This window comes from Scardinius erythrophthalmus (genome assembly GCF_964197995.2).
Source record: "Scardinius erythrophthalmus genome assembly, chromosome: 5".
Taxonomy (NCBI): domain Eukaryota; kingdom Metazoa; phylum Chordata; class Actinopteri; order Cypriniformes; family Leuciscidae; genus Scardinius; species Scardinius erythrophthalmus.
This window is the reverse complement of record NC_138225.1, coordinates 26,471,674-26,543,059: the sequence shown is the minus strand read 5'-3', so window position 1 is coordinate 26,543,059 and position 71,386 is coordinate 26,471,674. Positions and strand designations below refer to the sequence as shown.

Here is a 71,386-nt window from a genome sequence, read left to right as displayed (position 1 = left end):
TTCATTTAAATTTAGTAATATAGTATAATTTAAGCCACTCTCAGATCCTGTCTGCTACACCTACTCAGCTATATTAACCATATAATGAATAATAACCAATTTATGGATTCAGTATATGAACCAGTCAAATGTGCAACCCAGTCTCAGAATCAGACATAATCTTCATAAGCTCTGTATAATAATGTAATTACCGTTTTAATTCTGTTTACTCTCATGTACAGTAATGTTCACTTTATTATTTCATGTTGGATTTAAAAAAAAAAAATGTTATTACATTTTGTCAGCATTGTTAAATATTGTGTTTTTATTCCACTACTGCTACTGGTATTGTTTGTTAATGCATTGTTTTCCACTCTGTTTTTGCATCAGTTTCTAGTGTACTTATGCAGAAAAAGAGAGAGAAGTGGATGAATAGTTGCTGCACCTTGTTATACGCAGATAACATGGCAAGGCTAGCATTTCTCTTAGAGCAGAAGCTCTCAGCAGCGTAGCAGTCACTGTTGTCACTCCAGAACAAATAAAACACATTGTCATAGAGAAGCCACACTTCTGAAAGATAAAAAAGAACATTCAGTATGAAGTATCTGTATAGTTGACAGAAATTATTTTATATTCCTTGCCAAGCCAGGACAGTTCTAGAGCAAAACCACACAAGAGCACACAAGTTCAGTTTTCAGTTGTAGCTCATAAGATGATCAACAACACAACCAAAATTAAGAACAATCAAATGTGTGAACATTTAGACACATAAATGTAACAAATCAGATATCTGACAATGAAGTATGTGTGAAACAGTTTATCCTTCAGATGTTTCACACATGCATGCTGAAAATTAGTTTGTTCTCATCAGTTAATAAAAATTGAAACTAACCTTTTTGTCCTTTTATTGGTTGTGTTTCTTTGTTGTGAGAGTCTAAGGGGTGGAAAAGCATGTTATTCTTAAATATTTTGTCAAACTACATTTAAACCATTACTGTCACAAAACTTTTTTTTTCTTGATTAGTACCTCAATAAATTTCAAATGCTGTGTCATGAAACTTACAATTTAGGCCCACAATAATAAGGATGATGGTTGAGATAAGTATGTTCACAGCAAACAGTAAAAACACATACTTCCTTTCAGAAAACTCTGTTAAACAGAGATTAATAGTGATTAATACAGAAACACTGATGTAAACTTCATGAACATATTGCTTGAATTCCATCCACCCATCCTCTGTTGTCTTACCTGAGAACCGTGTTGTACAATTATAAGTTCCCTGGTCTGCAGGTGGGTACTGAAGAGATTGATAAATGTCTTCTGTTTTAACAGCATCATTTTTCTGTGTCTCCCTGTTTTCTGTGTCTTCCTGTCCCTCACCCTCTTCATATTCATTTATACACACAGAAAAACGCTGCTGCAGCTCCATTACTCTCAAACACTTAAGTAATGACACATCCGCACAGTAACAAGAATCATATATCACACCCTCTGAGACTGAAAAACTAGTCGTGATGATAAATACTGATGATGACTAACGTTACACGCAAACCTATATTTCTCTGTGCTGCTGGTTTTCTTTTTTCTTCTGCATTTCCTTTTCAGACCACAGTAAGACCACATGGATTTACTGCAGCAGTGCAGTTTATGTATCAGACTAGACAGAAAAAGGAAGCAGCGGGAAGATTTATAACAAAAAGTGTTGTTAGTATTAATATTTTTTTTGCACATTATGCAAAATGCCAAATAAAGCAGAAGGGAAAGCAAAAAGCAATCTTGCTTACTTGTATTTTGTGCAGAAGACCTCAGTTCACGCAGACAGCAATTAAATATCTGCCACTTTGCTGTTGATTTCACTGTGCTTTTGGAGGGAAAGTTTACAACTCTTTGTCTTCGAGCATGGTAATTTGCATATTGGGTGTTGATGCAGAAACTATTAAAGATTCTTGTAATACGAGTATGTTGCATTGGTATCAACATATAATATACACGATCATTTAGATCATAAAAAAAAATTGTAGATACCAATGGTTGCATTAACTGGTGGTTCTATCATCAAGCATGCATAAAATGGTAATGCAAAATGCAAAAGCTAATAATGGACAGTAAGGGACCGTTCGGTATTTATGGAAGGGGCCACCGGAGGAAAATAGGGGAGGGTCATGTCTTTTTATTCTTTGTTAGGGTCATCCAACTTTTTTTAGTCTAGGGGGAGGGTCACCCAACTTTTATATTCATGAAAACAGCAACATTTCAAAGTGGCTTGTTTGGTGCTATTTTTTTCCATTTAGCTCCATGTTGATCTCGCGTTATCAGCCCCCCTTCGATATCAGATGGGTCTGACCCAACAAAAATCCAGTTTGGCGCTGTTTGACAGTGCGCGCGCACTTCAGTTCGCTCTTAGAAGAAGTGCATCATGTCAGAACAGTATGCCAAAGGAATGTTTACCCGGCAAAGCTTTAAAGCACGAGCAAATAATGAACTTTTGTTAAAGGTATAGCGGAGGATCTTTCCGAATTTTAGATAAGAACCGCCCTCTCCACTTTTTGAAAAAATGCACATGCGCACAACACTCTACCTGCTCCCGAGAGGGAACGCCTATTAACGTGTGCGAGGTTCTCCTCGTGCACGCTCTGTTTACAAATTGCTGTCGGCATCGCTCATACAAGATTACTTTCCAAAAGAAGATTTGCACTTTTTCTCCAAATAGCATGCCAAACTTTACCTGTCGAGTAGAAACTTCGCGACTGAGGCATCAGTGGGAAGCCCAACATGTGTTATCAGCGCACGCCATCGTGTGAAACAATCTCCCAAAAACACTCTGATCTTGTTTCTCTCTTCTGAGGCCTTTCTCTTCTTCTCATACAGTTCGTACAAACTTTTTCTCTTGCGACCCTCAGACATTTTCAAAGGACCCGGTGAAACGGCGAGCTTCAATGAATGGCTTAGCTCTAGCTCACCAAACATAAACACCTGAAAGTGCGCATGCGCAGAAAGCGAAAACTAAGGGACGAGCCAGGGACGAGCACGTACGACGGCCTTACGTAAACATATCACCAGAATGATTGACACTTAGGTGGACCAATAGTTTACACTACCCACCCGGAAAAAGAAAATCCTCCGCTATACCTTTAAAGGGATACTTCACCTCTGGGAAGATGAATGTGTATTTAAAATAGGTAATTTAAGTAGAAGAAATGTGGAGAAATTTTTGAATTTGGAGCTTTCTAGACTGAGAAAAGCCAGAAAATGTATTTTTGGCTTATGTGGATGAAAGACAACAACTCCCAGAATGCACTTGCTTCGCTGCCTTATGAGGCCACGCCTACCGGTTAGAGAGCACAGTTGAAAACAAACAACAAGGCTAGCCTACGTGATGAGTTTGCCAGGGATTTAGAGACCCAAAATGTCCGGGACTCGGCTTTTGCGTTCTACAGTCGCCATTCATCATGTTTACTGTGGCGAGCAGGACGAGGCTGACGGCCGCGGGAGAACGGCGCGAGGCCGGTGGCGTCATTACTGAGACGCGCCGGGTCTCGCATCTCTCACGGAGGAGCGGGAATTTTATTAGCAATGTTAAAACGCACATCAACCAATCACTTGTTTAGCGTTCATGTAAACACTACAGTCAGATTCACCAATCGGAATGAATTCAGTTAGATTGAAATGAGAGGTGTGCATGTAAACAATGAATGGCGACCGCAGAACGCAAAAGCCGAATCCCGGACATTTTTAACAGTCTCGCCCGCCGGACAAGTCCGGGAAAAGGAAGATGGTAACCCCTACTTACTCAGCTTTCTCCTATTATTCAGCTTTCTCCACAGAACAAGAGCATGCTAGCTTAGCTTCCAAAGAAAGACGGCTGATACTGTGTACATTCTGTGAGTGAGATCCCACCCTGTATGGGCGGGTTGAAAACATGCGGAACAACGCCATCTACTGGCTGTAGTCTTTAGCCTCTGGACAGAAAATCCTCCGATGACGCAAAATGACGATTTTTGCGTCATCGGAGGATTTTTTCCAGACAAAAAATACATAAATCTCTCCTCTCAGGGGGATATGAGGGGGGAAAGCATGGTAATTCGAAAATACTACAGGTTTTCTACTAATACAAAGCTTAATGCTAAATCCTGAAGTAACCCTTTAAGTGCACAGTGTCCTGTGAGTGTAACTCTACCGCTGCATTAACATGGGATGTAAACGTACGTCGAGTTTTACAGTATTGGGACTGAGGCACCAGAACTGCAGCTGATAGAATGTGCGCTGTAGGGCGATACATATTTTAGTTTCCATTCTTATTTTGTTTCCACGATGTGTAAGATGTAGGGCTACCACATCTTTAAATTACTATTAGTATTATTTAAGTTAACATAAAATACATAGACCTACACCACAACTAGTTGAGGATAAATTCGTTAAAATTGGGCGATTCCAGTGAATGGACGTGACATTTGCAGTCAAAACTTAAAATAAAAATTCTCAGAAAATGCATTTAATACCAATATTTTGAAAACGTCTGAAAGGAGTCAAGACATTAGAAAAATATCAGTCTACACATGCGTTTTATACTTAATATGAGGGAAATACACATGTGACGTGACACAAAAAAATCTTTAACTTTTAGGTGGCAAAATATTTTTTAGTAATTCTATAAATTACACTGTGCAAACCAAAAGATATATACCCACCGGATGAATAAAGATCGGCCTCCACAGAACATAAAATATTATATTATTTTTATTTTATTTTTCGCGTTCGCATTTATGTGAAAAAAAAAAGAAAAAAAAGAAAAGAAAACAATGTTACGGGCGTGACAGTTCTCCATTACGGACATGACCCAGATAGCAATTACATGTGGGCCACATGTGGGTATTATCAGGCACATATGGCCTAGATGTGGCATGGCTGAACAGATATGGGCCAAATCGTAGCCATATTTGTTTTGCCATAACTTTAAAATCTGCGGGAAATGCTCTCTTGGTTCACAACTGATTTTGAGGTATATGGCCCAGATAACAACGAACACATGAGGACCATATGTGGTTGAGCTATGGCACACAGTGAGAAACACCGACTTGTGGTAAACATTTGGCTTATACGTGGAAAAACACAGGAATCCTGAAATCAAGTGCGGCAAACATCCGCCGTTACACACCTCAGGTTGCTCTGCATCTTCCCTCCTATTGGTGGAGTGAGACTACGGCGCGAGTTTGACTGCGACGCTGGCCAGCTGACGCCTTTTACTCTGCTTTCCTCACGACTGTGTACATTCAGGTAAGTGATGTTTTGGCATTTTAAAGTCATATAAATGAAATATGCAGCATTATGTGTCAATATTGCATGTTATTATGCGTTTAGTTATTCGTTCCATCGAGGAAGGGGTTGAACTAGCTAATATTTTCCTCAGTTTACTGCTATATAACTTTAAAGTTTAATGTAACTTAACCGTTAACTTAGGCTATAGCAGTTCGCTGGTTTGCCGTTTTAAATTAAGATGTTTTTGTTTATAAATCAACAGCTCACTGTCGTACACAATAAAATAGTATAGTTTGTCATTGTGTAGTAGCCTATTTGTGAATTAAGGCGACGCGGTCCAATGTCGGTGTTACTGTTTGTCAGAAAACCTAACGTTAAATCCTAATTTGTGTTCACAATCATTCAACTAATCATAATAATATAAAAATGTCAAGAATAAACACATTAATACGTCTGCATTATTGTATCTTTATTTAACTCTGAAATGATATTCAACAAAGACTTTTTCTCATGACCTTTCCCTCTTTAAAATTAAAGTTGTAATGTTAACGTTAGGCTATTAGTGTCAAGTCACAATACCAAAATTATGACTTTCGATACAATACCTGAACATTAACATAAACTAATAATGAACTGCACTTCTACTGCATATATTAATATGTGTTAATGTTAATTTCAACATTTACTAACACATTCAATATAAAAAATTTTACTTGTTAACTTTAGTATGCACTGTGAACTAACATGAACAAACAATGAATTGCTGTATTTCTGTTAACTATCAATTAATTGAGCAGCCATTCACTGCCATTATAAAGCTTGGAAGAGGCAGGACATTTTTATAATTACTCTAATTTCTCACGTACGATATAGTTTATATACCATGCTATGGTATACTGTCATACCACCCAGCCCTAATGTGTGGTATGGGTGGAGCAATGACAATAATTTCCATATTAAAATCCTAGAAAATATGGTTTCAGATGGAGTATATAATAGTTTATAGTTCATTTTTGAATATAAAAGCACTTTCATTTTAGGGTGGTCTATTTAAATGCATATTTCAACCACTTACACAATGTTTTTTTTCCTATCAGATTACCTATCTGGGTCTGGTTGGTGGCTTTGACCTGAATAACACTGTGTGGAGAGTGCTGAAAGGCACTTTTACAACTGCTGTGGCACGTTATGAATCGGAGAGAAGTCAATGGGAAGATTGGTGTCCAACGCCTGGTCGTAAAGGAAGTTGTCATTGGTGAGACCTTTTTTAGAAGTCACTTTTATTTGTATTGCACTTTGCACAATTCACAACTTTTCAAAACCGCTTTACAGAACATTGTATTTTTATTTCTGTTATCTCAGTATCGAACCAAACACCTTTTTTTGTCATTACCTGATCACATCCGTGGCTCACTTAAGTGACTGCATTTTTTTATTTAGAAGTTTTATGTTTTGTTTTTAAAGAAAGTTATTTTTTATATTTTGCGAATCATATTGTTTCAATCATACATTTTAAAGCTGTAATCACAATATAAGATTATCATTCTGTCAAAGTCTCATACCAGCGCATGCCTACAACTATCTGTATTTAGTTCATTATCACTGTGTATTTAAAAGGTTAGTTTACCCAAAAATGAAAATTCTGTCAGTAATTACTCACCCATGTTGTTCCAACCCCCGTAAGACCTTCGTTCATCTTCGGAACACAAATTAAGATATTTATGATGAAATCTGAGAGCTGTCTCACTCCTCCATAGGCTTCTCTGTTATTGAAACTTGCCAGCCCAGAAAGTTAGTAAAGACATTGTTAAAATAGTCCAAGAATACAGTGGCTGAACCTTAAGTTTATCAAGTGTCGAAAATACTTTTTGTGCGCAAAACAAGCTAAAATAAAGACTTTATTCAACGTAGTGTAACAGCACAGCGCTTCTGTGTTGTACGTCAGAAAGTAGGCTCACGACTGGCCAGCATCCCACACATGACCAGCGTTGGCCAATAGTGAGTCTACGCTCTGACGTACAACCCAGAAGATGGAAAAACTTGAGGGTAATTACAGATAGGATTTTCATTTTTGGGCGAACTAACCCTTTATGTTCCTCCTTGCATTCAGTACTTGGCCCATTATTGTTTGTGTGTTTCTGCTTCCAAATTGTCTCGCATCATTGCAGATTATCTTGAGTTTATTTTTTGTTAGTAAAAACACTTATTCTTGTAGACTCTGTCTTTGGACTAAAACATGACATTAATGCTATCTGTGTTGGTGTGTTTTTACATTAGAGTGTGCATGTCTTTTTTAAAAAAAAAGAAGCAGAATACATGCAGTGCTGTAAATTTTAACCGGTTGTTGGTGCAAAGGTATTCTAAAAATCAAAATAATTTGTCATAAGGAATTACAGTATAATTCTGGCCCACATATTGAAAAATACAATTTGCAATTCCTTTTGAAAATTTACTGGAAAAAAACTTTCATACACTGGTAATTCAGAGGTGTTTAATTTGTTAATAATTGCAAATAAAATATTAAAGGATATTTACATTAATGATTTTTTTCACTCTCCTGCAGCTCTAGCTTCCAGGTTGTATTGCTGCTAACATTATTTAAATTCTTCTTTATTGCAGGTGCAGTCAGGCAGAATCCCCTTACTGGAAAAGATCAACACATTGCCGACCCTCATTGGAGACTTCTCTGCACATCAACACACTTCTCAACTCTTTACCTTTCAAGTTTGCTTTAACTTTCTCAATTTCTCTTTAAAGTTCTCTTTACCAACTGTGATTTATTTGTATTACTCTCATTGGACTAATTAAACATAACATTAATACAAGCTTTGATCGAGTGTTTTGAACTTTGGAGTAAAAAATTAGCGTTGAATGCTATTTATATTATTAATTTGTATTCTTGAATGTTTTCAACTGAATTTTACTTAAAATAAGTACAACTGAGTAGCTGTAATTGTTTTCTTAAATGTTTTCAACTGAATACTACTGTAATTATTAAATTGAACTCTGTTGCTGTAATTATATTTATTTTGATAAATGTTTTCAACTGAATACTACTGTTATTATTCAACTCTTGCTGTAATTATATTTATTTTTATGAATTGTTTTCAACTGAATACTGCTGTAATTAAGTACAACACTTTAGCTGTAATTATTTAAATGCTTGTCAAAATAAATAGTTTTGAGTCCATTTGTTGTTGAGTGTTTAATTTACCTGTGAGTTAAGGCTTTAAATACTGTCAGCTGCATGTGGGCCACATAAGGGCCGTTAGATTTTAACAGAACTCAACCATACTAAAGTTGCATACCAGGCCCACATATGGGCCACATGAATTTGTTGTATTTGGCTCATGCTTGGTGGAGTTATGGCAGTCCTTTGGTTCAGTTCTGGCAAAGGAGATGTGGGCCATATCTGGGCCGGCAAACACAAACTAATCTGGGCCACAGCTCAGCTGTTTATCTGGCCCACATCTGTGCCAAAGGTAATTTGCTGACTGGGGACTGCTCTGAAGCGACTTAAAAATTTCACAGAGACCTCAAACAGAAAGCACAAAGCCTTTCTTTAAAGTGAATTTCGTTTTTTATTAATTTTATCTTAATTTTAATCAATGTTTCATCTGGATTTAATAAATAAGAAGTAGGCTAGTCTAAATATAGTAGAAAATAGATAATCATGACACGGAGGCGCGGGCGAGTGAACAGGGGACGTCCCCCGGACTTTTCGAACGTCCCCTTAGGTCCGCGTTTGGTCCGCTTTGTAACGTTCCCGAGTGGACGTTCGGAGGACGTCCGCATTTGGTCCGCTTTGTAACGTTCGGTGACGGACATTCCGATGACGTTCGCATTTGGTCCGCTTTGTAACGTTCGCTGACGGACATTCCGATGACGTTCGCATTTGGTCCGCTTTGTAACGTTCGGTGACGGACATTCCGATGACGTTCGCATTTGGTCCGCTTTGTAACGTTCGGTGACGGACATTCCGATGACGTTCGCATTTGGTCCGCTTTGTAACGTTCGGTGACGGACGTTCTGAGGACATTTGTCCGGGCCAGTGTGCGAACGTCCTATATTTCGTCCCTCACCTGCCATTTCCATGACAACACTTGCAAAATCCAGTCGCACATGCGTTTTCTTTTATCATCAGACCTGACAGCTTGCAACTCAGACAAAAGAATAATTAAACAAAAATATAGGCTAAATGCAAATAAACTAAAAAATATTTGAATTAATTGTAAAATTAAGTTTGTTAAAAATGTCAGTGTTTTAATTATGTTAAGATAATAAACTTAGTAACTTCTATCACTAGTTAAAGATGTAATCAAATCACAACTGTTTTCAGCGTTATAATTTAAACATCAAAATATGATAATTGATTCAAATATCATATTTTAATATGTGACCCTGGACCACAAAACCAGTCTTATGGGTAATGTTTTTTTTTTTTTTTTTTATTGAGATTTATACATCTGGCCACGAACGTGACTCCTAAACGAAGACCATCATAGGGTTAAGGTGGGATTCGTGGGAAATGTACAAAATATCTTCATGGAACATGATCTTTACTTAATATCCTAATGATTTTTGGTATAGAAGAAAAATCTATAATTTTGACCCATACAATGTTTTGTTGGCTATTGCCACAAATATACCCGTGCAACATAAGACTGGTTTTGTGATCCAGGGTCATATATAAGCTACAATTTATAGGCTATTCATGCATGAAGAAAATAAGGTTGAATGCAGGAGCTCTAAAAGAATGCATCGACTTGAGGAAAACGGCAGCCAAGGAAAACGTGAAGAATGGAAAAGCACATTGCTGGGAAGAAAGTGGAGAATAACACAGGTAAGACATAAAATTATCCTAACTGTCCTATCCTATCCTAAATTATCAAACTGTTGGTCAGGCGAAGGTGACTTGTTTTATTCAAAAGAAGTTATTTTAGGAAAAATGTTATTCTAATTATTGCACAATTATTCTGACTGATAGCACATGCAGCTCAAATAACAAAAAAAAGTGTAATATAGCTACACGGGGAGAAACAAGCAAGTGACGATCAAGTGCACCTAAGCGAGTGACGTCATTCCTTATGGTACGCACCATGTATCCATGGCAACGCTCAGCTGTAGTGACAGTTATAACGGTCCTCCTCAGACACGGCCTTGTGTTTTCTCTTTCGTCTGTCTAAAAGGTATTTTTAATTTTTAAATTAGTACATTAGTTACCGTAACCACTGTCCATCTTTAAATTATATGAAAATGTTACCTTTTAAAACGTTTGCTTAAGTTGTCTGCCGTGTACCGCTGCAAACCGTATGCTAACACTACGAAGCTAACGTTAATGTTATGATGAGAAGAGACGACGTTATATTTAACATATATGGATATATTATATAGACATATACAATCATAATACTACTGAATGTGTTTATTTTGTTGTTTTAGGTAGATGCCAAGGGGAAGAATTGCTGGACTAACCCCACAGCTGACGGACAAACACACACACACAGCTGCCAGCGCGTTTGAAGACACACACACACTGAAAGAGCACAACACCTTTGTTCAAATAAAATACATTTACTTTGTTCCTTACAACGTGTGTGTTTTCTTTGGTTAGCCAGAAGTAGAATAAAATATAATGATATTCAGGGTACTAAACGCGAAAGTCCCCTAAACGTTCCGAATGGCCGCTGGTGGTCCTGTGAATGTCCTCTTGAACGTACGGAGGACGTCTTCGCGAACGTCCGCGGGACATCAAGCGGACTCCACATGGGGACGTTCGGGGGGACGTTCGCACAGGCCATTTAGGGGACGTTCTGGGGACCTTTTTTTGTTAGCTGGGTGGACTCGTCTCATAAATGAACCGAAACTCAGCGTATGGTAGGCTATGCTACTTGCCTCACAGACCTGAGAAATATATAGAAAGCTTGAAATGTCTACTTTTAAACAGAACAATTCATAACGAAAGAAAACAGACTGCTTTCTCCTTATGAAATGTGCATTTCTCTCTGGCGCGTTCTGAGAAGATCGCGACGCATCGTCAACTTCATCTTTGCAGTAGACACAGAAAACACTTGTTTATTAATAAACCTAGCTATATTTGACATATTAAAAATCATTACTTTTGCCGGTTCTTTGTTACAGCTTTTAGATGCTTTATTCGCAACGCCACCCATGTTGAACGAGTCACACCGCATCAGCACCGAAAACATGTTTTTTTGGTCTATCGTTACAGCCCTAGTAAGATGAGAAAGCAAGAGTTTATGGTTTAAAAAACAAACAAACAATGGCTATCTGAACATCTTTGCCAAGCGCAAACCAGTACAGAATTAGGCTAATCAATAAATTATCGGGGAGGGTCATGCCTTTTTTCACAATCATTTTGGAGGGTCATAGAAAAATGTATTGCTGGCGAAGGGAGGGTCATGTCTTTTTTGACAACAGATCTCAAAACTCCTCCGGTGGCCCCTTAAATAAATAACGAACAGTCCCTAATAATCATAAACGCAATGTCCTGGAGATATGAATGTGCCTTCATAGAAGGTTTTGCACATGTAGGTTCGGGAGGAGCCTAAACATTCAGTCCTGTCAATCATCAATACGAGTGTATAAACGGCAGATCCCACGTCATTGCATTGACAAATTCTTCCGGCAGCCCTCCTCCTCCCCTTCTCCTCCAGTAAAATATCTCTATCCTCTTCTGTGCAATTCCATCATAGGGGGATTTTAACTCAGAGCTCAAGCCGAGCCTCGGGTTCGAGGCTCCTCCAAGGACAGCAACCCAGGTTAGTTTACTATTAACCTTTAAGGCGCAAAAGTGCATGGATGCAGCCCTCTCTCCCCTGAGACGGATGGGAGTATGCATCCCTGAATTACCTTGACGATTGGTTGCTCTTAGCCCAATCGAAGGAGGATCTATGTACGCACAGATCTCTGCTCTTCAGCCACAAAGTATGGGGTTCAGGATCAACCTAAGCACAAGCTCTCTGTCCCCCAGTCAATGCATCTTGTTCATGGGGGCAGTATTCGATTCGTCCCAAATATTTAGGGATTTCATCGGAGCGTTCCATGAAAATTCAGAGACTAGCGGTGTCCTTCAAAATTGGGGACAACCTCCCCCTGAAATTGTTGGCAGCAGCCTACTCAGCAGACCTGTTATACATGCAGCCATCAACACTGGTTGAAGGCGCCCGCGTCCCACCTCGAACATGGGCGAGGGCCCCCTTATTCTCAGGGTCACGGCTGTGCCAAAGCCCTGGTCCCCTGGAAACACCCAATCTGTATCAGTTGAGAGTAGAAGTGCGCTCAGTTTTCTACAAGGTAAGTAGTCGTGATGGATGCCTCCAAGCAAAATTGGGGTGTCCTAAGCGACAGCAGGCTGGGCTTTGGCTCCTGGACAGATATTCTTGAGCCCACTGCCCAATATTCTTCTAGAAGGAAAAGGACACATTAGCCAGCAGGTGGCCCTCTCTCCGCCATTATGCCTTCCCTCCGGTGCCACTGCTCCCTTAGGTTATCAACCGAATCAGGGAGGGCAAATCAATACTCATGGCACCACTCTAGCAAAACTAGCCGTCAAAATCCGTTCCCCCAACCCCATGATGAGAGATTTTGTTGCAGTGGCTTAAAAGATGCTGAATTAATTCTATGTGTGGATGTAGCTTAACCAGCATCAGTTTTGTACATATTAAAACCTCATTGTGTAAGAAACAGGGGGAATGAAATCCGACTACAAAAATCCAGCTTTCGGAATCTGTTCCCCCACCTCCATTTCACGAGTTCACACATACATGAAATCAGATATAGTAATTTATGCGTATATAGCATGCTGTTCGGGGGAGGGTCCGAGTTTGGAATTTAGCCTGAATCCAGAGTAGGTGAGGGGAGGCTATATTTATAACCGCTTCCTCTTTTGCTGATTGGTTGATTACCTGAACAGGCTCCTCCTTAACTTTGTTACATAAAACTTAATTTCACAAGTTCACACGTACAGGAAATCAGATATAGTAATTTATGCAAATTTGGCGTGCTGTCCCACGTAAGCGCAGGATAGCAATCGTAAAACGATGTGAAATTAACCGGCCCAAAAAGTGAAGGGCATGAGAAGTATTTGCAAAACCAAGCTTGACCGTTCGACCGGGAGGGCTCTTGCAGCATCCGAAGGGAACTTGGATGTTCACGGCATCGGACGGGTACGCCCCGCCAGCAGTCGAACGGAGGGCGGCTGCTGTATTCGGTCGGGAGGGCTCGACCAGCGCTTCGAAGGGCTGGGACACGGGAATTAAAAAAATTTGTTATAGCAGGCGTGAATATGGCGAGCCAAAATGGGTTTGATTTTTTTAAAAGTGCAGTTGCGGTAACTTACAGGCAGCACTATTGCCAGAAAGTTACTGTAAGTTCCCCTTTACAGTAGCTTACCTGTAAATGTGTTTTACGGTATAATGCCCTTACTGCAATTTAATTTTACAGTAAGATGCCCATACCGCAATTTCATTTTACAGAATTATGCCCATTTTACACAATTTTATTATTTATATTTTACATGAATGCTATTGAATTTAATAAATTCTAAAAAAGTGACTTGAGTCCATGTACATCAGCATATTCTTTATTCACTGTCACAATCAATTACATCCATTTTATTTATTTATTGTGATGCAACATTAGGAAAGGCAGTTTTATTTACATAGCACGTCATACACTTTGGCAATTAAAAGTGCTTTACACAGTAAGGAATTAAAATAATCATAAAATAAAAGCAAGGAAAATTAAAGTGCCCCTATTTTGGATTTTTGAAAATGATCTTTCATGTAGTGTGTAACAGCTCTAAGGCCTAGTTTACAAGTGAAATGTAACCGAATTCCGATTTTTTGCTCATGTGACACAGATCGGATGTGTTCTATGAACGTGTAAACAGGAAAAAAAAACGCATGCGTAACTGTAAAATTACGGCAAAGTCTAACAGTGTGCTGGAGAGTGACAATGAATGTTGCGTAGGTGATGGGAATGAACAATTTAATTAGTTAGGGCTTAATAATGATAATGATTACTATTAATTAATCATTCTTATTCAATTATTATTTAATTTATTACTTAATTATGAGCTTTATATATTGGAATTGGAATATTGGAATATATTGGAATCAAATTTTATGTATTGGAATTAGTGTAAATAATTTTTATTAAAATATAGAAGTGTCTATAAACTTGAATTTGGTTGCCATTAGATATTTTTAAATATTCAATGTTTCAATGCATTCATACAGATGGCCCAACCTCACATGCAAAATGAAATCTGGGACAGTAGCATGTATTTTACATTATGAATATTGACGAATTGCTTTTGTTTCACATTTGTGAATCGCGTTGGATAAAAGCATCTACAAAGTGTATAAATGTAATGCCAGAGGTGTCAAAAGTATTCACATTCAGTACTCTGGTAGAAGTATAGATACTAGGGTATAAAAAGACTTCTGTAGAAGTTGAAGTATCAACTGAAGCTTTTTACTCAAGTAAAAGTATAAGAGTACTTGTTTCAAAACTACTTAAAGTATAAAAGTAATGTAAGGAAAAATCTCTCTCTCTCTCTCTCTCTCTCTCTCTCTCTCTCTCTCTCTCTCTCTCTCTCTCTCTCAGTTCAATTCAATTCAATTCAATTCAAATGAGCTTTATTGGCATGACTGTGTAAAATAGCACAATATTGCCAAAGCAATAGACATATACAACATATACGTACAGGTAGATAAATAAAAGTGAACAAAAAAAAATGTGGGTTTTTTTTTTACATTTTCATATTATGCATAAATATATCACAATGAAAAAAAATAAGTACAGAGAGCAGTTTAAGGGAAGAGGGTTCAGCCCTTGTCTCTCATATGATGGCAAGAAGACACATACTGCGCTGCCAGGAGAACACACTCTTCTTTCTCTCCCAGAATATAAGACAGTTTGTCTATGAGGCTCGCATGTTGGAACTGGGGTAAAATCTGAGCTATTAGTGTGAAATAAGAGTCTCTGATGTGTTTATACTTGCTGCACTGGGTGAGGAAGTGCAGCTCGTCCTCTACGACTCCATCAGTGCAGTGTGAACACAGTCTGTGCTCTCTGGCTCTCCAGCTCGGCTTGTGTCGGCCCGTCTCCACACAGACTGTGGTCACTGATGCGATACCTCGTCAGGAGCTTTCTCTGACCATAATTACTGATATCGGTCAGGTATGGGGCCAATTTATAATCAGACTTTATTTTGTGGAAGTATTTTAAAGGGGGGGGGGGATGCTCATTTTCACTCAATCTCCTGTTAATCTTGAGTACCTATAGAGTAATATTGCATCCTTCATATCTCCAAAAAGTCTTTTGTTTTATTATATTTTTAATTGAAAGATTGGCTGTACCGAGTCTTTCCGGAAAAAAACGAGCAGCTGGGGGCGGGCCGTGTGGGCGAAGCTAAAGCTGTGCTAACGCGCCGAGCTAACAACACACAGAGACATTTGTTCAACAGTTTTACTCACCGTTCCAACGCACGACCGCGAACCTTTATCATTGTGACTGCTCGATCCTTAAGCATTAGACGATCTGCAAATCCATCGATCTGGGCTTTGTTTATAAAACAATCATCGTCGAAATGCAGGGAACAACAGTCTTGCACAACTCCGTTTATGCTCAGGAAAACAAACTCCATCCACGGGTCCCTTAACGCCGGGTTCTTTGGGAATCTGTGCAGGGTTGTCTTGCCCTGGCAACTAAAAACACACTTCTTTGGTGACATTGACTTCCCAAAAGCCGGGCAGGGCGCTTTGATGGCGAACTGCTTTCACTCTCTTGCTCTGTTTTACGAGTGCGCGCGCGCCCGCGATCTTACCGGAGAAGTGCCCTTAGGACCCATATAAGGAAATTCCGCCCTCTCTTACGTAAGACAGAGCCATACTCGAAAAAAACTTTCCGAAACTTGTGACAAACCGGAAGGACAATTTTTGGAACAAAAATACTCCTTCAAACATACAACTTAACTTTTGAAACTTTGACCATGTTTAGCATGGGAATCCAACTCTTTAACAGTGTAAAAAACTCAGTATGCATGAAACAGTAATTCACCCCCCCTTTAATTTATTTACTTGTGTGACCTTTATGTGCCAATCTTGTATGTATTCTTCTTTGGTTATGTTCCCTATTTCTTTTACTTTTGCGTGTCTGAACTGAATTGTTGGATTAAGTTGGTGTTTTTTCACTAAATGTTGCATGGGGTCGCTCTCGGGGTGTCCTGCCCTGTGTCTGAGAGCGCAGTGATGGTAACTCTCTGTCTGCGTGTCTGATAGATGGAACCAGAACTTTGCGGCTCTCTTCTGGATCTCTCTCTCTCTCTCTCTCTCTCTCTCTCTCTCTCTCGCCCCAATTTCGCACTCGCGATTTGGCCCGCTTTCTCCCTTGCTTACCACATCAACGTTTCCTTGTTTCCTTTCCGCCGCTGCGCAATACCAAATGTGACTACAGCCACTCACAAGTTAGAAAGACACCACAATGCCAATCAGTTGAGATGGTCCTCAATGCAGAACATGAAATCCACGGGGAGGAGTCGGATCCAGATCCAACTCCTCCCACCTTACATACCTAAACCTACCAATCTCCACCCCCTGATCCCTAAACCCACCCCTAAACCTACCCATCTCCACCCCTAAACCTACCAATCACCACCCCTTATACAAGATCCGACTCCTCCCCCCGGATCTTGTGTACTGCATTGAGGTGCTACTGGAGAAGTTTAGCGATGTATTCAGGAGGCGGGAGTCAGATCTAAACCGTTTGTGTAATTGACCTTTCGCCGGCCCCTCCCCCAAAACGGCCATTGTCCAATCACACATCATAGCAACCGTTACTATGTGAGCAGGTCCGACAAACATAGCAAGATGGTGAAGCGTACGCCCATGGCGTTTGTAAATCGGACACTACATACCCCGAGAGATTGTCTGGAGGAGTTGTGTTCTTTCCATTCCCAAAGCCGAAAACACAACGTGAGCGGTGCCTACAATGGATAAAACAGTGTGGACGGCCCCAATCCCAAATGTGTCGAACATTACGAAGCATAAATACGTCTGCTGGCTGTGGTATCGATCGCTAAGTTACTTAAAGTTTTTTTTTGTATTGTTTTTCTGATCTGAAAAACTCCTATCTGTATCTCAAAAAACATAATATTGTCTGAACCGCGAGTTTTATGATCAGTTGCCCCACTAATATATTATGGTCTCAACCGCGATTTTTGTGATCTGTTGTCCCCCTAATAAATATTATGGTAAGTGCATTATGAAAGACAATCAATGAAAGTTATTTAGATGCAAATTAAGGCTATGTCTGGTTAAACAGTTATTGTGTGATTTCGTTTATTGTGCTTTGTCAACTTGAAGCATGAATTTGAGAAAGAAAATCATTTTTGGAATAAAATGCACCACATACTTTTGTCAATGATATAGGCCTAAGTTATAGCTAAAACATTGTAAAAGCTTTCAGTTCACCTGCCTAATTGTAGTTGAAAAATCAAATTAAGCTTGATTAATGATATACTGTGACTGATCAAATAAACTACAGCATCGGGAATATAACTCCCATGTGCTTTTAAACACTTGTTTCCTTGTTCTTTGTCGTAATCACAAATGATGTGTATGAACACCGGTAACGTTAACGTTAAGCATTAGCCTCGATAGAGACGTAGATAGTAGTCGTGTCTCCTTCATTGCGTATTTTTATATTATAATATATCCCTCCACTGCATACTGTAACCCTTTTTGCCTCAATCTGGAGGATATAGCGGAGGTATTGCTCCAAAAAAGGTCACTGACACGCACGGGTATACCTCTTTCCGTCATGGCAATCTGTCGCGCTGGTCGTGTTTGACCATTTGTTTGTCGGACGTAGTAAAAGTAACTAAGGGGGGCGGGGCTTGGCGAAAGGTCAATTGGCCAATTTTTTTTTTTTTTTTTTTTTTTTAACGACAAGCCGGACGACAAGCCGGAATGAAAACAAGCCGAAATTAAATAGGAGTAACGAGGCTATTTTTACAACGAGTAGAAAGTAAAAAGTCGTCTGAAAAATAATTACTCCAGTAAAGTATAGATACCCCAAATTTCTACTTAAGTAAGGTAACGAAGTATTTGTACTTCGTTACTTGACACCTCTGTGTAATGCATAAATGTAGCTGCCAGTGACTGTGATAATCTGTCAGTGGTTAGCCAGCAATTAGCATACAAAACATACATTTTATACCATATTTTTTGGTGTTGACAACTGAAAGTGAAATGATCATACTGTAATTATTTTTCTTAGGCAGAGAGAGAGAAAATGTTTCTGTGAAGTGTTACTTAATTATTTATTTAATTAATTTTAGTATTAATTATATGTACTAATATTTTGAGCAAGCTTTTATTTTATTTTTTTAATTTTTTTATTTTATTTGAAGTTTGAGTATTTTTTTATTAGCTTTTTATATTTCAATTTAGCTTTTATTTTTATTTCAGTTATAGTTAGGCCTATAGGTAAAATTATTTTATTTAAATTAGTTTAAGTTCAAGTTTTTCTTCTAATATTTTATTATATTATGTATTATATTTTTTATCATAATCTAATAAATCAAATATATTTTATTTCATAGAATATTTTATTTCAGCTTAATTTCAAAAGTAAATGATTTTTTAAAATAGTTTTAGTTAACAATAACAGCACTGAATAAGTCTGACCTGTTTGTGTCACAGTCGGCCCTTTTATGTTTAAAAATTTTACTAAAATTGTTTCTAAACCCTTACTCTCTGCTTAACGCACGTCTTTATTTTCATTTACGATGAAATCGTTCTTTCTTGTGAATTTGCCAAAATCAAGCAAAGCTAATTAATATTCAGACTGGATCGTGGGACTCGTTTTTTGACTCGAGACTTGTGTTTTATAACCTCAGTGTGGGCTGATTAAATCTCTGGTCTGATACATAACTTTTAAGTTTCACCACAAGCCTCCTCAAGCCGTGAGAACCTTCTCTGTGTCTGCGCCTTGACTTGGGACTATATTTGTGAATTATTGCTGATGTAGCGTGGGTTCTCGTTCATGCAGTGACATGCAACTTGGCCCAGATGTCAGAGGTCAAGAACATCAATCAATACTTATAATGGGGAATGAAATGCATGCTTTCATGTTTCATATGTGTCTCAGATTATAATTTTGATCTTAACTTTGATTTTGAAATAAAAGTCAATATAACAGATAATAATATAATAATACACAGATAATATAATAATGTGCGGAATATCTGATTTCATTTTAAGTGAAATATAACCTAATGTTGACATGTTCTTGATGACTGACCATAAATATGATAGTCTAGCAGGAGAAATGGGTTCCCAATCCAATGTACCCGTTTGGGATTTATTTGTAACCTGTTTTTTGGGAACTAATGGTGTGGGGTGTGCGTTTCTGATGTGGAAGCGGCTGGATCTAATGTAGGTTTTGAAGGCTTCTGATGACCAACAACAACCAAGGGTTTGGATTTGATGTTGGGAAACACCTTATTGGGGGGCTGTGGTTGCTGCTCTGTTATGAAAAGAATGTCTTGAAAATTTATTTGCTGTGATACCGGACTGGATTAGAACTGCTTTATGATGTTTTTGGAACCAGAATCTCATGGCTGGATGATTGGAGTCGTCTGCGAAGAGTGGATCAAGTGGGGATTTGAACATGAAACGTCTATACTGCAGGTAATTTATGAGAGAATGGTACAGTTGAATGGGAGTTGGCAGACTGAAAATGTAAACGAAGTGCCCTTTTTTAGCTTGATTGGTTTTACTTTGTTTAGCCTAATTAAGAAAGATAATAGGTTTTGTTTTCTACGATCTGCAGGGCCGGCCCGCGGCATAGGCAAATGCTAAGGCCGCCACTCATCCATATGGGGCGCCAGAATGTGTGAACGAGTGAATATATATATATATATATATATATATATATATATATATATATATATATATATATATATATATATATATATATATATATATATATATATATATATTTTTTTTTTTTTTTTTACATATTTTATATATATATATATATATATATATATAATAGGCTAGGCTACTATTTTAAAACCATTAATTCGAAATACTACCAAAAAAAAAAGAAAAAAGTCCAGCTCTTCAATCTCCCCCCGCCCATCGAGTGCATGAAGTGCTTCAGAAACAGAGCGCGTGCGGGATCAGTTGTTGGTAATTTGTTGTGTAGCGTGCCCGACGCCGCATCCAATGTAGACAGCACTGCTTTTGTTAACAAACAGCTCGTAGAAACAGGCCTGGAAGCTCGCGCCAGTTCTAGACACGGTGAAAGTTTCCTGATTGTGACGGAAGGCCGAATTTACATGGCACATTATAAATGAGCATAGTCTGCGATAGATACAGTGCCAAAAAGAAGAGAAGAGGATAAAGACAGGTAAAGTCATGTAGTGAATGAACAATTTATTGCATAGGAGTAAGATACTATGATTTCATGGCAGTTATTTTTACCTTAAACTTAATGTTAGCAGTTGTTCTGAGTTCTGAGTCCCCATACTGTGATTTTGTAACAATCATGTCAGTTTTAAGACGCATTTTTTATTATCACTTTTTTATTAATGTTTTACTCTACAGTTGTGCAGTTTTGAGGGGATACAGTACAGGCCAAAAGTTTGGAAACATTACTATTTTTAATGTTTTTGAAAGAAGTTTCTTCTGCTCATCAAGCCTGCATTTATTTGATCAAAAATACAGAAAAAAATGTAATATTGTGATATATTATTACAATTTAAAATAATTTGTTTTCAATTTATTATACTTTAAATTATCATTTATTTCTGTGATGCAAAGCTGAATTTTCAGCATCATTACTCCAGCCTTCAGTGTCACATGTGACATCCGGTCTATCACATGATCCTTTAGAAATCATTCTAATATGATGTTTTATTATGAGTGTTGGAAACAGTTCTGCTGTAATGTGTGTGTGTGTATATATATATATATATATATATATATATATATATATATATATATATATATATATATATGCTAAATCATGAACACAATGACAGGGTGAAATGGGCTGTGATGCATGGGGCGCCAGGTAAAATCTTGCCTAGGGCAGCAAATTGGTCAGGGCCGGCCCTGACGATCTGTGAGTCTGAAATTGTAGGGTGGATATTCGTGTCGAAGTTAGATGTGATTGTTAATTCGGAGCAGCGAAGAAAACCGAAGAAAGCCAGGACGAACATTACTTCTAGTATGTGGGCGGTGTTGATGGAATGGCTTAAAAGATGCTGATTCTATTCTGTGTGTGGATGGAGCTTAATGACCACAGAAAATCAGGACCTTGGTTTAAAGGATGGTTTAGTGCCCCTAAGCACCATTCTGGCCTCGCTAAAGGATCTTCCAATAAAAATCAAGTTTTTCCACAAAAGTCTCCGATCCATGTCACAGCCTGGCTCGAGCACGCTTAGCTTCAGTAATGAGCCAGGCTTTGGCCATGGGGCACTGTTGTGTATTAACATTTGTATTTGAATACTATTAATTTTCATTTGAGTTGACTTTTGATCTTGTTTGTTATGAGAGCAACAGTGTTTGTGATTGGCTGTGAGGGCAACAGATAAAAAGGGAGTACGCCTTCAAGCTTGTGCGCAGTATACAAGAGCACTTTAAGTTGAATTGTACGAGTTCCTAACTGGAACTGATCAAATAAAATCACCAAATCAAGACTATTCGTCATCGTATTTGTTTCGCTAGTAAATAGATGACAGGCACCATGGCTACACTGCTTCTCGCTGCCTTGATAAAAACGGGTCCAATGGAGCGGCAGCGTATACTGAGTTCCATAAAGCTCAGAATGAGCTACCAGCTGTGTTGCAATACACTATAATCACACTATAGCAACGCTCTCCCAATTATTCTGCTATTCTAACTGTGCTTATTTCCGCTACTGTGAGCAGTGTAAACAGCAGTGGGGGGTAATACACAAGAAATGTACACTTGTACACCATCTTGCTGATTACCTTTCTTTAGTCATTTGGCAATCCTACACCCACTGAAGTTAAACCACCCTTATCAGAATGTGCTACCGCCTTAATGAGGTCAAATTAATAATTGAAGTGGCAATTACACACACACACACACACACACACACACACACACACACACACACACACACACACACACACACACTCTCTCTCTCTCTCTCTCTCAAACAAATTAGATTAACAGATTAAAAACAGAATATTGCTGATTAGTGGTTGACCGATATATTTTTTTGTGGGCGATGGCCAATAAAAAAAGATATCTCACCATTTAATTTAAAGATAATAAAAAACACAACTGCTGCCATTAAATCTTTATTTATTTACATATTTACTGAAATAATTGGAAATCAATTTGAATGTTGTTTTAATTTATAAAAAAATCTGTAAAATAATCTGATTTATACTTAAAGTCCCCCTGTGGTGAAAATCAAGTTTTTAATGATGTTTATTTGTCTATGTGGTGTTTTTAATATGCTTTAAGACAAACCATGTGCAAGTGCTTAAGTCAAAACCATTGCTGAGTATTTTCTCCTTAAAACTGCATTGAAGTTTGAAATCGCTGGTGTTTCTCTAACATCACAAACTACCTTGTAACCAATCACGTCAACGTGTATTCGTCAACGAGAGGATCTCTGAGCTCGTGTGAGTGAGTGGAGGTGGGGCTAATTTGCATATTCATAGAACCGTGTATACTAAATAACGTGTCCCGCAAAGAGATCAAGGGGAGGTGGTAGATATAGGCTCAGGACTTAGATATCATCCAAAGAGGGTTTTTATTTAATGCCAGTGGAGAAGTAGGAGTGTAGCCTAGAGATTCACAGTGAGGTGTCAAAGAAAAAAATAAATATGAAATTAAATAAAAATAAAATATTCACAAAAATGAATATACACTTGACTTGACTGGTGTATCAACAACCGCAAGAAAATTACTACCAGCAAAATCTACAATGGATACATTCAGCCATGATCCAAGGTCAGTTTAGACTGGCTTATATGGCCTAGGACAAGCTAAATACACCCAAGACCATACCAACTGCAGGGGCATCAATACCAAAACCTTTGTAGCCTAAACATATGACCATTTAACCATTTAACTTTCAAAAATAAATAAAATAAACTCATTCAGCAATTTAAACAACATGCAAACACCATAGGACATTTATACATGCTTACATCACCAAGAGTTAAGTTCCCTTTCCTACTAAATGATTTAACCCAATCATTTAACCCAAGAAAAAGGGAAGCTGTAGTCTCGCCCCCTCCTTTGAGGAGTCACAGGAACAGGATATGGTGAGTAGACAGCATGTGGGGCAACTGTCTGCAATGTGGGAATAAATACAGATTTGAAATAATAAAAAAAAATGCATAACTACCACTTGTCCCTGTGTGGTTAGTGGGAAAAATACATCAAAGGAAAATTACAGTAGACATAACATGTTGTGATGACCGATGATGTGCTCCTATCAACTCAAACAGCTTATCTTAAACTTATTATAATTGAACGTTATAGAACAATAAACCAGATTAAACAATTGTATCATAAACTGAATAGACTGCACCATAGTCAACAGAAACACAAAACCATAAATAACAAATATAAAGAAACATAAGTCCATAAACAGTTTGTAAAGACTTCACATACTGCTATAATCTCAGTAGTAGCATAATCTTAGCACCCGTCATCACGTCTATTTTTTATTTTATTTTTTACAAATGCAGGAAACCAGGGCTGTCAACTCTCACACATTCAGCGTGATAGATGCTGCTCTCACTCTGTCACACCACGTCAATTTTATCAAGCAGTGAAAATAATATTGCCGTGCAAAGAGCAGAGACCTGTGTAAAGTCCAGGGCCCGTATGTATAAAACTTCTAAGAAATGCTCTTAAGAATAGTCTTAAGCTTTGACTTAAGTGTCAGAAAATACTTAGTAAAGAGTAGGACTTTTCTAAGAGTAGGAGACTTTTATAAAGCAGCTAAAAGCAACTTTCAGTAAAGTATAAGACTGATTCTTAAGTGCTGACTGAAGTGGGACTTAAATGTTGTGAACTAAGGACTACAGTGATGTCAACCCAAAATGGCCGCCCTCAACCACTGAATCAGCCAATAGTGAGCCTGCAAGGGTGAGGTCACTGCAGCATGACACCAATCATTTAATCTAATTATAATAAAATAATTTAATTAAGACACTGAAGCTTTAATATTTAAATTTATTTAAAAAAATGCTTTGCAGTGCATTGTGTAAAATTATCACCAATTAGTATTTATGCTGTGGAAACCCTTTTCTATTGATGCGTGTCTCTTTACATTTGGAGCAATTATGCAAACATGAGTTCCATCAATGGATCCAACAACTCAGGAAAGCCCGAAATACTCAATAAAGTGGCTTTATTTTACTGCGAGATTTGAAGATCAATTGGAAAGTCAAAGAACTGCCATATAGTATTGGCCAAAAGTGAGGCCAAGGAAAATTGACAGACTCACCCTTTATTCAAATAGTATTAAAAATGTGTTAAAGATTTTGTACGCATATTGTGTAGTTGTGCTTGGAGTCAATTGTTTATTTGTGATAACACAATGAAACATGTCAAATTGTACAGACAACATTTTTAGCCAAGGCTGTCAAACAAATGAACAAGAGAGGACAATGAAATATCAATAACTGACTACAGTATGTTGCAGACAATGTATGACTATTTTCTTCTCCTGTGAGCTTTTTAGTTTTTTAAAAAAAACCTGTAGCTGTAGTTTGCCCTTTTTTCAACAATATTATTGATCTGCCTGGATTGACACCATTGTCTGAGAACTGAACTGAGCTGAACGAAGACATCACTGTTTTCTCAGAGCGGCTGTATAATGAATTAAATGAGATAACTAATGATCTTTTACAATGGAAATGAATCATCATTGAACTTACTTAAGCTGCAAAATGACACTATTTTCTTCTAGAGCTGCTGTACAGCCCAAACTAACTTTGTTGCATTATTTCCTGTTATCACTGTAAAGCTGCTTTGAAACAATCTGTACTGTAAAAAGTGACTTGACTTGAAATAATTTTGTCAGATAAATATCTTCACTAAGTTTTATTTTCCTTATATTTTGATGGTTTAAGCAAACTTGTAGGGTTATAAAAAAAACACAATAAAAAAACTCTGCACATCACTTTTAGTTACCAATGTGTTTGGTGTGGTCAGTGCCAAAATAGTGCTATTGAGACCCTGCTTACTGTGGAATGATGAGCTCAAGTCATCACCGGGTGTACTGCTGCTTTTTTCCAGTCAGCAACAATGTAATTATTACTTTCCTTTTTATTTCATTGCTATAAAATGAACTCCGTCATCATTTACTGCAACCAATACATCATATTTCCATTGAAAAGTGCATGGCCTCCTCCTCTCTGCTGCCATCTTGTTACTCCTAACTAGGTTAAGAGACCTCTTCAGCTCTCTTAAGTAATTTAGGAGCTGAGACCTAGTCTTGACACTTAGGAACCTTTATGAATCACACTTATTCTTAAGTCTAGGAATAAAAGTAAAATGACGTCATTCTTAGAATTTTGACAGACTTGAGACTAAAATTTTACTCTGAGTGGCTTTATACATACGGCCCCAGGGCCCGTATTCATAAAGAATCTTAATGCAAAGAGTAGCTCCTAGTGACAAAATTCTAAGAAAATTCTTAGAAATGTGGGCGTTTACTCTTAAATTTAAAGAAAAAATCCTAGTAAAGAAAAAAGTAATTCAGAAAGCATCTTAACCCTTAATAGAGGTCTTAAGGTCAAAATTGTTAGGAGCACGGACGAGGACTTTTAAGAGGCTTAAGAGTTTCTTTAGCAGAGGAGAAAATGGCAGAAAGACGAAGAAGGAGAAGAAATGTGTTGCAGACAATGGATGACAGTGAGTTAATAAGACGCTTTAGATTAGATCATGCAGGGATCATGTTTGTGACAGATCTTTTTAGACACGCTAATATCTCCAACACAGCGCAGAAATGCCATAGCGCCCGAAATGAAAGAAATCACTACATTACGATATTTGGCAACTGGGAAAATTCCATGTTTGATACATTAAAACCAACATTCAAACCACCATTTAAATAGACATGCCAACAATCAGTGTAGGCCTAATTGGAAAGAGTGGAACAATTTTTATCATTCTAAGCCAAGCAAATACCTTATAGGAAATTAACAGCATGGTTAATAAAATAAGGATTTATATATATAATGTGTGTGTGTGAGAACGGTCAAATAGGAAAAATTACGCATGTAAGTTCAAAGTGGAGGCTTAGAATAGACCCTATACTTAAAATCACTTTTTTTTTTTCCTGGACAACCAACCAATCACAGTCTTCAAAAGATTGTGTCATACATAGCAACGGGGTCAACCCCGCCTCCTCACTAAGATAAAAGTTTTTGTATTTTCCTTACTCAGAGTTGCTCTCAGATCAGTCCCGACTCGCTCTTAAGCTAAGACTCCTATATAAAAGTTTTTAAGTTAAATTAAGAGTTTTCTGAGCGGATTCTTAGAATCTTTATGAATACGGGCCCAGGGGTCTGAAAGTAAAAGCCCTGCCATGTTTATTCCACCCATGAACTCAACCAGCTGATTTCACTAATTAGTTCTATCTCCTGGCTGAAAAATTGTGCTAATTAGCAAATCCAGGTGATTGGAACAAAACACTGAGGAGGACTTTTACTTTCTGAACCTGGGCCCGTATGTATAAAACTTCTAAGAAATGCTCTTAAGAATAGTCTTAAGCTTTGACTTAAGTGTCAGAAAATACTTAGTAAAGAGTAGGACTTTTCTAAGAGTAGGAGACTTTTATAAAGCAGCTAAAAGCAACTTTCAGTAAAGTATAAGACTGATTCTTAAGTGCTGACTGAAGTGGGACTTAAGTGTTGTGAACTAAGGACTACAATGATGTCAACCCAAAATGGCCGCCCTCAACCACTGAATCAGCCAATAGTGAGCCTGCAAGGATGAGGTCACTGCAGCATGACACCAATCATTTAATCTAATTATAATTAAATAATTTAATTAAGACACTGAAGCTTTAATATTTAAATTTATTAAAAAAAAAATGCTTTGCAGTGCATTGTGTAAAATTATCACAAATTAGTATTTATGCTGTGGAATCCCTTCTCTACTGTTGCGTGTCTCCTCATTTACAGTTGGAGCAATTATGCAAACATGAGTTCCATCAATGGATCCAACAACTCAGGAAAGCCCGAAATACTCAATAAAGTGGCTTTATTTTACTGCGAGATTTGAAGATCAATTGGAAAGTCAAAGAACTGCCAAAGATTAAAGATTTTGTACGCTTATTGTGTAGTTGTGCTTGGAGTCAATTGTTTATTTGTGATAACACAATGAAACATATCAAACTGTACATACATCATTTTTAGCCAAGGCTGTCAAACAAATGAACAAGAGAGGACAATGAAATATTAATAACTGACTATGTTGCAGACAATGTATGATTTTTTTCTTCTCCTGTGAGCTTTTTAGTTAAAAAAAAAAAAAAACTGTTGCTGTAGTTTGCCCTTTTTTCAACAATATTATTGATCTACCTGCATTGACACCATTGTCTGAGAACTGAAGTGAGCTGAACAATGACATCACTGTTTTCTCAGAGCTGCTGTATAATTAACTAAATAGATAACTAATGATCTTTTACAAAGGAAATGAATCATCATTGAACTAACTTAAGCTGCACAATGACACTATTTTAAATGATAATGAGCTTTGCTCACCCCGCCCCTCTGTTCTGTGCGTACACCGTTTCTAACACAATAACCACGCGTTGTTCATTATAAACGTGGGATTATGAATTATATGAGAACGTCGTACATAGAAAACATGCCGTAATGTACCCTGAGTGTAAACCTTAGAGATGCATTCATCGTGAAGCCTGCAGCATGGTTTGCAAATTTCGCAAAGATTAATATAAATACTAATATAAAGGTTAATAAAACATTACACTCACATCTTCTGGAGGTTCAGCAGGAACACGTTGGTACCGATCCGTTTTTTCTCGTTTGTAAAGCTGTCTGGTGTGAAATGATTCGGGTAAACATGAAAGCATGGACAATCGTGGGGAATCCCCGTGAGGGAATCCCCGCGTCAATCCTTTGGGCATATCGCTTCAAAAACAAAACTCAGCCACTGCATCTTCAACGGCTCGGATTTAGGAACATCCAAATGACTGCTGTGTTCCTTATTACATCTAAGAACAGAACACCACAATCGCTTAGACGCCATTCTGCTCCAGCATATCAACAATGGCGGACTACTATGACGACACAGCTGTCACAGCTCGCTCAGGGCGGGTCTTGTGTTGAAACACGGTTGTCAATCACAATCGCGGGAGGGGCGTTGGATATTATGACGTCACAATTTCGAACGGCTTGATTTCAGAGAGGGTCAAACATATAAGGAGATTAAAACAAAACCACTGGATGGATTTTTATCATGATAGGATGGTTGTGTACAGGCACTGCCAACAGACATTTCAGTGCAATCAACTTGTAAAAGTGCATGTACCATTATATGACCCCTTTAAGTCTAGGAATAAAAGTAAAATGACGTCATTCTTAGAATTTTGAGAGACTTAAGACTAAAATTTTACTCTGAGTGGCTTTATACATACGGCCCCTGGACTTTACACCTCTGGCAAAGAGGACACTGTCAACAGGCCAACAGTCAAGAGAGAGCAGGTAGCAGCACTGTGTAGGAGTGAGTTATTCAGATCAATCGTGGGAAATACACAAGTAACAAACTGGAATTTATTCCAATGCATGCTGAATAGGCAGCCTCTCTCCCTCTTATCTTGAACTGCGTCAAGGTTTATGGTGAGCCTTTTTAGCTTTTAATGTTCCCAGTGTTACTCGTCCTAATTTCATTTTTTACTAGTAACAATTACATCAGAGAACTCTTCATTTTCTAGTAACAATTCCAGTTATAGAGCTATCTAATTCAACTCAATTCTTAGTAAAAATGTGATTACAGAGCTCTCTAATTTAACTTTTAGTAAAAAAAATATATATTTCCCCCAGGGAGCCTGCTCGCAGACACCAGGGACGGACTGGGGCTAAAAACAGCCCTGGACTTTCTCCCAAATAGGCCCATCATCCGGCCATTCGCCTCTAGCCGTGTGGGACAGACACTAGCCAGGATGTCCTGATACTATGCCACAATACTGTAGCCTATCAGACAAGGTAGCCTATTCACAGCAAGTAAATTCAAAACCAATGATGATAATTGGGGTTGTGTTTATTAATGAAGCCTCAGCCTTCAAATAAAAACAAAAAATGTACAATGCCATAAAATACAAATAATGAAGTGTCACTGGCTACAGTAACCCCAAATTACACAAACTTGTAATTATAAAACTTATAGTTACTATATACCAGGGGTCTCCAACCTTTTTGTGTGCGAGGGCTACCTCAAGGGATAAAATAATCTAGAAGGAATTTTTATCTGTTATAATCCAATATTTATTATACATAACATGGTGAAGCTTTTTTACTTTTCACCATCATATGGGAATTAATAATATATCTTGATATTCTGGTTATTCTGGATATTCTTAAAAGCGTTTAAAAAAAATTATGAAAATTTATTGATTTTTTTGTTGATTTTCTATAAACCTATTGTACGTGTTATCAAAAACAGTAGCCCAAACATTTAGTATAAATATACATTTAAAAAAATAAATAAATAAAAATAAACTGCCATAACTTCTAAACAAAACATTACTGCATTACATTTAATATATTTATACAAGACTAGCCTATATTAATATAACAGCATTTTTAATATGAATACAGGCACATTCTGAATACAGGCACATTTCTGCCAAAAAAGTTTGTTTTACTAAAGTTAATTCATAGGCTTATTTAGTGTGAAATGTCTTCTAACTGGTTTGTTCTCGGAACAATGTTTCGCCTGTTTTTTTTTTTGTTTGTTTTTTTTGCGTCAATATGTTGAGAATATCAGCGCTGTTGTTTCATCTGTCTTTTTACAAGCTTAAATCACATAGTCATTTGTGGTTTATAATAGAGATAGAGAATTCTGCGCTGAATTTAAATGCTTCTTAGTGGATCGCGCAGCTAATAATGTTCGCGTGATCGAGATCAGCTTTGTCCGCGATCGCTGTTTTTTGGGCCGAGCTGATAATGCGCTGCTCAGATCAAACACGTTTTGTTCCGCTTTTCAAGCGTTTGCCATTTGATGTTTCTCATACGCAACGCAAATGACAGCGTACAATCAAAGAGAGTTGGGTAATTTTGTTGAGGCAAAAGTTCAAATTGAAACGTTTAGTTGAAAAGGTCGCAAAATTATGCCATTTATTCGAAGTCTGGAACCCCGACGGCAAGTTGGGGCTATTTATAGAATGTGTTTAACGGGCACCACGTTGGAGACCGCTGCTATTCAAATATAATGTAAGCAAATTTAAAAGTGCAGCCTTATAAAACTTAACTTTCTGTCAGTGGCTATAGGCCGACTCTTCTTCCTCAGTTGTTGTTTTTTACACGTAGCATAAGTGATCATATTAGTGCCCCTGCTGGCTGGCTGTTAATACTGCTTTATTAGACTTTTTTTTTTTTTTTTGTGCCGACGGCCCTCGGTTGGACGGCCGTTCTGGACTTTTCCAGAACGCACAGATTGTCAATCCGTCCCTGGCAGACACTGTGCAAGGTCAGGGAGGACGAAGGGCAGGTCTTGATGGTTGCGCCATACTGGCCCAACCGGATCTGGTTCCCAGTCCTCTTGACAGCCCCTCCCTGGCGGATTCCCCTGAAGGACATGCTTTCTCAGGGACGGGGCACCATCTGGCATCTTGTGGTCTCTGGACGAGACGTGGAGGACTTAAGTAGCCGACCTCCAGCGGTAGTTGACACTATCACTTCAGCTAAAGCCCCCTCTAAGCTCTGAAGTGGAACCTCTTCGTTGTGTTGTCTTTCTTACAGGGAAGACCCCTGTAGATGCCATGTCAATGTCATGCTTTCTTTCCTGCAAGACGGTTTGGAGCGAAGGCTGTCTCCTTCTACACTGAAAGTGTATGTTGCCACTATTGCCACACACCACGATGCAGTAGACGGTAAGTCTCTAGGGAAACACGACTTGATCATCAGGTTCCTGAGAGGCGTCAGGAGGTTGAATCCTCCTCAGCCAAGCCTCATCCCCTCTTGGGACTTCTCCTTGGTCCTGACAGCCTTACAGAGAGCACCCTTTGAGCCGTTGCAGTCAGTAGAGATTCAAATCCTGTCTCTCAAGACAGCGTTCCTGACTGCACTCACATCCATTAAGAGGGTGGGAAGGCAGGCAGGCATTTTTCGGTCGATGAAGCATGCCTGGAATTCGGGCCTCCTTTCAGGGACCAGGTGGTGAACTTGCAAACGCTGCCCCCAGAGGAGGCAGACCCAGCCCATGCTTTGTCAGAAATGCTGTCTCCAAACAGAGGTTGGCCCACTGGATAGTGGATAGTGCCATCATCTTAGCATACCAGTCCTAAAACGAACTGTGCCCCATGGGAGGTAGAGCTTACTCAACACGGAGTGTTGCTTCCTCCTGGGTGTTGGCGCATGGAGCCTCTCTGGCAGACATATGCAGAGCTGCGGGCTGGGCGACACCTAACATATTCACAAGATTCTACAATCTCCAAGTGGAGCCGGTGTCTTCCTGTGTATTGTCTGCAAACAGGTGATATGCGGGAGGGATGGCTCTGTCACGATTGTTGCACCATTCCCCTCTGAGGATGGGTCACTCTTTCCTATTATCCAATAGTCTCAATGTTCAGTGTGAATGAAATATCAGTAATTGTCCTACTTCCGCCCCAACACATGCGGGGAGATTAACTGGCTTGCTAAGGGTCCTGGTAGGGGCAGCAGTTGTGGCGTCTTCCAGAGGGATCCCAATTTGTCAGTCACTGACATTAACGTTGAACGTGACTGACTGATTACATTAGTAACCTAGATGTTCTTGTGGTCTTTGCTGAGGATCTGTGCAGATGGCTATCATGTCGACGATGCCTTCACAGGGGATTGTCTAGTAGACACGGTCTCTGCTGACATTCAGGGCTGCGTTTTGGTCATGTCTAGGTGCAGGTCCACTATCTGATCTGGATCTGGCTGACTATGGTAACCTCGGGATAAGGATAAGACAGACTAATATCAGCGCAGATCTTACGATGTAACAAGTACATTGGATGTTATAGGAAGTGTTCCTGGTTCCGGTTGCCCTAATTTATGCAGTCATTTAACAGATTTGAATAATAGAAATTGATAGTGTGTGATGTGTATGTCAGGTTAAAGAAATGTGTTTTTAGTCTAGATTTAAACTGACGGAGTGTGTCTGCTTCCTGAACAAGGCTATGAAGACTATTCCGGAGTTTGGAATATAGGAAATAGGAAAAGGATCTAACACTTGCAGTTGATTTTGATATCCTAGGTATTATCAACTGGCCAGAATTTTTAAATCACAATAGATGTGAAGGACTATAATAAATTAAGAGCGGTACTAAGGAGCTAAACCATTTAATGTTTTGTAATTAGCAAGATTTTAAAATGTATGCAAAGTTTAACAGGGAACTGTGCTAACATCAGCAGCCATATCACCCTGTAGCCCAAGACCACTGAAGCTAAGCAGGGCTGAGCCTGGTCAGTACCTGGATGGAAGACCTCCTGAGAAAACCAGGTTGCTGCTGGAAGAGATGTTAGTGAGGCCAGCAGAGGGTGCTCACCCTGTGGTCTGTGTGGGGTCCTAATGCCCCAGTATAGTGACGGGGAAACTATACTGCCAAAAGAGCACTGTCCTTCGGATGAGACGTTAAACCTAGGTCCTGACTCTCTGTGGTCATTAAAAATCCCAGGATGTCTTTCGAAAGAGTAGGGGTGTAACCCCGGCATCCTGGCCAAATTTGCCCAGTGGCCTCTGTCCATCATGGCCTCCTAATCCTCCCCATATATACTGATTGGCTTCATCACTGTCTCCTCTCCACCAGTAAGCTGGTGTGTGGTGGGCGTTCTGGCGCAATATGGCTGCCGTCGCATCATCCAGGTGGATGCTGCACATTGGTGGTGGTTGAGGAGATTCCCCCCTTCTATGTAAAGCGCTTTGAGTGTCGAGAAAAGCGCTATATAAATGTAATTAATTATTATTATTATTAACATGGTCACGGTCAATTCTTCTTCTAGTAAGAATTCTAGCTGCTGCATTTTGGACCAGCTGGACCTCAAAGGCCTCTGTCGTATTGTATGACAGCGGACCCTTCTCAGCACTCTCTTACTTACAGAATTTTATTTAAATTAGAATCTCCATTTTTTTCAGCATTAAGTAGTAGGAAATTATTAGTCATCCAATTTTTATATCAACTATGTATTCTTTTTATTTTGTTAATTTTTGTCAGGTCCTTGTACCAAAGGTTCATTGGACCCCTATGAATTTATGATGCTAACTGCAAATTCAAAAATTTTATCAGCCATTTCATATGAAAAATGAATGCTGTAATTTTAATATTTCCCACTAGAGGGAGCCACAGGATAAGGAATTTTTTAGGCCTAATATTTTCAATCCGTTTCCATCCCTTTGAATGGAGATAAATGGATTGATCTATTTCATTTGTATAACTAGTAAGGTGTACCGATCCTGACCTCCCTGGGGCCCCAAGCAAAATTCCAATAAGGGGCCCTCCTACCTGACCCATGAGCCATGTAAACCATTAGCCATTGCCACACAGTCAGACCTGACATCCCAGTGCTCCCACTACAATCCTCCCTCCTTAAAGGGGCTAAATGCAACTTTTCCCCCAAAATAAACGTAACAATAGCCTTTTTATTTGACCATGTATGACTCAAACATCTCCTGATGAGCATACTGACACCTTGTCAGCTCACAGTGGGTGCACCTATAAGCCTGTATCCTATTTTTCCTATTTTCTGTCGGGTCGGATTTTTCGCGCGCTGTCTGCGGATGTGACGTCAAGCGCGTTCATGTTAAACGTTTCAGATCACTCTGCCACCACCGCTAGTCAGCAAACAAACTTAGTTTCTCAAACAATATATGTATTTGACTGTTCTTACCTCTGTAAACATAATGTAGACTTCTTTGCAGCGGATGACTTGTGAAGTGTGCACTTACGAGAGCGAGCAGAAAGGAAGAGCAGTTCCGTTTTTTGGCCACAGGTGTCAGTCGCGAGTTTAAATTTCAGAAAAACGCATATAGCCCCTTTAAGGAAAGTAAATAATGAACGAATTTCCATTTTGGTTGCACTATTCCTATAAACATTTTTGTCACTTGTAATAAAGAGTACATTTTATATGAGTTTATTATTTGTAGTTTCACCCAGAATTTGTTCAGCACGTGTCCTACATAGACCTACATACTCACACAGGATTAACTAGTAGCCAGTTAGTTTGGTTTTGCACTTTTCCATGGACACTCAGAAACGTTAATGTTTAACTAAACTCTTGTACTTGTGTTGTATTTCATCTGCCTATGGTAAAGAAAGTGTTAAGTAAAACCCCTTCTGCTCTTCCTTCCTGTTTATCTGTTGTGCACACACTTGTGAACTGAGTATGTATATGCCCCATTCAACTACGCCACTGCTGAATTCATATAGAGGAAACACTCTTTTGTGTCTTTGTCTCAGTTGTCACATGAACCAGTTACGATTTGTGAATAGGCATCCGTCAGTACCTACGTATGTGTACAATAATATAGTCGAAAAACACTGGGCTGATTCACGTGTGTGAGGTTACATTATGTTGGAATAAAGTTGAGTTAAAGACAATCTACTGTCTCCTCATAAATATATATTATACGAAGATAGCAACACTTCACTGGTGTCAGAAGTGAACCGACACAGCACGCTGACTCGGGGAACGTAGTTCACTGGAGGAAACCGCCCAGGATAGCAAAGTTTTCGGTGCCGGAGCAGCTTAACTTCGCTAAACCGGAGGACTGGCCCGATTGGAAACAACACTTCTCCAGGTATCGAGTATCAAAGCTTAACAAAGAGCCAGCCGAAGTCCTGGTCAGTGGATTGATTTATTCTATGGGCCTGGAGGCAGAACAAGTATACAAATCATTCGTCTTGGAGGATGACGGGGAAGAGGATTTGTGCTGAGGCTGTTTGACGAGCACTTTGTGCCGAAAAGGAATGTGATTTTCGAGAGAGCACGTTTCCACTCGTGGACACAAGAGGCGGGTGAGTCCATTGAACTGTACATAGGCACCTGTATGAACTCGTAGCTCACTGTGACTTTCATGAGAAGCAGGAAATATGAGATAGACTTGTCATAGGGATTAAAGACAAAGATTTTTCATTGAAGCTACAAATGACAAGTGACCTTACTCTGAAAAAGGCAGTTGACATGGCCAGGCACTCTGAGCTAGTGAAGCAACAGAACAACGAGGCTGGTGCATCAGGGCATGTTGATGAAGTGAAATCAAAGTCTTATAAAAGTAAGTGGAAAAAACACAGTACGAGGCAACAGGAGGACGAAAAGAAAATGAAAAGAAAAACTGTGGAAGATGTAGGCGCAAGCATGCAAGAGACAAATGCCCAGCTAAAGATAAGGAATGTAATAAATGCCACAAAATTGGTCACTTTGCAAACAAATGCAAAACCAGAATGATACAAGAAGTGACTGAAGAAGTTCTTATTCTTGGGCTCAGATGAGACTACAACTAAGAATGAGGCTACAGTGGATGAAGTCATCACTGATACTGAGCCACCATGGCGCACAAGCAACTCTAGTGATATGCCGTACTCCATAGCTTCAAGATAGATTCGGGTGCTGACACAACGATAATAAATGAGGCTACATAGCCGCCTCCGTGTTAAGCCAAAACTTAGTCTAGTTACTTCTAAACTGGAAAGTCCAAGAGGAAAAGTGGTCCATTTGGGGCAATTCCTAGCTAAGACACAAGAATCAAAAGGGAGAAAAATAACAGACTGTTACTTTAGGGTAACTGTGGCAAAATCTACATGTGATAACCTACTGAGCAGATCCGTCTGTGTTCGCCTGGGTCTGATACAACACATTGAAGAAGTCAGTGTGTTTGGGGAGTTAGGACTGCTTAAAGGAGACCTCATAAAAATAGTCCTAAAAGAAAACGCTAAGCCATACAGCGTCGCAGGCCCCTCGCCGCATTCCCATTCTGCTGCTACCTAAAATAGAAGAAGAGCTGAAGCGAATGGAAGAAAATGGCATAATAGAGCGCATAACGGAGCCTACAGAATGGGTAGCGCCTATGGTGCCAGTGATTAAGCTGACTGGAAAAGTAATAATATGTGTAGGTCTTACTAAACTGAATGAGAACGTGAAAAGTTAATTTTGCCGACCACAGACAGTATCTTGCACAAACTGGCCGGAAGTAAGGTGTACACAACTCTGGATGCTGCCAGTGGATTTTGGCAGATGGCCCTATGAAGAAAGTTCAAAGATAACACCAAATGGTCGCTACTGCTTTAAACGGCTCCAATTTGGAATTACATCCGCACCATAGATATTCCAAAGGAGGATGCAAGAACTGCTGCAGGATCACGAGGGCACGGTAGTTTACATGGACGACATACTTGTGTTCAGAGCCACTCTGGAAGAGCATGACCGCCGCCTGAAAAGGGTGATGGAGACAATCCCCGCATCTGGCCTAAAACTCAATCGCCAGAAGTGTAAGTTCAGGCAGGCTTCCCTTCACTTCCTGGGCCAAGTTATCAGCCAGGAGGGCGTGACTCCAAGCCCAGAAAGTGTGTCCGCCATCACCGCCCTGAAGACACCTACAAATGTGAGTGAGTTAAAAAGGGTACTCGGTATGGTGAATTATGTTGGTAGATACATACCCAACTTGTCACAAATCCTTCATCCCCTTAACGAGCTGTTGAAGAATACAGTAGCATGGGTGTGGAACTCGCAGAAGGAAGCAGCCTTCAAGAAGGTAAAATCACTGATATCCTCTGCACCTGTTCTTCAGTACTTTGATCCAAAACTGCCCACTGTAGTTTGTGCTGACGCATCCAGTTATGGATTAGGAGGAGTACTGCTGCAAAATCATGGAGGCAAACTCAAACCAGTATCCTACTGCTCTCATACACTAAAGCGGAAAATAAGTACGCACAGATAGAAAAGGAGTGTCTTGCTAGTGTATGGGCTTCAGAAAAGTTCTATCTATATTTGTGTGGTCTGGAAAGCTACAAATTACTTACCGACCATAAACCACTGGTGACACTCATCAACCACAGAGACCTAGACAAAACTCCACAAGTGACTCACTTCTGATCCGCCTAATGAAGTTCAACCCTGTCGCTGAGCACGTCCCAGGTAAGAGCCTGATAGTACCTGGCTCCCGGAGTCAAAAGTGGACAACACAAAACTGAGCGTAGACATCCAGGCATACGTGGATGCCATCGAAGAGCTGGAAAGGCCTAAAACAGTGCTGGAGCGCATAAAGGCAGAGACAGAGAAGGATGAAACCCTGCAGAAGGTCAGACAATACATTAAGTCTGGCTGGCCACGATATAAAAGGGATGTCGTCAGACCAGCTTTAGACTATTTATGGAGGGAAGTAGTCTTAGTGAGCATAATGGACTGGTAAAGAAGGGATATATGACCCCACAAACAATGAGAACTGAGATGCTGGAGAGGATCCACCACGGGCATCAAGGCCTGAACAAATCCAGGGAGAGATACAATGATGCCATCTGGTGGCCAAAGATCAGCCATGTGGTAAAGGAGAAAGTTTCCTCATGCCCACACTGTAATGAGCACAAACCAAGCCAAAGCCGGGAACCACTCATCAGAACGCCATTGCCGGAGCTCTCTTGATGGGCTGAGCTATATTTGAATATTTGGGTTGTTGTATATTATATGTAGCCTGTTATATCATGTTATGTATATAGTATATTTTCCTATCCCTTCCAGGTACCCAACAATGACTGCACAACTGATTAATTTTAATTGTTAATTAATTTCGGAAATCTAGCCAATTTAGGTAATATATTTATATTCTAAAGTTTATATATTTATATATATACTTTAACAAGGTAACGCAAGGTATCATTATTTAAATGTACATTTAAATATATATATATATATATATATATATATATATATATATATATATATATATATATATATATATATATATATATATATATATATATATATTTGTGTTTTGCTCAAGACCAGCAAGAATAACTCCTGTCCTTTCTGCCCATCCAAATGATAACTGAGAAACCAATCACACTCATAGCTGAGCCAATACCTGCAAAGAATTAAGTGGAATTAAGTTTGTATAATTCCATTATAAATATCACAATTGACATTCTTCACGTCCCAAACCCATGAAACCTGCTAGTTGGCTCAGAACCCGGTTTTCCTTGTGAGTAGACATCCCATACCAGCTTTTCTGAGGTAGCCTAAAGTAGGCCTACTTTTTACTTAACCGATTTAGGTACATTACTTTTAAAACATACTAGCCACTACAAAGGTAAATGACACTTAAAATTTTGAAGAAAGTAAATAATAAAATCGAATTATATTAAAGGCCTACTCAGGGTAACCAGATAAATAACTGCCGCTTTCACCTAATGAACATATAAACATTTTAAATTGTCTTAAAAATAATTAAATGTCTTTTCCATTAAATGTGCCACTACTTTTCACATAAACAATGGTTTTCCGGGGTTTTCCCCACCATCCACTAGTCACCACAATTAAATACCGTTAAATGCCGTTAAGTTAAATGCCTGTCATATTATTAATATTATTAATACCACTACATTTAATAATATTTAAATATTGAATAATATTAATATTGTTTTATTAATGTTAACAGTGTTAATAATAATTATTATTAGTAGTATTACTACTACTTCTACTATTAAACTATTACTATTAAATAAAACTTTAGCTAACCAACAGGGAACGTTAGAATGTTCTGGGAACTTTCTGGGAACGAAAAATTGTTACTAACTGGGATGTGGCTAAATAAAAAGTAAATAAGCTAGCCTGATGGGAAATATTCCGTCTCTTCCTTAATTTTTTATTATTTTGATAGCCATGTTTCCAGCCTTTCCTGTTTTCTCATATTATAGGCTACTGGATATCATGATGAGTTGTCATTATTCACTCAAGTAAATGCTCATTTTATTTTTGCACATATTTTTGTTGCAAAGCAACATTTAAATATTTCCATATACCCCTGGTTGGGAATAGTCTCCAAGTATACTACAGTACGTCCAGTCCACCCAAAATATTACAGGAACTGATTTTGGAGCCAAATGTTTCAGGAACTGGATATATTGTAACACCGGAAGTAAAACAGCTTTAGATGATGTCATGAAAGTTGCGCCAGTTGTCGTTGCCTTTTAAAAAAGATCATTATTCTCTTAATTTATTTAATTACATATACTCTGCGTATACTGTTACTTATTTGACCATCAAGACCAGCTGTTTTAATGTTTAGTGTGAGTTTCGGTTAAATTTATGTGCTCTTTCGTTAACTCTGCGTTTGGCGCTCATATTTTACTGGAAATTATAACCATCGTCATTTAAAATCAGTGTGTTGTCAGGTATAAATTAAGTTAATAAAAAATACGTACGCTAACGTTTTAAAGTGAATGTTGTTTTTCTTTTTAGATCCAGAGTCTTTTGTCGCTGAGTTTGCCTGTAACGTTAAATGGAAAGCGAAATACACACCGAGTGGAGTTCAGCTTTAGATGAAGTCTTACCTCAGTAAGTACAAAACAGCTTAAAGTGGATTTTAAAAGAGTTTCTATTTGTAATGGTTCAGCAGCACGGTTGTCACTGTTCTCTCGGCAGGGACCCCGTTTCGGCAGCGGTTCCGCCGGATCCTTCACTATGGAGCTCATCAGCCGGGCCCTGGTCCACTGAGAACAGCTTCCCAACAGTATTCAACCAGTATGAAGAGCAAGATTACTGCACTTTTACACCCAGCAATGAAGCACAGAGCCAAACCGTAACATTACAGGTATGTAGAACCTCCTAGTGACACATTTCACAAAAGTGATCATCTATGTAGTTTGATCGTTATCTCCACCATAGACTGAGGACTGGACAGAGGAAAGATCTACAAACACAAATGAAGACTGGGAAGCAGATATGGTAAGTTTTCAGCACCATACTGCAGGTACTTTTCATGGTCATGGTGTGTGTGTACAAGTTTTACTAGTAAGCCCCAAGTTTGTGCTCACAAATATTGTGAAATATGATTTAAAATGTGTGTGTGTTTGTGACATTAGCCTTTTATTGCTGGACAGAACAACCTTGTTATTGTTCTTCCGAGAGATTTGTCATACTAGTTTTCTAGCAAATATGAATTGGGAAACAATTCAGCCTTCACTCTGCACTTTTTTACTGTTTGTGGAGTTTACAGATGTCTTACAGATGTTTTTGGAAATGTGAGTTTGTGTACAGTGGGGTACAAATATCTGAGAAGTGAAAGTGTTTTTCTATTTTTATATTATAATTACTATTATACATTTTATTTTTAAAGGAATGTCTTTTTTATTTTATGTCACAATTTTCTTTTAAAGTCCAAAAACTGTTCTGTTTATTATCTAGATTAACTAGGATTTTAACTAAGATTTTGAGGGTGGTCTCAGACTTTCAGACGCCGGTGTATATATTTCTTTATCTTTATCTCTTTCTCTTTAGCGTGCTTTAGAAGACTGCAGTATTGAGTTGAATGAGCGGTATGAGGCTTTTGTAAAGCAGCATACAGCAGAGCAGGAGGGGCACAACATCTGTGTCAACAGTCTGGAAAAGACAAGAGATGACAGAAATCATCAGTACCAGGTTTAGCATCACATTTGAACTTCAAAAAACACCAATATATTCAGTCTGTACAGGTTCTGATATTTACACATGGTTATTTGAATAGCAAGAATAGCAAAGGTGCTTAATTCCCCTTGAACTCAATAGGGAATAGTAATACTGTGTGCAGTGTCCTTGTCAAAAACTGTGGTATTACTGTACTTTTTTGAGCCTATTTGTCATTGGTATGGAAATTATTTTTTATCATTTGTACAGGGTTTTATTGAAAAAATTGAGTCTTTGCAAATTAAATTGGAGCTGAATAGCAGCAAGACCACACGGAAAAACTTCATGGTAAAGCGGCAAGAGCTTACTGCAGAGAAGGATCGAATGGAAGAGGAGAAAACAAGGTAAACTGACATTGAAATATTTATGATATTCAGCTGTCTGCTGTGGGTATAGCATATAATATCATTCAAAGGTCTGTCATCTTTTTTTATGCTTATGAAAGAAGACTTATAAGCTCACCAAGCCTGCATTTATTTGAGCAAAAATTCTGTAAAAATAGTAATATTGTGAAATCTATTGAACTATTCTATTTGAATATATTTTCAAATGTAGTATATTCCTGCGATGGCGAAGATAATTTTTTAGCAGCCATTACTCCAGTCTTCAGTGTCACATGATCTGTCCAAGATTTCTTTTAATCAATGTTGAAAACAGCTGTGAAAACAGATACATTTTATTCAGTATTTTCTAATAGGAAGCTCAAAAGAACAGCATTTATTTGAAAGAGAAATCTTTTGTAACATTATAGATGTTGTTACTGCCACAAGTAAAAAAAAAAATTATACTGACCATAAACTTTTAAATGGTAGTATATAATATTGGATAGATTTTATTCATTGAATTTAAAAGATATTTATTTGTTTTAGATTGGCTCAGGAGCTGGAGGACACAGAAAAGAAACTCAAGATGCTGATTGAGGAACAGAGTCAAGAGAAGTAAAAGATTTCAAACGTGAAAGGAGAAACACCCATATGTCTCTGGATCCGTGTGTTTATCTGGTTTTTGTGCTTGTGTTTGTGGCAGGCTCTCCTGGGAGCAGGAAATAGCTGACTTGAGGGTGGAAATGGAAACGCTCTGCAGACAGGCAGAGCAAGCCAGTCAGACCGTTCTTCAGGATGAGGTAACCTTCACCGCATGTGTCTTGTAGAAAACTCACAGATAGTGTAATGAATCATGTATGTTATTGTCTGACTGTGTATTTGTCCATGTGTCTGTGTGAGCAGATAGCTGCACTTGAGATGCAGAAAGAGCTTGCGCTTTCTCAAGTGGAGGACTGGATCGTAGACGCGGAAAAATATCTTAATTTTCTCAGGTACTGTGTGTGAATTAATGTTTGTTGACAGGTATGCACATGCAGTATGTCCACATGCATGAAGCTGGTGTGATTCCTTAAGGATTTGTGCTTTTTCTTGACAGATTAAATCCTTCCCAGCAGCACCTGCACCAGCAGCAGAAGTGGGAGCACAATGTAGCAATGGTCTGCAGCAGTCTGGTAGGACTAAAGGTGAGGGGAGGAGCTAATACCAGTGGATTACTGGTGAAGGGAGTTTGCAGCTTCTCTCACTCAGTCTTTTCGGTTTTTCTTTTATAGAATAAGTTTAATGAAAACCATCAACTCCTGCAGAGAGGTGAACAGTTGGACAGTTTGCCCTCAGTCCAGCTCCCATTACTTCCAGCAGTGCCTACAGTGAGTGTCAAAATATTCATATACGGCTCAGGGCTGGAGGTAAACTACCGTTCAAAGGTTTGGGGTTTGTAAGACTTTCAGTCTTCAGTGTCACATGATTCTTCAAAAATCGTTTTTTAATATGCTGGTTTGGTGCTCAAGAAACATTTCTGATTATCATCAATGTTGAAAACAGTTGTTGAATGCATTTTCCCCCCAGGATACTTTGATGAGCTCAAACGAACATCATTTGAAAGGGAAATCTTTTGTAACTTGTATTCTTACAAATCTTTTAATTTTGATCAAACTAATGCATCCTTGCTGAATTGAAGTATTAATTTTTTTTACCAAAAAAAATCATAGTAAATCCAAACTTTTAAACTGCGCTACTGTTTTATGCCATATATACGGTGCTATTGTGGAATTGATAATCTGGTAGTAACAGTAACAGTGTTAGTAACAGTGGCTGCTTTAGCACTGTTCGTTCATCGCCCATCCAGAGTCTATATAATATGTTTAAGTTTAAGTTTATAATATGTTTTGTGAATCTAATTTGACTATCAATTCACGTATGTATTATCTTTTGGTTTGCATCAGTTAAGTTCCTAATTAAAAGTACTTATCTTTTTATTTGTAAAATTTACTGATTTATTCAAAATAAGTATTTCTGCATGATTATGTAATGTATAACATACCAACTACCTCTAATATGGTGGCACATCATCTTATTTAAACTGCATGTTCCCTAGAGTTGTTGCTTAGGACAGAATACAGAGTTCAACTGTATTGTAATTATTTTGCATAGTTTAAACTAATGTAAGTAATGTATATTTTTGTGTGTGTGTGTCATTTTTCTTTGGCTTTCCGAAGTTGGAGATGATAATCAGTCCACTTCAGAATCCTGCTTCTCATACCATTTTCAATAGTGGTCCACCAACTACCACAAATTCTCCCCCCATAGTTCATCCCCAATTCCACCCCTCGGTCACACCACCACAAAGAGCCACACCGCCACTTTCAGCCCCTTCTCCTCAAAACACACCATATGTACCCGTCACTATAGGTCTACAATCTGCTCACGTCCCAAACATGTATGTCCCTATGACAACTCATGCACCTGCCCCTCAAATATCCATGCAAACCATCTGCCGGCCTCAAACGTCATCCCATGCTCCAGTCACGCCAGACCCACATGTCCTTCCACAGACACACGTAGGCGTTCCAGGTGTCTCACTGGCACCCTCAGTTGCTTCAGCAGGCACCTTTGTTTTACTACCAAATAATCATGGAGGCAGTTTTCATCCCCAAGCTGCAGTGCGCCTTCCCCAAACGTTCATGCAAACCATGTCTACACGTAACTCCTCCCCCCAGCCCCTCCCCTCCAATCCTGCGCCGGCAGGCAAACTGGACAAGCTTCTGGAGAGACTGGGCTCACATTTCCCACAATGCACAAGGTATTGAGATTATACACTGTAACATGATTAGCTTGGTTACATTTTTAGCAGCCAACATAATTAGTAGAGTTTTTGTCTTTTTGTTTATTCTGAAATTGTCAGAGTAAGGATTGCTTTCTGAAAGTGACCTCTCTGTTTCTGTCTGTATTAGAGATCAGTTAACACGTGTTCTACAGCAAATCAAGGGTGAGCGTGGTACTATGGCTGGCATGTCGATTGATGATGTAACTCAGCAGGTTGCGCAGAGACTTGCGCAGAACCAAAGACCGGTGCGACAGTACACTCCTCTCACTCTTCCTCGCTATGTTTTTGTTGTTACTTTCCTTCTGTTTATTGCTCATTTCATTTTTAACTTTATCACTGTCCTTTTAGCCACCAGGACCTATAGCACCTCCGTCTGGAGCTAGAGCCTTTCCTGCTTCAGTTGGTCCGATCCAGCGTCCCATAGCCCAGCCACCACATCCCATGCGGCCTCATTTCCCTCCCCCAGTTGCTCAGGTTTTCCACACAAGACCCCCACAGGTAGAATTCAACTTTAAACCCCTTTTCTTTAAACACATTTAACAAAATACTCAGGACTATAGGGGAGAGTCGGCTAAGCTGTGCCATATTTTGCTGACGTTTGAGTAGTAAGGAGGAGTGATACAAAGGTAAAAAATAATATGCTTAATTCAGGATGCTATCAGCTAAAATAAGAAAGCAGAGTCATAAAAATAAGACTTTATAAAAAAAAAAGTGAGACAAATTGCCCCGTTATATGTGGATGTTTTTGCATTTCAAATACAAATATGTAAGGGTTAATGCCCGACGAGGTGTCCATTATCAGGTATTTATGGACGACGGCGAGGCGTGAACCGCCCGACGCGCAGCGGACGAGAGTATTCACCCAGACCATGGTATAATAAAGGGTTAGTTCACTCAAAAATGACATTTCTGTCATTAATTACTCACCCTCATGTCGTTCCAAATCCATAAGAACTTCGTTCTTTGGAACTCAAATGAAGATATTTTTGATGAAATCCGAGAGCTTTCTGAACTACCATAGGCAGCAATGTGGGTGAGTAATTATTGGCAGAAATTTTTGGGTGAACCAACTTTTTAACATAAATGCATTACATTGTTATTATTAACAATAAATATTATTACTGTTTTATAATCTCATTTCAAAGCCCTTCTATATTTTACAGTACAATTTACTGTATATTATTTTGCTAAAATATATTCATAAGCCAACCAGGAAACATTTATTTTTCAGATTATTTGAATATATTGAAAGACATTCCATTATTTTTGTCATTTGTTTTTAGAACCATGTAAACAAACCCTTTTTCTCTGTCTCTCTGTCAGTCCTCTATGCGGAAGTTTTGTTTGATGTGTCAGAATCTTGTGGATACTGGAAGTCAGTACAACACAAACTGCTCCCATATAATGCACAAAGAAGTGAGTGTGTAACTTTCACAAAAAAACACATTTAGGCACATTATTTGCTTTGTCTATGTGTTCTAATAACTGTTGTTGTTTCTCCTTTTATTTAGTGTGTCAGTGTTTGGCTCAAGACCAGCAAGAATAACTCCTGTCCTTTCTGCCCATCCAAATGAGAACTGAGAAACCAATCACTCTCATAGCTGAGCCAATACCTGCAAAGAATTAAGTGGAATTAAGTTTTTCTAATTCCATTATAACTATCTGGTTAATGTTAGAAAATAAATTGCTCCATTCCCTGTCAGAGTTGACTATTATTATAAAGGACAGTATGTTATTACACTAATTTGTTACTTTGCTGATCAATGGAAATCCTTACTATATGAATTTCTTCAGTATTCAGTGTTATTCCAAAGATTTTCAAACTTAACCTCAAGTATAATCCTCATTATGTAAGCTTTTCCAAAGCTCATGTAACATGGACACAAACTCCAAAATAGAATAAAATGAAATTTCTTTCACTTCAACTTTTCCAAGTGATTTAAAACTGCTTAACTGGAAAATGTTGCTGTTATATATTTCTGTATTTTATTAAATTAATAATCAAAAGAGGCCTTTATGTGGAGAGTTTTATACATTAAACAGGAAAAATAAATTGATTGACTTTTTTTGCAGTGTAATCACTGGTAGTCACTCTTTTTTAAAAAGATTTAAGATAAATTATAATATTGTTCACAATGAAAACTGTATTGTGATCATATACCATGTTTCAGAAGGAAAGAAAACGCTTGAAAAAAATAATTTTTGTGCATTTTATTTGTTTGCATTCTTATGTCAAAGATTTTTTTTAACTTGAACATAATAAACATTCATCTCAAAACTCTTGCACCTACAGTCCTTATATCACCAAACACAAGAAAATCTGTTCTTTGCTGTTGTCTGAGGATCCGAGTGTGCAAAGTCCTTGAGTGTTTTTATGCCTGGATGGCCTTGGAGATGGTGTCATACACCTGTGCAAACCTGGCCTTCACGTTCTCCATGTAGGGCTCCATGCGGGCCTGGAGGTCCTGGGTGTGTGGGGTGATCTTCTCCCTGGCCTCCTCGACAGCCTTCACCAGCTGTTCTTTGTATTCCTCAGCATAAGGGGCGGCCATGGTCCTCAGATCCTCCAGACGCTCCGTCAGCTTAGTGCGTACGACCTCGACCATCGGCACAATCTTGGACTTGGTATCCTCAAAGTTGGTCTCAAACATCTGCCTCAAGTCATCTAACAGGGGCTGCAGCTTGGCACGCATCTGCTCAGCATTTTCACGGTTCAGGGTGGCATACTCCTGGTAGAGGGGCTCCAGCTTGTCACGGTACTCGTCAAAGTGCTTCTGCACCACCTGGTACAGCTCAGCTCGGTGGGGCTCCAGCTTGGATTTGAGGTCTTCGACGTCGGTCATGATGCGCTCTTGCAGCTGCTTGGTGTTCTCCAGGAATTGTTTGGAGAAGGTCTCAGCGTAGGGGGTCAGAGTCTGGGACGTGGTCTGGGCATATTCCTGAAGCTTAGTCAGGCTCTCTGAAAGTTGCAATCTGAAGGAAACAGAAGATGCATTTAGAAAATACAAACACAAATCGCTTCAGTTTAAGCTGGAGGTGAAAGCCTGGAATCATAAATCACACTGCTCATTCACTAAGGCCAGTTCTCCTGACTGAACCTGGTTTCTCCCCAGGTTTATCTCAACTGTCACCTAATGGGGATTTGATTCCTTGGGTTCTCACTACTTATAGCTGAAATTAGCTTGTTTCACAATGGAGGAGCTTTGCAGCATGAGCTTCACAGTTACCCAACTCAATTGAAATAACTTTACAGCTGAAATGAAGTTTGCTTTATAATGAAATAATTTTACAACAATTACTCTTGTTTTACTGAGTGTGTGAAGCTACTTGGAAAACATTCTGTATTGTATAAAGCACTATATAAATAACTGATTTGATTTGAAATTATGAGATAAAGAAATAAGAAAAGATTCTGTATTTCAAGAATGATTAAACTGCGAAGGGGTCATGATCAGATGTGTCTTTTACTTGTATTGCTCATATTCGGTTCCATCCAAGTTGTCGAGAGCCTTCTGAGTCTGCTCCTTGACCTGGGTCAGGTACACCAAGGCTGCTGACTTGAAGTGCTCCAGCTGGGAGGGAGCATCAGCCTGCAGGAAACGGGCCTGGGAACCTAAGAAGACACACAGGAAAAGCTTCATAAACCAAAGTAAAGATTGTCTCAAGCTCATTAAACTTTATGAAGAAACATACTGTACATGGTCAAATTGTCAACATAAAAACCAAAGCATTAACAGAATCATCGACTTGGAGCCGAAGGCGGTGGAGATCAAGGTTTGCAACACATTGCCAAATCTTTTATGACTGAGATGTTGTGTCCAATAACAAACTGCTTAATCACAAACTAATAATAAATGCCTGATTGTTCTGCAACTGTAAAATGTCCTTGATTAGCTAATGCTAAGTGGCATGTTGACTGAAAACTATAGACATTTCAGTTTAGTATTCATAAATGAACCATAATGCTGATTTCTTTACAAAAATGTGAACATGATGTGGAAAACATTGTCCACTAAAATTGAGGTTATATATGTCCTAAAATCTTGATTGTAAACTGGAGAAACTGGAAGAACTGGTTGAGGAACGACCACTCCTCGAGAAGACAAAGGACCTTTCTGGAAATTAACATTTGAACTCTTGGGCACTACTATCGAGACGAAAGTCTCACCTCCGAAACATCCTAACCTACATTTATTCCCCTCATCCCCCACTCCTTCTCCCTCATGCTGAGATCACCAAAACTCACACAAGAATCTATATGGTTTAATGTGAATAATTATCATTGAGTATTATACATGTTTAAATGTAAAATACTAAAGAATAATTAGACTCAGAAGTCAGGCATGTTACTTACCCAAAGCCAAGAGGAGAGTCAGTGCAAGAGCCAAGAATTTCATGGTTGAGCCCTGAAAGAGAATACTCTTATTATACCATCAAAGTACTTTTTAGCAAGGTCTATATTACAGAAATATTGTGCTCAACTGCGTCTATGCTAATATCTATGTTCTCATTGTTTCTATCTTTTCTGAATGGTCTTGATCCAATTTTGCTCTCCTGCTGGTTTGCGCCCTTACCTGAGTTTTGCTGCTCTGAATGTTCGAGGACAGACAGCAGAGGCAAAGGTCTTATATAGGGCAGGAACAGTGCGTGTGGAGTTGGAACCCTGTCCTCTTACACATCAGAGGTTCAAAGGGTAGGTGCAATAAAAGACACAATTTAGACACGTCAATGCACTGTCAGACTCACAAAAAACAAATTACATGTAAAATATTCCATTATATTTTATCAGTCAGATAAAATCTTTTTACTGGAATTATAATTTTTCAGATATTGCTTTGATAAACCACTGTGAATCAAAATGCAGATGTTTAATTGCATCAAACAATGATTCTGAGGACAAATATTACTACAAATATACCCCCCCCCCCCCCAGGAAACTAAATTCACTAATGCCAATTAAATTGTTGTAATTCAGCAATTAAAGCAATATTTTTAGATTATTTTTTATGCTTAGTAGTTCGTTGCAGAACAATCCGGCATTTATTAGTCTGTGATTAAGCAGTTTGTTATTGAACACAACAAATCCATGTGATTACATCTCAGTGTCATAACAGATTTGGCAACGTGTAGCAAACCTTGATCTCCACCTCCTTTGGCTCCATATCAAATTTTATCAACTGTTGTCGTGGAAAAGGTCCATTACCAGTCAGGGGTCATTGATCAATCAGTTATCTTTGTCCCTTGATTTACTCAACTCCTCACATTCTCGAGTAAAATGACCTTGATTAGCTTATGCTAAGTGGCATTTTGACTGAAAACTATAGACATTTCAGTTTAGTATTCATAAATGAACCATAATGCTGATTTCTTTACAAAAATGTGAACATGATGTGGAAAACATTGTCCACTAAAATTGAGGTTATATATGTCCTAAAATCTTGACTGCTTCCTGTTACAATACACAAGTGCTGGACTTTCCTTCCAAATAAGAAATTATTTAAATAAGAAATTAAAAATACATATATAAACCTATAATTTAAAACCTTATTTAAAAAAAGAGACAAATACATTAGTGTACATCTTTGATGCACTCTCTTTATGATTTAACTATGTTTTATTTGTACTTCGCATAGACTTTACCACCTCATCTCTAATGGGCAAGCAGAGAGGGTCAAACTGAGCACTGTATGCTAATGTACAGACTTTGAGGTTATCTAAGTGGCTTAAGTCTGTATCATCAGAACAGAGCTCCATTTGAGCTTCATCAGCAGTAACTTATCACTGTTTGTCAGTTCATGCAACCTGTATGAATCCCTGTCACATCAGAACCCAAAATTGAAAAGCAAAGCATGTCATTGCCATATAGTAGCCTACCTTGTGAACTGATTTCCAGAGTTACTACTCAATAACCAATTTTTTTCTCATTTTGCAGACTTTAAATTTAAATTTGCCATCATTTAATTGATCCTTTTTAGGATTATAGTAAAATATTATGAGAAGTATTAGGTTATCTAAATTATTACAAGTATTAAAATATTAATTTGGATGCAGAAACTCTTTTTAAGTAGTTTTAAGAAGTAGTTTTTGCTGTGAATCTGGATTGGGTGAAAATGCAGATTCACAGGGTTGGTTTGAAAGAATAATGCTAGCATCGTGTAAAAATTCTGTAAGAAGAAACTGAAATAATCATCACATATTGACAGCAGTGAAAGAAAGTGTACACACGAGTTTAGATCCCTGCTAATTTATTGGAATTCTTGGATCTGAAGCATGTGGCAGTTGTGCCGCAGTAATAGTGCACGCTTTGCAGACCAAACAAATAGTTATAGATGGTTGATCTCTTACACTCGAACACAATAACATTCACATTCACCAGCACCAGCTACATAAGCACTTGCACAGAGTACATTAATACTAACAGATTATATATATATATATATATATATTTATATATATACATAGACACACACACACACACACACACATATATTTATCACTTCTTGCCCACTGGCTCTCCCATACTCACTCATACTCAGCTCTTCACATAATATTTTACAGATCGCTTGGACACACACAAAAACATGGATGCATGTGAGATAAAATTAACACTGAAAACCTTGTGGTTGTGCATTAGGAGCTTTCTCACACTCAGACTCAACCCACACACAAGGAATGATATGGTTTGATCACTCAAGTCTTACTCTAATATATCATATTTTTGTTATTGGGAATACGAAAGGGCGAAAGAGAAAGTTTCGGATGCTTCTGTGCCAAAAAAAAAAAAGTAAAATTAAAAATGGGAATAAGACAAAAGCTGATATTTCGAAGGCATGATTTATCTTGTGTGAACTGAATCATGTAGCTGTCATCATAACACTGTTGTGAGTGTGACCGCGTGCATGTATGAAGGCACAGAGAAGCTGGCAGAGTAAGTGCTACTATTAAAGGTTGTTGAGACAGTGACAATGAGATTTTGAAGAGGTCCCACCTGCAAAGCAATATGTCCTAAGAAAAACTATTTCTTATCACACATATATTTTTCATTCTCCTGCTGTTGTCTATTCTGCATCTTAGAAACACAGTTTATACTTTTCCTATAAAATTGGTCACTGTATAACATCCCCTTGTTTGCTGATCTTTTTGCATTTTTCTAAATTAAGTATTTTAAGTACATCCTGAATATCCAACATTTCTTAACCCTGCCTCTCCAGTGAATGACCAATGTGGTGCCCTTCTTAAACCAGTGAGGCCCGCCTCTCTTGAGGCGTTTCGTCCAACAGTTGAAGCAGCAGCTCATGGAGGGTCGTCGACATGGTCCTGTACGCACCAGCGGTCAGATGCAGGAAGTCGAACATGTCTCGAGAGGAAATAGTCCCATCTGAGTGGACAAAACTACCTCCCACATCAAGTAACTGAACATGGCCGAGTCGAGGAAGAGATGCGCGGAGTAAATTGTTCACCGATGCATTTTTCTCTCTCAGGGGGTTAGGAAACTCTCCCCTTGGTAACAGGCCCTGAACGACAGGAATTACGACTTAATATCAGCTTTGACAAAAAACTGAACTGCTGAGAGTTAATACTCTGTATATACACATTAATTACAACACCACAAATCTCACATCAAGAATATATATACATAGTGATTTAGGTGACTCACCAAAACAATAATTTTGGAATTGGGGAGGAGAGACAGAAGTAACTGTGCAATGGCCAGTATTCCTCCTGCAACCTGATCCGCAGTGTGCTCATGATTATTAGTTCCTACCCATAAAACCACCACCTGTGGAAACACAAACGAGGACACAGTTACAACTGGTGAACACACATTTCACTTTATGGTAAATGTTGTTTAAACTATTTACAACAAACCACCTCACCTTGGGTCTGATGTTCTCCAGTTCTCCATTCTGTAGTCTCCACAGCACATTACAGGTTGTGTCTCCACCAATCCCAAAGTTCAGAGCATGGAGAGGTGAGAAGAGTTCCCTCCACACCTGAGACCAGCACCAATAAAAAATTGCAAACCAAAATATGTAAATCTATTTAAAAAAAACTATACATGTTGATTATTAACAACAGACACAAAATATATCAGGTGTACAATAGTGTATAAGCAAGAGTCATACCTTTTTCATTTTAAGATTGCCTTTAAGTGTCATTATTGCAATACTATACTATTAGCCATATGGATAATTACCAATAAATAAACTAACATGACATTATTTTGTTAACAACTACTGTTGTTACTATATGTAGGATACAGTGGGCTCCACAAATATTGGTACCTTTGATAAATGAGCGAAACTGACTGAAAATTATTTTTAACCATTTCTTTCATTCAAATAGTAAAAAAAAAAAAAAAAAGATCATAAAACAATTTTCCCCCCTGAAATATAAGTATTCCACAATTATTGGCACCCCTTCATTTACTACTTTGTGCAGCCTCCCTTTGCCCAGATAACAGCTCTGGATCTTCTCCTACAATGCGTAATAAGGTTGATGAACATATGGCAAGAGATCTGAGATCATTCCTCCATACAGAATCTCTCCAGATCATTCAGATTCAGAGGTCCATTCTTGTGGACTCTTTTCTTCAGCTCATCCCACTTGTTTTTATTAGGTTTGGGTCAGGGGACTGCAAAACCTTCCTTCTGTGGTCAATGAACTATTCTGTTGTTTATTTTGACATGTGGATCACTCTTTAGATCACTCACGCTGGAAGATCCAACCAGGTGTTGATTTAATCTGCTGGTATTTGGAGTTTATGAAACTGTGTATCCTAACAAGTTGTCCAGGGTCTTTGGAAGAAAATTAGCCCCACAGCATTAAAGATGTCTATGCCCAACCCACCTCTTGCTTTATTTTGGTCTCATCTGACTATAAAACCCAGTTTCACTGAAAGTTCCAGTAACACCTGGCAAACTGCAGGTGAGTGAGACTGCTGTTTTATTGCAACCCTTCCAAACAAGTTGTGGTTATATAGGTGAGGTTTGATCATATGACCCCAAGACCCGACTAGCATCAGCAGTTCTTTGCTAGTACTGATATGCATTCATCAGTACAACTTTGATCCTTACAGTTTGTTTGGCGACTCAAACCACCATCCTCAGTGTGTGGGGCTAATACAGACACACATCCTCTTCCAAAATAGTTACAATCTCCAGTTGATTTAAACGTCTTAATTAGTGCCCAGATAATGTAAATGAGTTTTCCAACAATTAAACTATTATTTTATAGCCATCTCATGATTTGTGCAGCTCAACAACCTTTTGTCACACATTATTACTGTAATCTCAGGTCTTTCCCATGTAGATGGATGACTATGGGAATTTGGCCTGTGTGTCACGACATATTTAGAAGTCATGATGACTAGTGTTCCTGGTCAATAAGGTTAATTTAAAAACCTACCATATGAACGGGAATATACTACAGTTAGATTGTTACTCATTAGAATTTGTAGGGGTACAAATATCTTTGGCACACATACTTTGGAGAAACCCATATTTATTTATTTTATTACACATTTATATTTTGTGTCAGTTAATTTCAATTAAAGGTTTTTCAATTTTTGTGAATTTGAACGAAAGACTAAGAGGAGAAATGGCAAAAACAAGTTTTCACAGTCAGTTTTGCTCTTTTACCAAGGGTGCCAATAATTGTGGAGCCCCACATGACAGTACAATTATACAACGATCATTATCCAAAAATATCTGACCACTGAATGCCATGAAAAACCAAACGGAATCAAGTATTCCAGAGTGGTTCAGATTAAAAATCAGAATTATCATGGGAAAGATTAGTTGTTAATATGTTAATTTTATATTTTGAATTTCATATTTGATTTTCTATGACTGGCTATAAATACACGTACAATTTCATATAGTGCTTTCAAATATTTATAAAAATACACTAGTTTTAAATAAAATATTTTAATATAAGTTCATAATTTCAAAAACAAAAAAATATTATATTTCAGCTTTTAAACCACTTAATACCATTACATGTCTTGTGCATTTCAACATTTTGCACGAACACTTCTGCTCTCTAGCACTGTACTACTCTTGTATTTTTTTGGAAGATTAGTATGGAAGCAATACCAGTTTTTTTTGGTCTTTCTTGGATTCATTGCTTCTGCTATTCTGATTTGTATTTGGATAGAAGCATCTTCTAACTGAGCAAATGGAATTGCAACCGAGTAGTTCTCCTTTTTTATGGATTGACTTATTAACGAGATAACAATCACCTCGTGCTGTTGCATAAGCTGCACCATTGAGTCCCCCACAAACAGAACATCAGGCTCCGCATCCTTGCACTCCTGCACAAACCGGTTGTGCTGCAAAAATACAGAACAAAATAAATCCGAGCTTGTTACGCAAATCCTTAATCAGACTGAGGGGTTACGAAAGAGGAAAAGATTTTGCACAGCTCTGAGATGCTACAAGTATGCACGGTGACTACAGAAGTCTTTCACAATGGAGCACACCTGTGACATCCAGCGTCCGTCTCCCTGCACGTCGATCACGGGCGCAGGTTCAGCAGCGGGATTCTCCTCAGCGCTCATTCTCTTCGACACAAACACAGGTGCTACAAAACAACAATACTAATGAGCGGCCGTGCTGACGTAATGGAAATTAATGCAATTGTTGACTGGTTCAGACTGAGTCCTAATTTCGTAGCTGTAAGATACAACTGTCAATAATATTCACTCCGAGCAAAATATAGATCATTGAAGGGTCGCGCGTGACACATATCAAACCGCCGCACAAAGAGCGCGTGTTTTGCTTTTTAGTCCTAGGGTGATGATGAGGAGGAGGATGATGATGATGATGGACCCCGGATGAAGCCAACACACAGCAGAGGTTGTGCGGTAAAGATTAACGCTTCATAGATGTGCTTTAATGACTGCTACTGACAGGGTCAGGGATGATGATCCCAGGAATGTTTAGCTGATGGTATAACGAAGAAGAATGAATCAACAGCCGGGACAAAAGGAAAACATTCCTGGTGGCATCACGCACGCACACGTCCGTCTCTACGCACGCCTCTTCTTGACTAACCTGGCTACAGTGTTTGCAAATCCCGTCTGCAGTGAGTAAGCTGCGGGTGTGTGCAGCAGGGCAGGGCTTCCTCAATCACCTACAGCAGCACCGCAACTGACTGTCCGGGGAAGAAGATGCAGATGAATGTTTCTGCAGCCGCGCACCTCGACGCTGCTTTTTCCAGGAATGCAACCTTAACGGACTTAGTCCACACAATAATAGTAATGTTTAATGGTTTAATTATGGGGGTATATAGCGCGTGGTATATTAAAGAAATCACAGTAAATGTTTGCGTTATGTAAACCGAATAGCATCCAACCAACCGCCTCCCCACTTCCCTGCGCAACCGCCCTCGCACTTTCTGGAAGCCTCACTTCCGCCTACAGCCATCGTCACGCACTTCCCATTCAGCGCTGTCCCGCCTCATCGTGACGGCAAAATATAGGCGAGATCTATGACTGGAATAACCGTTATAATATCACAAGAGCAAGAGAAGGGTTGCCAACTTCAGGGGAGTTAAATAAAGGACAGTCTTTGGTTCTTTAAAGGAAAACAAGAGACAGAATAAATTCAAAATATATCTTTAGCACCAGGAATTTTGGGCCCCATGACAAAAAAAAAAAAAAAAAAAAAAATCAAATTGGGCCCCCTCTGCGCAGCTGTTGTCATCACATCTCTAACTGTCCCATCAAAAGCTTTACATAACTCTGATCAAAGGCTTGCAACTGTCTTGCTTCTTGTAGTTCAATACTTTAGCACAATATTTGCTGCTGGTGATTTGTAAATGCAAGTCTGCATACAGTATGCAGCACTATTTGATACAAGATTAAAAGCCACCATAAAAATGTCCTTAAGGCAATCCTTTACAGTCTCAATGTATTTTTATTGTAAATTTAATGACATATTTTTAAAAAAGAAAAAACCTAAATATATATTAATTTTTTAATCAAAATAAATTAACATCATCGTCTCAAAACAATGAAAACTGCTGATTTTTTAACTTAACTGCACATATATGCCAACAACAAAATAAAGTTGACGTGTAAAACGGAATTTCCACAGGGTTATTATAGTGCTATAAAACAGATCAAGTGATCACTAAATCAATAGGTTTTGAGGTTTGGAATGATGGGAATAATAAAGTCTGTATCTATAGATGTCATTTAACGGCCACAATTCAGTCGAACGCATCAAACTGGATTATTTTAATATTGTCTGTAACTTACATGCAGGTTGAGGTAAGCTACTTATTGTGCATCCAGTACAGACAGGAGGGTTTTTTTTTTGTTTTTGTGTCATAATGGTCATTATGTGAGAAAATAACTTGTGTTTGATTTCTGTCATTAATAAATATTTTATTTTATTTTTTGTTATGGTAAAAAGATGATGAAAAGTCATTAGTTATATACATTATTATACATTATTGCCAAGTCATTAACACAATGTTGCTCACCTTCTTCACTGGGACAGGGAGGGGTAGTTACGGGGAGACTGGGGTGCTGCTACTCATCTGTTGTTAAGTCTGCTAAAAGGGGCATGGACAATGATTTAATATGAATGTCTTGCTAAACGTTTCCCTGCACTGATTAAATGTTGATGAAATGTAGGCTAACACTAGCCTGCAGCTAGCTAGCTTATTTCACTATGGACAACAGGCTAAAGGCTACCCACCTTGGTGAAAAAACTGGGTAACAGACTGACACCCTTTCTTTTGTCTTTCCTCTCTCTCTTTTCTCTCTTTCCTTTTTTGAAAACCAGATTTTCTTTTACTATGCAACATTGTGGTCTCTGTGTTTCTGGCGCATCGACTGACTGTGTCTGCAAATAAACAACACCGTCACTGATGAGTGCGCAAAGGCAGGACCAAACCATTTCATGCAGATACAGGGGGGTGGTCGGTCAATATGGATGTTTACTTTTTGGTCAATGGGGATATTTAACTTTTATTGCCAAAATGCCGAGTAGGGGGATTTAGAAAATGCCTGAGAAATAGCCTACCACTATATAATTGTGACTTTACAAATGATGAGGAACAGGTTTTGTTCTATTAAGTGGTGGATTGCCCTAATGTGGGACATTTTTTGCTTTTCAGACTTTTGTAGAATATTACGATGTGAAGACAATACATTAAATCCACATCCAATACCTTTTTGGAATCCTCAGGGGGTTTTCTAATCAAATCAAAAGACAAAATGCAGATAACACATTCATAAAATAAATTATACAGATATCAGTGCTTTTAGTGCCAAATTGTCTGAGAAAATGTGCAGCTTCATAATGTGGGACAGTCATTTGCCTAAAGGCCCTTTCACACTGGACGCGATTTTGACGCACGAATAATTCGCGCGATGGGTTTATTTTTTGATCAGCTGTTTGTGTAATGAGCGCTTCCACACCGAACGCGAATGTGCTGTGGCGAAAAAACGACTTTTATTTTTTTCGCTTCGATGTCGATTTTTTTTTTTTACTTTTGCGGCGACAGAATTGGCTTCAGCCAATTCACATACTACAAGGACAACGATTTGAAAGACAATGTGTGGCGTAGCATTGCCAACCAACCGGTTATCACGACTGTGAGTGTGTTGTGTGATAGTCCTGTGCTGTGTAGGCTAGCAGGCCAAACTACATTTGGGATAGAAAGCTAACACTATTATCGTCAAAGATAGAGACAGAGACCGTGTTTACTTTGAACACGTAACGTTAACAAAATGCAGTGAGACTATTTAGGGCTGCTTTTAGTAGGCTATACTATACATTCTTTGTGTGATATTTCTAGTCGAATGATTTTTAACTTCGTGTGTTACATGTAATGTGTAGTTACATTACAAAACGCACTGTTGAAGACGCAAAAAAAAAAAAAAAAACTGCACATAAGCATACTCCCCTTCAGACTTTCTGTTCTGTAAGATTGGGTGCACCCAAAACCTTCTTTTCTGTCTTTTAAATAAAATGAAAAGCTCGTCTTCACTGGATGCTATGACTATGACTGGATGATGATGATGATGATGATGATGAAGTGTCCATGTTTTCTCAGCTGTCGGCGCGATTCGCGCGAAAGTTTTGGAATGTTGAAGCTCTCTGAACGTCACAGACGTCGCAAATTCGCGTCGCGGCTGATGTGAATGGTTTTGATGCGAACTATTCGCACACGAACTATTCGCTTTTTCGTTTCGCTTTTTCGTTACGCATCCGGTGTGAAAGGGCCTTAATGTGGGACACTGTAAAGTCTATGTTAAAAGGTCAAATTTTAACACATGTGTCAAACTCAAGGCCCGCGGGCCAAATCCGGCCCGCCACATTATTTTATATGGCCCGCGAGAGCATATGGGTGTCTTAAAATAAGGGATGCAACGAAATTTAGGCTGCCGAAAATTTTCGGCCGAAAATAACATTTTCGTTTTTTGGCTGAAAGATGCTAAAAAGCCGCCGCGCCCCTCCGTGTTCGGCGATGATTTGACTCTGGCTCAGCGTGTTTTATGACTTTGCGTGCGAGTCCGCTTCCGAAGATGCATAACTTCTAAGCGCGTTCCGCTGTGTGTGTGCGCTGTGCTCTCCGCTCCGTGTTCACAGCGCGTTCTGCTCAATGTTCCGCAAGCAACGTCCTCCGTGTGTGTGTGTGTTGCGAGCTCTGCTCACGCTCACCGGAAAGGCAAAGTCCGCTAAAAAAAACGTTAACGTGCCAACATGAAATTTATCTGGACTTGTTTCTTTTTGCAATAGCACTACTGTGCTGTAATGGTGTGTATATCCGTGCTGGGCAACACTGGTAAAATTACACGAATCACGATCCTCTCGTTCTCCCTGCTCTGCTCATGCTCTGATAAAATATATTTGTAGGACTATACTTTATTTTGACAATTGGTCAAAAAATAAATCTGTTAAATCTGATTCTGCTGCATAGAACTGATTGAAGAATAATATATTGATATTTTATTTTATTTTAATATGATAATATATTTATTTAAATATATTAAATATATTACATAATATTTAATATAATATGTACCAGTATTATTCACCATTTGTATCACTCCGCTTGTCTGTGTTTGTGCCACTTGCATCATTAAGCCAGTAGGTGGCGACAAGTGACTGTCTTTATGAGTGAACAATAGGCTTTATGCCCAGCTCCACTACTTCCTGAAATTCAGCCAGCTCCTTTGTTTCCTGTCTGCAATTATTGGACAAACTGATTAATCCAGGTGTGCCTGACCTCAGTAACAATAATCAGACACACCTGGATTAATCAGTTTGTCCAATAATGACAGACAGGAAACAAAGGAGCTGGCTGAATTTCAGGAAGTAGTGGAGCTGGGCATAAGGCCTATTGAACTTTAAACTGATTAGTGCCAAAAACATTGATTAACTCAGGAAAGAAACAAGTAGCTGAAACCAATCTATAATGGTAATATAAAGTGCAAATTTGCCTCTGGACACAAAAAGATTGCACTGGGTTTTGATTGAAATGTAACATCTATGCAAAATAATCCTTGAAAGATTTCTTATTTAAGGCCATTCTTGTTTGGAATATGTGATTGTGTATTGTCAACAATAAGCAGAAACATTCTGCATTTCCATTTTGTAGTGTGGATCATTCATTGCAATATTTATCCTCATTCTCATTTTTAAAGGTCCCGTTCTATGCCCCTTTTCACAAGATGTAAAATAAGTCTCTGATGTCCCCAGAGTGTGTATGTGAAGTTTGAGCTCAAAATACCCAAAAGATCATTTTTTACAGCATGTTTAAATTGACATTTTTTGGGGCTCAGAAAAACGAGCCGTTTCAGTATGTCCCCTTTAAATGCAAATGAGGTGCTGCTGGACGACACAGGGGGCGGAGCTTCATGAGCTCGCGCTCAGTCTGTCAGGACAAATTCATCTCACGGAATGATGATAATATCAGAAACTCTCAGTAACGGCGTTCATTTCGAGTCGGACAATAATGCCTACAGAGTCAGATTGCTGTATAGAGATGAAACAGGTATGGTTTAGTAGTTTAATTACGGTTATTATAACGTATTTGTCATCTGCTTGTAGGCTATGTATCCATTATTTATTAATAATAGCCTACAAGTCTGCTGTCTGAATGATGATCAAACATGTACTGATGAGTTTAATAAAGTTTATTGTACATCACACAAAAGATGAAGCGTCAGTTTTACTTCAGAAAATCACCGTAAGAGCTGAGTAAACACAGTAGGCTAAGTTATAAGAAGTGCGCAAGTAGCCAGTAGAGTTGAGGGAGCATTCCTGTGGGCGGAGGTTAGTCAAGAAACGGTTCTGGTGATGTCACTAATGCAGGATGTAGAGGGGTGTAGTCCAATCGAGCCGTTTTTTGTAGTCAACTTCTGTTAAATAAAATATCTCGCTTGGCATTGAACTTTGAGCTTTATAATTTTACAGATATTATTTATGCTCTAACAGCAACATTACACACTAACTAAAGTTTGAAACATGGAATCGCATGCAACGGGACCTTTAAGAATCTGTTATCTTGACAAATAATTTATGCTACTGCCCACTGACATGCTTTTAAAGCTATTGTTATCCAAATTTTTGGCCTTTAAACACCTTAAAATGCACATATGTACGTCCGAGAAATCCAAATTTTCTCAGGGGAGCATGTCCCCGAACCCCCCTAACTACCTTACATTTGAATGAGTGTGTCTGTGTGGTAATGTGTGCTGGTGTGGCTATAGTGCCAGGGCTGAATTTTTGAGCCAGTTTACCCCTGCAAATATACAATAATACATTATTCTCTGTATCAAATCATTATTACCCAGCCCCTCATGTTTCGGGCTCATCCCCTTATGTTTTTAAAACCTAGAAACACCCCTGCAAATGCATATACAATATTTGTAACTTAAAAAAGTAACAATCAAATAAACAGACAATATTAACATTTTAAAAGTCTTACAGTTACAACCGGCCCTTTGAGGGCAGCCATAATGCTGAAGTGGCCCTCAGTGAAAATGAGTTTGACACCCCTCAACCATGGTGCACCTTCATTCATGAATAATAGTAAAACGTCCTCAATAAGTAATTCTGTCTATTTCTTTAATTCTTTATTTTTTTGTTCAGTCATTTTACCATTTGAAATGTTGTTCCTGTCATAAAACCAAGGTTTAAGATGAACGTTGGACAGTTGAGCATCATCAAGCAAATAAAACAACATTATGGTTTTGCATGCATGAATTTATTATTAACTTATTATTATGAATGTATTTATTATGAACTCATGAAGTAGCCTATATTTAAAGGTAAATATATAAAATGTTGCATAGGCTTATTATAATATATCAAACAACAACAGATAAAAAACAGCAGATAACAAATGGCCTGCAGAAGTTAATAAGTAATGAACTCATGAAGTAGCCTATATTTAAGGGTAAATATATAAAATGTTGCATAGGCCTATTACAATATATCAAACAACAACAGATAAAAAAACAGCAGATAACAAATGGCCTGCAGAAGTTAATAAGTCGCTACATTTCTGGGAATAGGCAACCTTTACATGTCCCTTGCGCTTAAATATCTGTAGTAATAAAGTATTTTAATACTGCAAAAGATCACTAAGAACATGTAAATAACCATTACTGCTGCATAAACCATGCTCCACCACACATTCTTGACTGGCATGTAGCTTTACAACTGTCCCACATTAGGCTAATCATACTGTCCCACTTTAGGACACTACTTGTCCTAAAGTGGGACAATAGAAAAATGTATTAAAATCAAATATATAGCTTAAATATATACTATGCTATACTATTTTTTAATGAACAAACATTTTATAAACACGTTAAGATAAAAAGTAGCAAGATTATTTTGATAATAATTAATTTATACCCTTAACACTAATTTGGTCAAAATTGTATGTCACTGACCTTCTTGTAGCTTTCACAGCAAGTACTTCCTGTTTGATGATTGCCCCGCCCTAATTTATGACTGGACAGTTCAAATGTTATATGATTTTGTTCACATGACACTACAGCTTTGGCTTTCCCATAGTTTCAGTGACATTCATTAGTTTGGGGAAGAGCCGCACCCACTGGAGCTTAGGTGTCCCACATTAGGCAGTGTCCCACATTAGGGCAATCCACCCTGCATGTTGTAAGTTTTATTTTTTAACCCTCTATGGTACGGTGTTGCCTCCAGGCAACATAGTCTATTTTAGCTTTTTATAATAAAAACGTAATAAAATTTAATTAGTCAATGCTCTCTAAGGGGAGGGGAACTCAAATACTAACCGATGAAAATGCAAAAGAGTGGCCACATGACCCACAGGGGTCCATTTTGCACGTCACATGGCTCCATATTTTCTCCACTGAAAAGGGCATTTTTCACTAATTTCTGTCCAGATAATCAGTTACAAAAAATCATGGGCCAGGGAGGTCTTTCACATGTTTGATCTTGCTGTTGTTGAGGGCTGGCTCCAAACCGGAGAGACAGCAGAGTTAGGATGAGGTTCATATTAGGATAAGGTTATGGTGATTCTTAATGTTTTACCTTGAAACAACACAGATTGTAATGTTTTGATATGATAACTTGATGATATGATGGTTTGTAGTACTTGCGTTCCACGATGGTACAATGTTGCCTGAGGGCAACAGCTGGATAATAAATTTAACTTTTTATTAAATATGAAATGTGTAATTCATTAAAAACTTGATAAATATGTTTGTGCAAGTGTTTAGTTAAAGAAATTGATGTTTTCAATAAATATATAAATTTTTTCTTCATGAAAATGTCAAATGTTTAAATTTGTCCATTGTGGTACAATGTTGCCTTGAGGCAACAAACTTTTAATTAATAAATAAATTTAAAAAAATAATGATAATGTTTATTGATATTGTTATAGTGTCCATTTTTAAGCAGGAAAAACATAATCAATTTTTTCCTCACTGATATCATATTGCGTACCATAGAGGGTTAAAGGGGCATTTCACCCATTTGAACATTGCTTTTTATTTAAAGTGGGTCATATATGTAGTCGAAATGTAAAAGAAATTTTGAATTTGGTGCCTTTGTGACCGAGAAAAGACAAAAAATAACTTTAGGACGCATTTGTATGAAAGACAACAACTCCCACAATGCACCATATTGCACAGCTCCGCAAGCCACTCCCACTAATCCAGAAAGCGCATATCTGCCTATAAGAGAAATCACTCTTCCGTCTACAAGGCTAGCTACCACCAGAGCTTGAAATTAATTTCACATTCACACAAAATGTCTAGTTAGTTGGCGAACTCATATAGTACATTACTCCTCGATTGTATTTCTTTCGAAAAGGTGAATTATTGCATGGTACCTGGATGTTCAGTCAGAACATTATGCGGTGCGAAACTAGGAAACTTGTTCACAACACAAACGTCCGTGTCCTCGTCTGATTCAGAGATTTCGTCCAGGAGAAATTGTCATCGTTGAAATTCTTTGCCGCAGACGGACTCTATCTCTGTGTTCGTAGTTGCATAGTGAGATCACCGGCGCCACCGGTCCGCCCTAACTCGAGCCAGTCCGGGCTCCTCGTCCGCGGCAGGCAGGTCTTCTGCCTCGGCTGCTCTTCGCTATAATGCGGCTTGTAAAGGTAGCCACAAACACCTGATTCAAGCATCAGACTTCCGAAATCCTCTTCTTCTATATCATATTGAGCACTCTCCTCCGCTATTGTCATAACTTTACATCTGTCTCCACAGCGCCTGTTAGCTTAGCTTCAAACAAGATGGAGGATATTGCTTTCAGTTTCAGAGAGTAAAGTCCCACCCACTGATCTGTGATAGGTCTGTAGCGTGAGCGGGTCCCGCCCCCTGGGAAAGATGAGGAACTAGTGCTTGTAGTCTCAACAGAAATCCCCCCCTCTTACACTTCCTCCTACAATGACGCAAAATGACGATTTTTGCGTCATTGTAGGAGGAAGTGTAAGAGGTAAATAACAGATTTCTCCCATCTCAGGGGAAAATGAGAGAGTGTTGCATGACCATTCAATAGAATGACTGGGTTTCTAACAATGCAAAGCTTAATGCAAATGGGTGAAGTGTCCCTTTAAAGAAGGCTATACTTTCCCTTTGAACAAACTCAATTGCCATGTAATGTTCAAATAAACAAAAGGGCTTTGATAAGCCCAACTTATTTATTTTTTTATAAACACAGTATAGGCTATCTGATTAAATGTAGTCTTGTATGTAGAAATGTTACTTTATGTAGTAATTTTACTATTATAACTGATAATTTATGCTTTACATTTTATGTACATTTTACGAGCTTATGAGAATTTTGTCTTGTGTTTTGGCCATATAAATAGCCTAAACAACATCTGCACTAAACATAATTTGGCTTAGTTTGGTCCTCTGAATAAAATGTAGGTGTTTTTCCCCTCCTCAAGTGCAAGCTCCATATTCTCAATTTATTAGGGCCATAAAAGCCTGATATCAAACATGATACAAAACATAAATGTACAAGCAAATTTGGCCAGAGTCAGTTGTGTCCCAAATTACGCACTCTACATATGTACTCTATAATGTCTTGTGTATTAATTTGTCTAGGTTATTTTGTCATTCAATGTCGGAGTCTGCCACCTGTGTATTTGAAGCACATTTTATCATTTTGAATTGGGAAGGACCTTGTGAGTTTTTCTCTGCCAGCAAAAATGATCTCAATAGGCTAAAATCCAAAGCATCAAGCTTTGTGTGTTACCAAGCAACACAAAAGTAAATGCTGGTCTGGAGCCCCGTACATGAGTGGAGCAATAGCCATCTCCAGCATAAACAAGCCCTGGAGGAAAAAAATATGCTAAGTATACTTGCAGCCAGTCTAACAGTATACTAATATTAAGTGTGTTGATTAGTAAATGATTAGTTAACTTGAAGTGTGCTATTTTGAAACAACTAATGTTGTACTAAGTATATATTATAGTTGTAATTAAGTTGTAGTACAGCATAACTTTAAGATACAAGCAATATATCATAAAGCGTATTATATTTGAGTAAAAAGTAAATGCTCAGTAATGTATTTTAGTTTATTCCAAATACTAAATTGCACACTGTCTTCAATAACAAATGTTACGATTATCATTTTCAGCACACAGTTAAAAATATACCTAAAATATATTTTGAAGTAAAGTGCAAATAAATACACTTTTTAAAAATAAACAGAATTTTCACTTCAAGTATATTTTTCAAAAATATATATTTTTATAAAATATTTTAAAGTGTGTTAAAAGCTGTATTGTGAGGTAAAAGCATGATGCTAATATACATTTAATATATTTAAAGATTTTTTTGTTAGTATATTTGCAATGTACTATTTAAAAATTTTATATATTTCAAATACAATAAAGTATACTTTTTTCACTAAGAAACTGAACATTTTCCAATGCTGTTAAATACGAATTTGCATCGTGCAAAAACATTTGACCACAAACAAATTGACCTTTTGGCATAATTCAAAGAAGTCAAACATGTAAGCAGCAGGTTAGTATGCAGCACTGGAGGAGAGTGGAGTAGGCAGGCCTATGGTTTATTTCCACATTTTAAATGTAGTATTTGTCAACTGTGATTAAGGCTTTAGGCTACTCTGCCATGGAAATGAGCTATCTGAATAAATTTAGTATTTGTTAAGATTGTATGGATGCAATACTAAATTACAAGATGAAAAGGCTTGTATGTCCCAATATAATTGAAGTTGCGCACCGTTTTGAACTTGAACGTGCCCCTGATTTTAGTATGCGTTGGTATGCTGATTTTATAGGTGACTGCACAGACGAATTATCTTATATTCTCGTTTAAGAAATTGCATATGACCGGCGACAACTGTAACTCTTGTCTGTGTTAAGTAACCTTTCGATTAGATGTTGTTGCCACAAGTAGCCTATACTGCCTATGAGAAACATGCAGTGACATGCACTGGATAGTATTACACAATAGAGGGCAGGTTACTAGACTACTTGTGGGAAACAGATGTCAAGGTAGTCTGTGCGCTCACCGTGTGCCTACAGGTTTTTGTTGACGCCTAAGAAAACTCCTCCTCTCTTCACTCACGGAAAATAAGCGCAAACTGCCGAGCGGTTTAGCATGGCCGCTGTGCTCAGCTGTTCCGAAGTTCAACTTATACTTAGATAGGCTACTGAGTGTAAATACAGTAAGCTGCTTGATAAATAGTAGAATACTATCATTTGTAGGAGCTCTCATAGCTCCTCTAGTGCTTTTCTTATGAGTCGAATCTGGATTTACCTGTGTTCTGCGCTATGTGCGTTCGACTTGTCAGGTGAGTTTAGTAGCCTACTTCCTGGATCCACCTCTGGTTTCGGAATAAATATAATGTGTTTGATTAGCATCATTTTAATTAATATTTAATTTAGCAAGTCATTATTTGTGGTGTTAGATTCTCTGCCTGCTTCTTTTGTCAATTTAAAACTCCTGTGGTCACTTAGGCAGTCTCAGAGTAAACCAGGAAACCAAGCAGGTATAGTTTAACAACGACTTATTTCTTTTGTGTTTCTGCGGCACTTATCAGACGATTATCAGATTTGCACTGTGCTGTCGTTGATTAAATAAGATTATGTGAGATTAGATTGATCCTTAGGGAGTTAATGCAGGCATTACAGCAGCTTGAAGTGGACAGCAGGTGCAAAGAAAGATTAACGATAGGTAGAAACAACTGGAAGAATTTTTTTTTTCTAAAATATAATATTATAGAATGCACAACATATACTATTCTACTTACTGAAATGTATTTACAAATAGCCTACCATATGGGTACAACTGCAGTGAGTAGAGAGTGACCTAGTGAAACGGATTTAATGGTTGGAATGACTGCAGTGCAGTCTCATCTTAAGCAGAGTTAAACACCCTGATCACAGCAGGACCCGTGAAAGCTTTACCTTAATGCTTAATAAATAGTTCAGGGTGGTTGGAGCAGAATATCTCCCATGGGACTGAATGATACTGTAGAGTTGGATTCATTATTGCCAACATGTAATGCTGTCTAAAAAAATGATTTAGATGGTGCATATATTGTTAGCTGGAAGGTATGAAGAAAAAGTTCAAACCCTCATTAGATTGAATCAATATTGAACTTAGTAATTTTTATAAATATGCCATTTCTGTGCATATTTGTGTGAATAAAATAGTTAATCTGATTGTTCTGATCTGATTTGGGATTGATCTGATAAAAGAGATATGATATGAATGTGTGTCTGCTATGTGCACTCATTGAATCTATCTATCTGTCTGTCTGTCTGTCTGTCATGAAGTTTGAGAAAACATTATAGCTCTCTCTTTCTATGTTTGGTTGAAGGTGACAGAAAACACATTTTTGTTGGCAAGTTTAGGGTTAGAGAATGTAAATGTTGTTGGAATGAGCTGTATGTGTGTTAGTGTCAGTTATATACTTAGTTTCATATTAATCCATGGTTACCAGGTGTATATCAGGTGAAGGGAATGGAAGTGTTTACATCTTCAGAGTTGGAGGCAGTCAATGGGACAAATGTACGGCTCAAATGTACATTTAAATCTACCCATCCGCTTTCCGAAGAAAGAATCACTGTATCCTGGAGCTTCATACCACTCGGAAAGACAACAGCAGAATCGGTGAGACTGAGTTTTGTTGAATCATATGTGATGCATCAGGCTTTTATGGCTCATAAAGTATGATATAGAAGTGCTCACACCTGAGGTGGAAAAAAATACCTAAATTTTAATGAATATTTATTCGGCCAAAAGTTAAGATGAAAGTCTGATCGATTCTAATGTAAATCAATGAGATGTTTATAGTATAACAGACTACTTGCATGTATTGCATATAAATATCAGTCGTCACTATATCTCACAATAATATGTCTTAGTGAGATGATATTTGAATGCTTAGTTTATGACAAATCTCTGTAGTTTTGTGAGGGACAGTTTTTATGTGCAATATGTTTTTCAGCAATGTTTTGATCATGTTGATAATTTAGAGGCCTTTTTTATTTTGCATATCAAATATGATACAGTAGGCTTCATAGGGTTAATATATCTGAAAATCTTTTGTCATTACTAGGTGAAATGAGGCTGTGTACAGGACATGCACTCTTAAATCCTTGCTCTCTTCAAAAATCTTTTATCCCCTTTTCCTTCTGCCCCTTGTTTCTCTCTTCACTTTCACTTCTAACCCCATTTCAGTGGACCATACTCCTTCCTTCTTATTTAACTTTCAACATTTCTGTCTCTTAGTTTTTTCACTACCAGGAAAAAGTATATCCCCCAGCAAACGGCTTGTTTAAGGATCATGCTGTATGGTCTGGTGATATAATGAAGGGTGACGGATCCATCACGCTGCAGGATGTGCAGTTCAACTTTAATGGCACCTACACCTGCCAAGTCCGAAATCCGCCCGACGTCCAGGGCTTAGTAGGCGAGATCAGCCTCAGAGTCGTTCAAAAAGGTGAGAGTAGATGCTTTAACACATGAAACATGAGCTTGAAAAATCAGTCATTTACTCAGCCTTCCAAACACATATAGCAGACAGAAGAGGTGAAGGTTGTATAAGCAGGATGTTGTGTTCCTTCTTTGATCCCAGCAGCTAAAGGACAGAGCTAATCAACTGGGCTAGAATAACAAGCAGACTTCTCCCCGAATGTTATGAAACAGACAATAGGAGTATAATAGTAACAATAGTGAGCGGTACTCAGTTTGCTGGCCATCCTCTGATAAAGTTTCCCACGCCTGTTAGTTGAACATATTTTCTCATCCTCCTCATTTTTTGTTTCAGTCAACTTTCAAAGTATATTATTGGCATGATTATTTTACTTAAATTTTGCCTAAGCATCAGTATGTACAATAAAATCAGTGACAGGAATAATAATTAATTAATTAATTAATTAATAATTAGGAATAAAAATATGTCAGTACTGGTAATAATAATGACAACAATATGATAAAATAAAGTTGAATAAAAAACAGTAATGAACATACATAATACTCTCTCTTTTCTTCTTATAGTTTCATTCTCTGAAATTGGAATTCTGGCTATAGCTGTGGGTGGATCCATTGGCATCATTCTCCTCATCCTCATCATCTATATCATTGTGCGGGTATTCCGGAGACAGGACAATGACATGGGTGTTGAGATGGAGGACCACAGATCAAAGGATCAAGTGTTGTGAGAGAGAACGAGTGATAAATGAAATAACATATTATGCCACAGTATTCTCTAATTGTATGAAATCACACATCTAGTAAGTAGAAGATTACTTTTTACTTATGATCATTTTACAGAGACAAGTTTTTAATAATGATTACTACATTACTTTTTTGAATATATGAAAACAGAAGGGAAAAGGTAGTTTTTTTATACATAAAGTGAGATCATCTAACCTTTCTCTTCTTAAAAAGACAGAAAATACCAGTTCAAATATGTATATAAAATCTGACTTCATGGACTGTCTATAGGTATGATTGAGAATTTTTGTCACTCTTCATTCTCTGTGTTGTTTGTTGCACTGTTTTACGGCAGTTTGTGTGGCCAAACAAAAAGTTTGTGTGTGTCTCTGTGTATGAACACATTATATGTGAATCACAAACCTGTGCGGCAAAAACCCCTGTTCATTCAAAAGAGCAATACAATTTTTAAACCAGTAAAAATTTTGGAAATAGGTATGGAATGGATGGATCAAAGAGAAAATGCATGAAAAAAATGATTGAACAAATGTTGTACTTGGACATTGATTGTTCTTTTTACTGCCCATCTCATTTCATAAACCTCAAATCTTCAGGGTTTTGGGAATCTCTGTCCATCAATGCTGCTGATTAAGTCTGCTATTTATAACATCCCTTGATCAAATGAGTAAATCCATCTTTTAATCCTAGTTTAAAATGAAATGCGTTATTCTCTGATCATACATAGTTTTTCTATTTTCTTGTTGGTTTTGTTACATTTTACAAAAATGTTTATAGATTCTTTTTTTTTTTTTTGACAAAAAATCTTTTTTTGAAAACATTTGGTGGATGTTATAGTCTCTTTGAAATGTTGACATGGTAAAGCTAGTTTTAAAAGCTGTAAAAGCAACAAATGTTTTTTTTTTTTAATTATTATTATTTATTTTACACCTACTGGCAATCAGTCTGGTTGTGTGCCAGTTTATGCTGGACTTATTTTGCCAGGCTAAAATGTTAACTTTTTCCTCTCCTGTTTTGGTTGCGCTTTCAATAAATTTCCAGAGTTTATAATGAGTATTATACTATTTATTCAAAGTAGACTGATTTAGTCATGGATGAAAAAGAAACAAAGTAAGAACACAAACCAGGATTGAACCCTTTTAAAATTTGACATTGCTTTAGTGTGGAAACAGTACTTTAAAACCTTTTTTAAAATTTTGTGATATTATATTAAAACTTTTAACACTTAGATATATGGCTTTTATTTTCTAACATTTTTAAAGTCCATCTTATTTAATCAAATATATATTTTGTATAAAATAAAAATGTTTAGTTACATTTACAGTAAACTTAAACTTCTAAAACTTTAATTGTTTTAAGCTGCTTTCACTTCTGCAACAACCTGCTGACTTTGTCTTTTTTTTTAAACAAAAGCCTCAGGTCTATATTCCAAAGCTTTCATGAATTACAGACATTTAAGTTTAGATATATGGTCAAAAAGGGGGGTGAGACTTAATAAGTTAAACAACTTAACATTCTAGCTTTTTTCAGTTAGCCTTGGAAATTATAATGGGTGGAAAAGCACCCTCTGGTGGATGTAAAAGTCTATAATAAATTATTGATAACTTGAGTTGGTTTCATTCAATACAGTGAGTGAACAGACAGAGATCCTTCTCCCTCAAATGGAGAAACTTTGCACAGGCTCCTTTACTTTAAATATGGCTGTAATCAACATGTGCATGAGTGTTTGTTATCGTAACAAAGCTTATTTATCATACTGAAAGCATTTAGATTAAAAGCATGTGTTTGAGAGAGAGAGACATGACACAGTATATTACTTGTGTTAAATTACATTGATCTGAGGTCAGTCATGAGCCTGCTATTATAAACGCATGCTATGTTCTTCTGATGCTGCGTATGTCGGTGT

The 71,386-nt window shown here is 38.1% G+C and overlaps 5 protein-coding genes across 9 annotated transcripts in view; 2 read left to right on the top strand and 3 right to left on the bottom strand.

Moving 5' to 3' along the window:
- Positions 1-1,643, bottom strand: part of LOC308691782 (uncharacterized protein) — a 2,511-nt gene extending 868 nt beyond the window's left edge. The window contains exons 1-4 of the mRNA XM_081367338.1: positions 1,229-1,643; positions 1,043-1,129; positions 872-913; positions 425-549 (exon numbers count right to left, since the gene is read on the bottom strand). Of these exons, the coding sequence (XP_081223464.1) occupies positions 425-549; positions 872-913; positions 1,043-1,129; positions 1,229-1,409 (435 nt within the window). The 5' untranslated portion in view covers positions 1,410-1,643. The remainder of the gene's footprint in view (positions 1-424; positions 550-871; positions 914-1,042; positions 1,130-1,228) is intronic.
- A 37,939-nt stretch (positions 1,644-39,582) lies between these two features.
- rnf214 (ring finger protein 214) lies at positions 39,583-46,563 on the top strand. 2 transcript variants are annotated; one of them, XM_081365869.1, is made up of 16 exons: positions 39,606-39,766; positions 39,939-40,034; positions 40,122-40,290; positions 40,365-40,424; positions 40,977-41,117; positions 41,352-41,485; positions 42,011-42,079; positions 42,168-42,264; positions 42,368-42,456; positions 42,561-42,648; positions 42,736-42,831; positions 43,681-44,264; positions 44,416-44,533; positions 44,637-44,786; positions 45,612-45,704; positions 45,800-46,563. In XM_081365869.1, the coding sequence occupies exons 2-16, from the start codon at positions 39,979-39,981 to the stop codon at positions 45,860-45,862; spliced, it is 2,007 nt and encodes a 668-aa protein (XP_081221995.1). In that variant the 5' UTR covers positions 39,606-39,766; positions 39,939-39,978; the 3' UTR covers positions 45,863-46,563. The 2 variants fall into 2 exon arrangements, with proteins under 2 accessions (XP_081221996.1, XP_081221995.1); XM_081365870.1 differs by lacking the exons at positions 45,612-45,704; positions 45,800-46,563 and adding an exon at positions 45,091-45,321 and having other exon boundaries at positions 39,583-39,766.
- apoa1a (apolipoprotein A-Ia) lies at positions 46,493-48,689 on the bottom strand. The gene is made up of 3 exons (XM_081365871.1): positions 48,643-48,689; positions 47,757-47,901; positions 46,493-47,261 (listed from the first exon to the last, which is right to left on the bottom strand). Exons 1-3 carry the CDS (start codon positions 48,683-48,685, stop codon positions 46,661-46,663), a joined length of 789 nt encoding a protein of 262 aa, XP_081221997.1. The 5' UTR covers positions 48,686-48,689; the 3' UTR covers positions 46,493-46,660.
- Positions 48,690-51,104: 2,415 nt separating this feature from the next.
- Positions 51,105-57,147, bottom strand: pafah1b2 (platelet-activating factor acetylhydrolase 1b, catalytic subunit 2). 4 transcript variants are annotated; one of them, XM_081365042.1, is made up of 7 exons: positions 56,999-57,147; positions 56,781-56,852; positions 54,772-54,872; positions 54,532-54,621; positions 52,166-52,282; positions 51,946-52,068; positions 51,105-51,802 (listed from the first exon to the last, which is right to left on the bottom strand). In XM_081365042.1, exons 3-7 carry the CDS (start codon positions 54,847-54,849, stop codon positions 51,524-51,526), a joined length of 687 nt encoding a protein of 228 aa, XP_081221168.1. In that variant the 5' UTR covers positions 54,850-54,872; positions 56,781-56,852; positions 56,999-57,147; the 3' UTR covers positions 51,105-51,523. The 4 variants fall into 4 exon arrangements, with proteins under 4 accessions (XP_081221168.1, XP_081221169.1, XP_081221167.1 ...); XM_081365043.1 differs by having other exon boundaries at positions 56,781-57,147; XM_081365041.1 differs by lacking the exons at positions 56,781-56,852; positions 56,999-57,147 and adding an exon at positions 55,346-55,725.
- Positions 57,148-66,271: 9,124 nt separating this feature from the next.
- On the top strand, positions 66,272-70,530 carry mpzl2b (myelin protein zero-like 2b). Its single transcript, XM_081366924.1, has 4 exons — positions 66,272-66,589; positions 67,745-67,914; positions 68,536-68,746; positions 69,304-70,530. The coding sequence occupies exons 1-4, from the start codon at positions 66,535-66,537 to the stop codon at positions 69,465-69,467; spliced, it is 600 nt and encodes a 199-aa protein (XP_081223050.1). The 5' UTR covers positions 66,272-66,534; the 3' UTR covers positions 69,468-70,530.
- The last annotated feature ends 856 nt before the right edge of the window (positions 70,531-71,386 follow it).

What these genes read in the sequence shown, in the direction of transcription:
- apoa1a (XM_081365871.1), bottom strand. Translation starts at nt 48,685, where the DNA reads ATGAAATTCTTGGCTCTTGCACTGACTCTCCTCTTGGCTTTGG. An exon ending in GACTCTCCTCTTGGCTTTGG is followed by an intron (nt 47,902 to 48,642) that starts GTAAGTAACATG and finishes GTGTCTTCTTAG; the next exon opens with GTTCCCAGGCCCGTTTCCTG. An exon ending in ACCGAATATGAGCAATACAA is followed by an intron (nt 47,262 to 47,756) that starts GTAAAAGACACA and finishes TGTTTCCTTCAG; the next exon opens with ATTGCAACTTTCAGAGAGCC.
- pafah1b2 (XM_081365043.1), bottom strand. Translation starts at nt 54,849, where the DNA reads ATGAGCGCTGAGGAGAATCCCGCTGCTGAACCTGCGCCCGTGATCGAC. An exon ending in TGGAGAACATCAGACCCAAG is followed by an intron (nt 52,069 to 52,165) that starts GTGAGGTGGTTT and finishes GTGTTTCCACAG; the next exon opens with GTGGTGGTTTTATGGGTAGG. An exon ending in ATTCCAAAATTATTGTTTTG is followed by an intron (nt 51,803 to 51,945) that starts GTGAGTCACCTA and finishes CCTGTCGTTCAG; the next exon opens with GGCCTGTTACCAAGGGGAGA.
- rnf214 (XM_081365869.1), top strand. Translation starts at nt 39,979, where the DNA reads ATGGAAAGCGAAATACACACCGAGTGGAGTTCAGCTTTAGATGAAGTC. An exon ending in GCCAAACCGTAACATTACAG is followed by an intron (nt 40,291 to 40,364) that starts GTATGTAGAACC and finishes TCTCCACCATAG; the next exon opens with ACTGAGGACTGGACAGAGGA. An exon ending in CCCATATAATGCACAAAGAA is followed by an intron (nt 45,705 to 45,799) that starts GTGAGTGTGTAA and finishes CCTTTTATTTAG; the next exon opens with TGTGTCAGTGTTTGGCTCAA.
- mpzl2b (XM_081366924.1), top strand. Translation starts at nt 66,535, where the DNA reads ATGAGTCGAATCTGGATTTACCTGTGTTCTGCGCTATGTGCGTTCGAC. An exon ending in ATGTGCGTTCGACTTGTCAG is followed by an intron (nt 66,590 to 67,744) that starts GTGAGTTTAGTA and finishes CATGGTTACCAG; the next exon opens with GTGTATATCAGGTGAAGGGA. An exon ending in CCTCAGAGTCGTTCAAAAAG is followed by an intron (nt 68,747 to 69,303) that starts GTGAGAGTAGAT and finishes TTCTTCTTATAG; the next exon opens with TTTCATTCTCTGAAATTGGA.